Genomic DNA, 72,089 nt, shown 5'->3' with positions numbered 1-72,089 from the left:
GGCATTCGTATGCTGCCAGAACGTTGGGAAAAGATTATAGAAAACGATGGAGAATATATCATTGATTGAATAAAGATTTTTGTTTGCCTAATCACTGTGTGACTTTTACTCACAAACTCCGCACGAACTTTTGCACTCACCCAATACAATGTTTCTTGTGTAAAGACGCATCTTTATATACTTATATTGCTATTTTAATTTTCGAATTCTCTATGCTGGCAATCTACCGAGATTTGTTTATTTCGGGAATATGCAGTTTAAAAAAACTTTACATACAAAGAAATATAAGATTAAAATATAGATTAGGGATAAGTGATGGAAATATAGAAGTGCGTGGTATTTAAGTAGAAAGAGTATTTCATTTTTACTTCAAAGCTTGTGTATAAATATACGTATATAACAAAAGTTTCACAATCGCTTTAGCGAAAGGTACAAGCGTATATATGTTCGATAATATATTTACCATGTACAAAATCATGTATATATACCATATATAATATATAAATACGCGTACATTCACACACATACACACACACATGCACGCATGCATAGTATGAAGTTATTCTAATTAGTCCTTGTGTAATAATCATTAAATATGGATGAACGTGATTATTTGTAATGTGCAAGTGATATTTGGGAGAAGGTAGTGTGTACACATATGTTGTGTGTGTGTGTGTGTGTGTATGTGTGTGTGTGTGTGTGTGTGTGTGTACGTGTGTGTATATATATGTAGAAAAGGGGCAGAGAGGGAATGGAGTTGCAGTATCTCAGAATAGAAGCCGTAAACGAGGGAGGTCTGTAATGGTTGTCGTCGAAAGTGCGCGCGATATATGTCATATTTTGGCAAGATAGAGCTCGTGTTGGACGTTGATTATTTGCGATAAGTGTTATGTGGAGGTAAATATTGATTGTTGGCTCCGTCGCTTCCAACAAAGCCGCCTCCACCAAAACTGCCTCCGGGCCCACCGTAACCTCCTCTAGCTGTTAACAAGATATAAAAAAAAAATAATGAGAAGAATCTTAGATGTATGATGTATGATATGAAAGTTGTCTGGTACTTAAAAAAGCAATGTGCAGGTAGAAGATTGATTAAACAAGGAAATCCTCTATTATTTTGCAAATTTCGTAATAGTTGTTTAGGAATTAATTAAACAATATTAGGAAATGAGTGCAAAGGAAGGGACGAGGTCTAGGACGAGATGTATAGATAAAATTTCACCCAAGATGGCTCGAATCTGTTGATGGTGAAATCACAGTGGTAGCAGCTTCGGGTGATAAGATGTGATACGGGATTTAAAGAACTCTAAACAATGTTCAAATGACTAAATTTTATGGAAGTTTTTACAACTTCTCTCCTAGACACGTGTGTGTTTTACGCTAAAAGTAAAATGGATGTTGCACTGACCTCCTTGATAGCCGCCACCGAAACCACCTCCTTGATATCCTCCCGGGCCGCCTCCGCGGGGGAACTGAGCTTGTCCCTCGTATTGAACGTCTGCGTTGTATCCGTTTACATCATCAGCCATGTAGCGGACGATTTGCGTCCTCGAGTCCGGTAACAGGACTCTATATTCACCTTGAACAACATTGCCGTCGCTGCTTTCTCGTTGAGCGTAATCGTTACCACTCGGCGGATCGACGACTTCGTATTGGAAACTGTACGGCTGCGGCTGCGAAATCAATCGAGAGAATCGCCGTTGATAACTTAACATTTTCTCGTTGCTCTATTTCATTACAATTTGTGTTTCAAAGTTGCTTTTATGTTTATAAGGAAGAAACACGAGAGGAAACTCTATACTATGCGATACACCCGCTTCGATATTTTTACCCTGCCAGAGTCACGCCCGCCATATCCGAATCCTCCTTGATATCCTCCAGCGCCGCTGTCCTGGTAACTACCGCTACCACCGTCACCGAATTGAGGATATCTGTAGGACGATGATGGTCCTCCAAACACGCCCCCAGCACCTGGCCTGCCAAAAGCGTCGCTGCCTCCGCCGCCCGGTGGACCATAAACCTGGGTGGGTCTTCCAGTTCTGTAGCTGCCGATGCCGAAGTCACTGCCGCCGCGGCCACCTCCGAAGCCGGCATCACCACTCACGAATCCTCCACCGCTGCCGCCGCTGACGAATCCGCCGCCTCCAGGTCGGTTATACTGGTACCCTCCGACACCGCCGCCTGGCAAGAGACCAGCGAGGACATCGCTGCCGAGGCACGACAGCACCAGGACCAACTTGGCTAACTACAATCGGGTTGATTCGGCGAAAGGTTACGATGAGACTGATCAGTAGCGAATTAATGGTATCCTTATTTATATATTATCCGATTTTGTTTGACAGTACTAGATGATAATTTTTTATCAAATTGCTTTAATTTCTCGCGATGTACATATAAACAAGAGCATTACTAAGTTGGTACAATATGTACTAAGAAGACGCATCGTCAAAATAAAGGCAATTCAATAGAAAATGATTTATTGCTGCGTGTACCGAACGATCGTCGTAAACAAGATCAGTGAAGCACGATAAAATATGGTTGCATTGGGTCAACTTAAGATGAAAAATTGATGAAGTTTGTATGTGCATTTTTTTCTAACCACACGCGGTCGATTATTATATCGCTCTAATTGTGAAATACTGTCGTAAGTGATAACTACCTATTTGCCAAGTATTATGCAACGACTGGGAGACGCCACGCTTATAAAAATGTTATATTATCGGGAAATACTGAGGTCTCCGGTCATGATAGCGGGGTTTTTCGTCTCGAAGGAGATTATATACATCGCCTTGGATGGAAAGAGATGATTGACACGTTAAGAGACTCTGCGAAATGGCGAACATCGGTGTCCGCTGCGATCATGCGCTACTGAGGGAAAGTGGGGCACAATCCGACATCCCTTCGTTAAGTGCAGTTATATGTCCGACAACACACATCGAGGGCAGACCGACGTATGAATCTAGTTTCGATTACGTTATTATATATCTTCTAACGAAAAGGTCTGGAATTTCGTTATGTCATCGGCACTAACCTAAGAAATGGTCCCCTGGGTACACAGCGCGTACGTGTCTACTGCAGAGTTATGGAGGGACACGTAAAAGGCGTTCTGAGTTTCTAATAGACGTTGCCGTGTGTCTTTTGAAACTTCCTGCGTTGTGCGACTTGCGATTCGCGAAGTGGTGATCTTTCAGTCTGCGCGATAATCTATGCATCCGATTATGAGTGTCTTTTGAAAAGCGTCGGCTCAATGTAGTCCGCAGCCGCGTTGCGGACTACACACGACCGAGATAAGTTGCAACATTTGTCAGAAATGTCGCACCTTTCACGATTGCGACGCGTTTGTCACCAATTCAGCGGTCGTCGCCGGTACAATGAGAGTATAATTACGAATTCTCTCTGCCTGTGTTATCGTTCGAGACCGACGACTCGAGACCGGTGTGATCACCGTTGCGATTTATTTTCATCTCAATCGTCATCTCCCGCTGAAGCAAAATCAAAAGTCGTTCGCGTGCGGAATAAATTCTAATGGCTCGACTTTGTCAAGTACGCGGGAGACCGGATGATTTTCTCGACTGCAGATCACGAATATTGCGATACTCGAAATTGATACGAATTCGGTTAGTACGACACGCGTTTCGTCGGACGTGCGAACGGCTGAGAGGGTTAAAGCGTTCCGCGCCGTTCCACGTGCGTGCTAATCTCTGATGGCCTACCTGGTGGCAATTCATATTGTTGTAGGACCGAAGACGCGAGGCGAACTGAGAAGATGATCCACCGGAGAGTTTATATATCGCGCGGACCCTTTGTTACAGTTTATCCTTCGTGCCGCATATCCATGTATTAACCGGCGTATTAGAATGACCGGCCGTACCGTGGGAGGGTGTGGGAGGTGGAGAGGTGCGCATCTTCCCTTCACTCCGTGTGATGCATTATGGGAAGAGATAGCCCGCTGATGACTGAGGTGGCTTTAAAATTTTAATTGGAGCTACGCACGTGACTGCGACCTCTCGCGATCGGAGGGTATCCTCTCGGCGGAGCACTTACGTCTGGGTAACAAATCGCGAGTCACAATCGACTCCGAGGCGTGTGGCAAAAAAAGAAGAAGTTTCACCGACGAATTCCTTCTTCGCCAGGCCTAGTCCTCTTTATTTGACCTCTCGATCCTTCAAATCGAAGATTAATTCGGGGCCATGTGCGAAACACACTGAATTACATGCCAAATATATCACGATCGACTGGGACAGCGGTGGCTGGGTGTGGAAAAAGTGACAGGACGGTGAAAGGTTCGACGCGTCTTAAATTTGCAATTATGATTACTCCGAGTGTTTTTATGTGTATATAAAGGATTTTGCACAGATACCCTTTTGTGTCGAGCGACATGGCGTAATATGAACTTTCATATCAGCGCGATTAATTACGAGTACGTGTACTTTCAGTCGAAATTTCAGATCTTCAGTCTTCTTCGCGCAAAATTGTACTGTTATAATCGCAACTACATTGAACATAACCTTTTTTTCGCGCGAAATATGACGAATACAAGTACTCAGTGAGAGAAAAGTTGTGATTCTCTTTTTATTGTGTCTTTTCCATGTTCGCAATGCATCCGTACCCAATCGAGAGATGGGTGGAGGGGGAATTTGTTTATTTTAGTAATTTTCTGTTTAGTCCCGTATCTGAATTGATTTAATAGCTCTATTGATCTCTATTTTATATGTCATTATCTAGTTTTAACACTGCAATATTTAGTCATTTATTTTGGAAAATTTCTGAAATTTCTAGTCCTATGTGTATGTTGTAAACAAGTGGATAGGGGGAACAGAAGACGGGAAATTCTTAATAAATTGAAGGATTTTTTTCACTTCTTTTACACTTATTTCTCTTTATTTATTTTGTTATTTTTTCTCCTTTCTACTTTTTTATTCTTTTTTCTTATTTTCTTACATTTTAATTTTTTCCTTTTCTCTTTCTTTTTCCTTCTTTGTTCTGCTTTCTGTATATATATCTTCTCTTGTTTCGTTCGATTATATTTAGTGTACTGTAGCAGAAGCATTACTTCTATAAACGAACAAACAAAGAAAGAAATAAATAGATAAATTTTTAAATGATAAATTTTCATGCGCTCCGCAATTTATTGTGATAAAAGCGTCGTGCTCGTTCTCTTGCTTGAAATAAAATCGAATTTATACGTAATCTGTATTGATCTGTCAGTGCGGCGGTATACGGTAGGAAAGATGATCAAATAATATCGGATTGTCGTCAGCCGAGGTAACAGGCCAAGGAGAGATTTTCGTGCCACGTGAGGCGCGAGCACGAGCTCCTCGAAACTATCGCAAATCATCGTCGGATTGAGCAATCAGCCTACACCGCGGACTTATTTTCGACATCGCGCGCCGCGTGATAAAAGAGAATCCCTGAGGCACGTGGCGGCGGCTAGCGCATTCGACGCGTTGCACGCGCGCGCATAAGAATGTGCGATTGCATATGCCATAGGCGCTCCGCTCGGGAAAATCTGCACCGGCACTTGGCGTATCTGTATGGTGATCATGTAACTTCACCTTACGAGCGGACAAGTTTCGCGTGAACAGTTTTACATGTCTGTACTTCGAAAAATATGTGATTTATTGAAAAATCATCGAATTCACCGATTTTCCATTTTTCATTGCCACTCCTAGGTACTGTAGTAGTAGTCACATAATAAGGTAATATAATAATATTATTAGTAGGTAATATAATAGTATTGTAATAGTTATACGGATACACGTCGCTGCCGCGCCGACGATGAGTCGATTCTCTTCGTTTTCCTTTGACAGTACATTGATTGCAAATTCAAAGAACACAAATGATCGATTTTCAAAGTTCAGCGTCATTTATAGACATAAAAGACATATCAATTGTGAGTAATTTTTACTAAGTGGCTGTACGCTTTTAATAATTTATTTATTTATCATGATCTAATGAGAGCGTTTGTTTTTGAAAAATTCCCAGAAATTTTCTCACTGAGCATCTGCTGTGTTCTGAGTAATATTCCAAGAAAGTGCACAAAATCTTTTGAAACTCAGCATACAACCGTGGCGTTTCCTGAATGCAGTAATTTTTTGTTCACAGGAGCTGATGTTCCACACGATCGTTTCGATTCTGATCAGTTTTGATCCCAATCCCGATTCTGGCCAAAGTTGACTATCGAGACGTCTTTTGTCGCACTTTCGAGCGGTCTAGTCAAGTAAAAAAAGAAGCCGCTTAGTGAGGAGCACATGCTGATCTCATCCGCGTGAGCCCGAAGTGTATCGAACCAATTACCGGTTTATACTTACAAATGAAAGGTGGATGTAGAAATACCCGGCCGCCGGCCGTAATCAGACGCGAGTGGTGGTGCAGAGAAAGATGCGACGCGGACCGAGTGGGATATAAATCCGATCCATCCATCCATCCATCCGGCGCGCTATCCTCGTGTCTTCCCGCGTAAGATCGCGAGAGCTGCTGTTCGATCCGCAGAAGAGATATCGAAACGGCGCGCGTATAAATCTTGCTAACGCGCAAACGTGCTCGCGACGACTTATATAATCGTTTAACAAATTTACGGATAATCCGACGTCACTCGACATGAACTCTGCCAGACATCTCAATAGGTGTTTTCGCGAATGATTTCGCGATATCGCGCGCGTAATTCTTCGAGCACTCGAAGATCTATACGATCTGTCCGAGCTTGGCATATTAGATTTTCTCTCTTCAGTGAGAATATCGGAGACTTCTGTGAATGTTTCGTAGCTCAAATACTTAGATACACGAAAAGAGATACGATTATGATGTACGATGTGTATTCGCATATTGTTACACATGCGTATGATTCTTTTCTTTCCTTTGTTAGTCTTAAACGAGCTGTCATAGTCAGCGTTATTTTATTGACAAGAAAATAATCACAAGAAAGCTTTCTCTAGTCTGTATATATTTCTAGAGTTATAAAATTGTAATAATTGTAAAAATTGTTATAATTTGTAATTTTGTAATTGTAGTTATTTACATAATTTATTTTATATTTTCCCTTATTTTTTTCTAATGGAATTCTCCCGTAAATAAATAAGTAAATAAATCAATAAATGATCGCAGATATGTTGAAAAAATTATGAATGGATATAAAACAAAATCAACTGAAATAACTCGAATTGAGTAGAATAAATTTAATTTCAGAATTGTATATAGCAAACTAACTATCTTAATCTTTTCAGCAAAATTTTCTTGTTTTTTTATTTCTTGTTGTGTGAAGCAAATTTGAAATTAACTCAATAAAACAATTATAAAGTTGACTCGATTGATTATTGATTATGTCACTCATCTAAATCTGAAATTAACTTTTTACTTAGGAAGAAGAATTACTCACATTACACAATTACATCAACTTCTTAAAGTTGAAAGAATATTCATGCTGTGAAAAAAATTATTGGTATTTGTATGTTTAATATTTGTATGTACTACAATTATATAATGAAATCATAATATCATAATATCATAATATCATAATAATAAAATAGTAGAAAAAACTATTTTTCGAGTAAGCGTAAAGTAATATATATAATGTTGATATATATAATAAATATTAGTATATATATATAATATATAATATAGAATAAATAATAAATATACTATTAGAGATAATAATTTTATATACAGGGTGAGGCAATAACTATTAGGACCTTAAATATCTTCGAATCTATAAGGCCCAGAGGAAGGTTTGTGTAACCAAAATTGCACGGTACGAAGGGGGCTATCATATAGCGATAATAATTTTTGTCCAGGTGGAGGCGCTTCGGAGATACCAGGATCAATTTGCGTTTTTCAAATAGGAACCCTAACTTTTTATTACACTGTCTTTTTCTACCAATTAATTTCAACAACTTTTGTCTAAAACATTTTTTTATTTGCCTAATATTTTTTGAGATATTTGAGGAAAACTTGATAACTTTTTTAATATTTAACTTACAATATCTCGCTAACTATTTGTCGGAAGAAAAAGTGGTACTAGACTTTCTTGCTTTATTTAGTCTCAAGAATATATTGTTACAATAGCGCCCTGACTTTTGTTATCTTGCTGATTTTTGGAAATTTTAAAATCATCAAAGTAACAAAAATCAAGACACTATTGTAACAATATATTCTCTAAATAAAGACTAAATGAAACAAGAAAGTCTAGTACCACTTTTTCTTCCGACAAATAGTTAGCGAGATATTGTAAGTTAAATATTAAAAAAAGTTATCAAGTTTTCCTCAAATATCTCAAAAAATATTAGGCAAATAAAAAAATGTTTTAGACAAAAGTTGTTGAAATTAATTGGTGGAAAAAGACAGTGTAATAAAAAATTAGGGTTCCCATTTGAAAAACGCAAATTGACCTTGGTATTTCCGAAGCGCCTCCACCTGAACAAAAATTATTATCGCTATATGATAGCTCCCTTCGTACCATGCAATTTTGGTTACACAAATCTTCCTCTGGGTCTTATAGATTCGAAGATATTTAAGGTCCTAATAGTTATTGCCCCACCCTGTATATATAAGAAAAGAATGGCAAAATATTCAACTGTAAGAATAAGAAGATTTCTAGAGGATGTTTTTACTTAATGAATTGTTCTTAACAATCTCAAATTTTTATATAGTTGAATGTTTAAATAAATGTTCAATGAATGTTTAAATGAGTGTTTAATTAAATGTTGAAATGAATATTTTTGTTCGCGGAGATACCATTTTTCGTCACCGAATTTTTGCCTCTGATCATAGTATTATTATTACTTTTTTCTTAAAATAACAAAAATATATAAATTTTAAAAACCAAAAACAACTATAATTTTAATGAGATTAACTATTTTTTTTCTTTCAATTACATATATTATTACATGTATGACATTGTTTCTATTTCTCACTGCTGACAACATTTTGCAGTCCGACTTTTTATATTAAGTTATTGATATCTCGTTCGATTTTTATTCAGTTTTACTGGATTGCAGTTTATGCAACAAAATTTGCGTAACTTTTAAACTCTGTTTCTTTTATCTAATTTTTCAATATAACTATCGAGTCATGTATAATTCTTTTATGGTGGCAATTACATTTGATCTCGATATTTTACTTTAATTCTCCACCTTCATCGCTAACCAGATCATTTTTCACCGAATCAATTTATCGATATTTCACAGATAAATGATTCTTCGATATTTATCACAGCAGGCGTAACGACATGGCCAATAAAATTCAACCATTGAGTTTATACGGCAGGTATCATTCATTATCGTGCCAACATTATACGTTGCATAATCTTTATATTCGGACAGCGGCTACCGGAAGCTGCAAGAAAGCGGTAGAAAGAAAAGGATATTCTCTGACAGAGGGTTACCATATCGACTAGTCAGTTTGTCGATCAATCACTTTTGCTACAGGCCTAGTTCAGACTATGTAATGACCTATCTGATCCTCAGCACTTCGTTCGTTAGATACGGTTGCTCCGCCGCTGTTACCAGCGAACAAAATGGTACAACTTTATCTCATCTGGGTCTACCTGCGAAATTAGCCACAACTCCATTACAAGGCTGAGTCCGCAATGTCAACATCAAGAGGAAGCAAAGTGTTCGAGCGAGTTATCTTTATAGATATAATCGCGAACTCTTGTACTTGGCTGCAAGATTTGTTTTCTTTCGGACGATATCAGTTATTACGCGGAAGAAAATTCTGACGAGAAATGAGGGGATATTAAATAATCACCTCGTTCGTTTGGAAGCTTGCTACATACGAGGAAGATGAATTCAATAAGCACGCTGTTCTACGCGCGTCCCGTGTACACAGTATGGAACCTAATGCAAGACGTTTAGCGAATATTATAATTATCATTATTACCATACCTGCAAAGATCATACGGTAAACACAATTTCTCGAACGTATACTCGCGCCTCTCTCGCGTAGTAGTTATTATGCACATCGCATGTTAACACCGGCGGAATTTTTTTTCACATATACGCGAGGAGGTTCTTCCGATTGGCCATCAAATCGAGTTATAAAGAAGAGAGAGAGAGAAAGAGAGAGAGAGAGAGAGAGAGAGAGAGAGAGAGAGAGAGAGAGAGAGAGAGAGAGAGAGAGAGAGAGAGAAAGAGAGAGAAGAAGATGGCGGCTTCGCGTTAGAAGAAAAGAAAAAAGCAAGAAGATTGTAGTAGAAAGGCAGGCGCATAATTAATTAACTGTAACAGTATTATTTAACAACACGTACATATAATATACGTATAATGTGTATTAATTTACTCTCCGTGGCGTGCGTGTGCACGAGTTAATTGGCCAACTATTGATCTCACTAACTGTGCACCGCGAACTTTAAGCATCTTTTTCGACGACTTCGTAATTACACAGTGGTGGTATCCGTATGGTAGGTTGTTTCGGAGTCGTATTTCCATAAAACAAATATGCACGTGGTCGGCCAGTAATTTCGTCGAAATTGCGAATTTCGCCGACGTGATAGCGGGTAACCGTCAAAAAGATACATGGCGACCTTTCACCGCGCGCCTCAACAATCCCGCGCTTTTTTACATTACGTAAACTACTTCGAGCGCCTTAAGAGATTGCGATCATATTGAGAAAGTATAGCCAAGGGTTGTATTCATGATCCGATCTTATATTTAAAACAGTCTTAAATCCATTTTATTCTAAGTTTCAAATATATAAATTGCAGGCAAGATCCTGACTTCTTCTCTGCGGAGTTGTGTGATTTTTTTTGCATAATCGATTTTTCAGGTTGTTATACATATAAAAATGTTGAAGTAAGATCAAGAAAAATTTACGAGAATCATTGAACACTTTATGAAATATTTCATATGTTGTACTAAAAAGTATTAGGATATTTATAAAATATTTTATACACAAAACGACCTGTAGGATTAAATTATATTACAAAAATCATACAATTCCATTAAAACAATAACGTTAACTTTTAAATTTCTATATTTTCTCCACTTATGAAAAAAAGTGCATATATTATGTAATCTTCTCCTCGACATAATATAATACATTTCATGTAATACATTTCATAAAAACTTTTTATAACGGTCCATTCCATCAGAGTGCTGAATCCATCAGAAAGCATCAAAAGCGCATTTCGAACAGAATAAGAATATCCGCAATGCTGCATTTACATTTACGTAAGATTTAAGTGAGGAAAATATGTATGTAAAATAAGACGAGAAAAGGATAGCTTGATCATAACAGAGCTTATTTAACATAATTTCCTGAGATTGCCTTACTTCTGAATGAATGAATGTTCATATACGTAATACTATGTATATATAAAACATGTACATAAATATATATACATAAAATAATGTCAGTAATAAATTACAATATTTTCGACATTTTTATTTTTATCTTAATGAGCATTTTTTTTACCGAAGCTCATTGTTTATTTTGGCATCCAAACAATCTCAAGTATAAATTTAAACTTTATAGCTTAGTTATTATAAATATTATATTATAAATACATGTTAGAACGATATTTATATATCGTTCTAACATGTATTTATAATTGTTTTTTGAAAATTTATCTGACGTGTGAAATATTCAGATTTGAATATAGATCTAGATTTGAGTTCTCTTAATAATTAAATCATATAATATATGCGACATTCTTGCTTATTCTTTTTCGCAAAATTAATATATACTTTTGGAACTTTAAAACATATATAAACAGATATATAGTTGAGACTTGATAAATAGTAGGAAAAGAAAAGAAAAGGGAAAAATTGCAAGGTAGCGTAAAGAATGTAATGAGAAAAAATAAACTAATTTTATATTTGTTATCGCAATTGAACTGAAAAACACGTATCGAACAATAAATTCAAATCCAAATATCTTACTTGAAATTTACTTCACATAATATACTTCACATATATTCAGATCTAAAATTAGATTTAAGTTTTTCAATTAAGCTGAGCGTGTGCGATTCTATTGAGAAACTCTAATCTAAACTCTAAGTTCAGATCTATCACTCAGGCAGAACAGAAAATCATGATGACATCAAAATGACATCAAAATGAGGAGAAAATGATCGAATCATGATGCAAAAATGAGTTTTTCTCATCATTTTGACGTCATTTTGATGTCATCATGATTTTCTGCTTTGCCTGGGCAGTATCTTTCGTCACGTGAATTTTAAATCACAATTATAATTACGATTACAATCGCGTAAAAAAGGTTATTTACTATTTTAGAGTTTCACAGTCTGTTTTGTCCATGGAATGGAAGAATTCTCCGATTACACGCGTGTACAAGCCTAAGAACCTTATAAATTACATTTCATTACTTGTCATTGGTCAAGTTTTTCAATGTACTACGAGACGGTAATTGTCTTTTTATCCTCTTTCTTTTTGTACAACCAGATAAAGATAACAGTGAAGTAAATTTGATTCAGCACGAGTTTCATGGTCAATCCAGGGACATCGATCATCGCATTAATCGGCTATTTCGCAAACACTGTCAGATTCCGGCATGTGCGTGGGCCATCTCTTCATTCATCACGATCTCCTGCTTCAGCCTACTCGTGCGAGTTGTTGCGTTAACAATCTCACGCACGAACGCCGAAATGAATTCTTCATTAAAGTCTCACACAGTCTTAAGCTTCGCTCACTCTCCGTGGGTGACAAGGGACACAATAAATGGGTCGCATTATCCACCGAGAATATACTACATTTGTCAGTTCTCAGCTTAGCGTTGAGTAAAACTTGAACCATTTGCGAAACGTTAAACTCCTCTCGCAATTCCGTTTTTTGCTCGATCGATATCGCGTGGCAGCATCGATTCGTCGATCGAAGACACTTAATTAATCCCAGTGAAATTATTACTAATTATGTTCGACGCCGAGCGCAATATCGATAGGTAAGATCGCATGCGCGCGCGCGGTGCAAATAAGTGACCGCGTAACTCATCCGAGTGAAGGCTCTACGATGCGCCGCGTTTGCTCTGTAATCGGGGATAAATGGCGTTACGTAATATTTCATGCGATGCGGAAGGCTCGTCGTGTGTTACACGTATACCTGCGCGTATTTGTATGCGCGAGAGTGCGCTCGCGCGCGCGCGACGTTATTTTTCGCCGGGCTTTCGACGGAGAGTCTTGATCCAGCTATGTCATCTCTCAAAAAGTGAGTTGCCACTTGTACAAAGTGAGTCAGGGTGAATTGCGCAGGACGGTATCCAAATATACTGCACTTCGTAATTCGACGCGTTCATTCTATCGAGTGCTCCAGCCTGAAATTCCGAAGGTGGATTTGCACAAGTGTGTATCCTTGTATACCGCATCTTGCGCGATTGAGAAAGTTACTATTTACAAGTATCTCTTCGTCGTTACTCATCTTGGAAAATAACTCGTCACCGCACATTGTCGTTATTGAAGAAGTAAGTTTCTAAATTTTTGCGAGGAAAATCTTATTTCGCGAGTAAGGATTCAGCCAAGTTATTCAAAGTCGAGCGACTTCTCACTTATACGGAGTAAATTCTCCCACTTTTAACCGTCCAGTGATGCGATTTGAAATGGAAATATGGACTTGATGCATGGCTCTTTGATTTCAACATTCTCATTCTTGTGTGATCGCGAATGGCATGTATCTCTGTCATTATCGTTTCAAAATAAATAAATTTTTATTTGTTTTCACTGAACGCTCATTTCGGGAAATTTAAAGAATGACAAGTTGCTACAATTTTCGTTACTTTTCCCATCAAATTCTGAACACTTTTTTTATGATTCACCATTGTTCATTCCATATACATACATAAAATACGAAAAATTATGATAAAGATAATAATTATATTTTTATTAGCGTTACCAAAAAATATAATTGCATTACTGTTATCGTTATCAACGGGATAAAATAATTCTATTACCACGTCGTTATCGGAGAAATGTAATTTCTCAGACAGCAGAAAGTTTTAAAAAATGTTTTAAAGATCTCCAGAAAGATATCTAAAAATATATAAGAAGTCTTTAAGATATTTTTTAAGGACTTTGTGTTGTTTGTTGTACATACGGAGATCATATTTTTTAGACAAAATAAAGGACGAAGTGGTCATTAAAAAATTAATAAATCTAAAAGACAGAGCAGCGAAGTAAAGAACTGTCCTCTTACATAAAGGACGTATAGTCACCGTAGTTATATATAACTACTACTTATATATAATTGCACTTATATATAATACTACTACTTATATATAACTAACGTCACTATATATTATATATATAATATATAGTGACGTCCCAATCAGCAGATAATATTGTTTTAATGTTTTTCAAATATTTATTTTACATTTCTTCTATTTGTTATATCAAAAATATTTATTTAACGTTCATTTAATATATATTTTATATTAATTTTTCATTTGAAATGATGTTTTAAAAAAATATTTATTTAACGTTTATATAACGTTTATTTAACGTTTATTTTACATTAATTCTTCATTTAAAATGATGATTAAGAAAAAATATTTATTTAACCTTTATTTAATGTTTACTTAATATTTATTTTATATTAATAAAACTCATTTAAAATTATTTTTAACGTTTAAAAAATGTTTTAAATGTTTTGTTAATATTTTTAAAAACATTTTTTTAATATTTCTTTCTGATTAGAGTATTATATTTTTCAACTTTGATGCGGATCTCGATCATGAATCGTCCGTTGGAAGACTGCGAGACAAAATCGCGAGATTTTGCGCTTTAAATTTTCGCTATAATTTGGGAGCATGCGCGCGTGCGAGTTTAATAAATCGTGTTCTTTGTTGCATACGATTTTCGACGTTGGCTTATGAGCCAATTAGATGCGGAAAAACCCCGCTGCGGAGGAATTATATTATTGTGGATATATTGAGGAGGAAATCCAATAGAGGAATCTCCTAACGAAGTGTTTCCTAATCGTCTCTAGAATTCGCGAATTGCTTATGCGAAAATACACACGGCTCGACTTTCTCCGACGAACCGATAAACACGTTCGGAATGCTCCCGTGCTCCTTTGTTCGGCTTGGACAACTTGTGCGAATCCCGGACATCTTTCATATACGCGAGATCGACAACAAACATTCCGATTCCATCCCATTCGTCTCGTGCTCGAATTCTTTTCGATGGTTCTGCTGGTCTCGCGGCAAGGACACCCGCGTCGCCGCTTTCACCTTCGCTTCTATTATTACACCTCAACCCCCGAGCTCGTGCGATAGCGAAATATCGAGTGTTATATTTAGCGATAACATCTGCTCTTCAACTCTTCAAGAATCCTTCTTTTTTCGAGATTCCTTGTAATCTCGAGTGCGGGCGAAATAAATTGCTTTCACGGCTTGTCTCGCATTCTCCCCATTAGCTGCTATTAACGTCGCTTTACGGTGATATATTCATAATAACAGGTACTTTTACATGGCAGCGATGTGTGTTTGCGATTTAATGAAATTCGCAGTGTGTAATCTAGATGTTACATACGCCGGAGAAAATTTATCTCCGCGGACGTGTACGTAAACTTCCTCATGACATAATGCAAAACATCTAACGGCGTTCTTACAGTCAACGTCATGTACGCCATACCATTCTTCAGGCCGGAGTTTACGATTCTCAGCCTTACATATATACGCATAAATATGATTAAAAATCACATGAGTCTCTCTCTGGTTATAACGGTGGAGTCATAATGGTTCTAGTTATGGCGCTTTTGACGTGTGCACATGGAAGGCTGGAAATCGCGAAACTCGATTTAAGGAATGGTACAGCATACATGGCGCTGACTGTACAGGTAATCTAAGCGCTGAACTTGACACAATAAGAGAAAAAACGTCAGCATTCTGCCTTACTTTCGCAAATGATTACTCGTTGCGCGTTAGAAAGCGTTCCCCTAATGTAGAAATGACAAACGGCAGCTTAATGAGCCGCGAGTCGAAGCTAATTAAATTGAGACACAGAGCCGAAATGCAAAATATATTTCGAATTTGACGACAGTGCGCGACTTTCTTGTTTAAATTGTAGACGAGACAGTTTCTCAGCGAGAGTGAAATAGTAAAGCTAACTGTAAAGGTTCCGAATGCATAATTGTTATATGCGCAAAGCGTAGACACAAGATGCATATTCGCAAGATCAATATGGTAGCGGTTCGATTTGTTTTCCGGGATTACATACGAGATGCAAAATAAGTGCAGGACGAATATGGTGCGCCACGGGGCTGAATAATCGTCGAGATTCCTCGCCGGTCATGTACATAATTATAACGGAAGCGTGATGCGTCATTAGTCGATGCTGCAATGTTCAGGGAACGTCACTGTGATTTTTCATTGCTCGAATGAACAACTCGCGATAGTCATCATGAGTAACAAAACGATAAGGCAGTTCTTCATCTTGAGCGCGTCAAGTATACCTGAAGCAAGATCGAGAAAGGACTGAGGCAATGCATGCAACACATTTTTATGAAAAGATATCTTTATTTGAAAAAAGGTAGCGGGTATTCTCGTGCAGAATCAGTAATCCTATGATACTATTCTACGTATTTTAATGGAAGGCGGGGCCGTATGTGGGTGATGGTGTTCCCGAATAAGTATTCCTTGCGCCGAAATTATTGTAAGTATCTATGGAGTTGGAGCCGAACTGGTAGTTGTAGTTGTTGCCGTTGTTGTATTGCCCACCGCTCGACTGATAGTTGTAGCCGCCTTGATTACCTGTCAAGATGCGAAATGTTGAAATGAATAGAAGGATAATGCTGTAAATATCCATAAATATATGACTGAATCGAAAGTTGTCGAAGGACTGATAAACGGAGACGCATGGCAGAATTTGCAGCCCTTAATAAGGAAGGGTTCAAAATGAAATGTTGAATTCAAAGTCAAGAAGTAACGAGTCACTTGGAACGCTTATCGTTCCTTTTTTTTCCAGTAATGATTTGGTGACATTGTTATTTCTGTTATTAGTAACGGTGACAGTAATGAAAATATATAATTGTTATTTTTTAGTTACTTTGTATAAACAGAATACATGTGTATATGATATGTGAGAGGTAAGTAGGATAGGGGTAAGAGAGAAATTGCGAAAGGAAGGTCTTTGAAACTTGCTGAAGAAAAGTAGCGGTCATTATAACGGTTATTGCGTCCTGATAACGATAACGAGTTTTGTTTTTCAAAATAAATAATAACAATGCGGTAATGATTTACCTTTTTGGTGAGTAACGTGCTACTTTTAATCCTTAAGCGGGGCCTACAATAGATATCGTAAAATCTTAAGTCGTAAGGTTGTAAGAAAACTGACCAATCGCAGTCGATTATTCTTCTTGCGCTCAAAGAATAGTCATTTGCGATTGATCAATTTTTTTTATAACCTTACGACTTAAGACTTTATGACTGTGTTGTAGATTCCGTTTTAGCCTGCGGGACTAATGCTTAACCCAAGCATTCTTTTACTTTTGTTGTAGCAGAAGTAAAGCCGGAGTTGGCAGTTTAAATCAGAGTGAGAAACTTGATTTGCCTTAATGTTTTCTCCTATTGACCCCTTTTTCCTATTGACTGTCAAACAATATGGCGCCTAATTGACATCGATGGTGCCATAACAACTTAATATTCTACTCTTTACACTCATAAATAGTTTTTGGCGAAAGGCACAGGATATAATCAAAGACGAGAAAAAAATTTTACTTGATATTGAAGTGGAGTGAAAAAAGTACTGGTGAGTAATAAAAATAAAAATGAGTTCCTGTTGCATTTGTGGCGTTGTGATTTGCATTTCATTCTTATATTGCACTTGACAGTCGCCATTTCCTTCCTATGCGATAGAGTGAGAAAGCATTAGAGCAAATCAACTTTCTCATTCTGATTTAAACCGTTAACTTCGGCTTCACTCTGCGGGAGGAACGCTTGGTCTAGATATATACGTCATTGTTCAGGACGCTTGGAAGTAAGACAGTTGCCGCTTCGTGGCGCAAAGCTAGTTGTCATGATGTCTTACTTCTACGCTTTAGTTATTAACAAATGAGGATATCTAAACACGCTATTCGCACACAATGAGTATCGACTTGTCAATATAAGAATACATGGATGGAGCATTTTACGAGGGGAAGGCTTAATTAGCGGTAAGGGAAGATTATGGTACTTCGAGCTCTTCCGCCATCATTTCTATGGGCACATTCATCTATATACGTCAGCTCGCGCTGAAATCACGCCAGCTGACGTTTGCAATCAACCGTAACATCCTTGAAAGGATTTCTTACGTTAAGTTATTGTAAGTTGTTGATGTGTTATAAGATATTCACTCAAACAAGGAAAATATATACGAATCGAATAGTGAATCGTTCGGAATGACCTAAAGTAATGTAACTTTCTCTTATTGCAAATTGCTACATCCATGCCATAAATGAACAATAAATTAACAGTATACACTTCAATCGAGGCTCCTGCGTATTCGCCGCGGTCATGTTGGATTGTGGCGTCAGAAGTAAGAAATGATACGCTGAAAATTCTCGCGTGCTATTCCCAAATAAAAATATTCATACGAAAGAAAATATTTCCCAGAACACTTCATATCATATTAGTAAAATGCTCCGAAAACTATTCTGTTCTCTTGAGTCAATCAATAACCATAAAATAGCTGTAATGTGAGGCTTTCAATCCTTGCATGATCAAAATTTCATATCATAGTCATTTTGCGGTTGTCACTTAAGACTGACTGTCAAAGGAGAAGTACAGTTATCGGTGCATTTTACAAATAGACTCCAGCCACTTGAAGTATCTTTCCTCGCAAATATATTTTTATTTAAAAATAGCACGCGCGAAGATCTTCTCGTTTCTGAGATGTCACAATTAAAATATACCTGCAGCTTTAGCAAAATACACTCTCCGTTCAACAGACATTCTTACGTCGACATGTTGAGCATCGGGTGCCTTTAGACCTTGTTTGCACACAGCGTGCTCAAAAAGTGACCTTTTCGACTCTAGATTAAATCCTATTTGCACCATGTACCTCCAGTGTAACCGCTGCCAATGTTATTCCCTGGGTAGCCGAAACCTTGGCCGGTGTTGTAGCCGCCGTTCTGCTGATTGTACTGGTCCGGATAGGCTGCGGTGCCCTCGTACCTGACGTCGGCGTGGAAACCGGTCCTCCAGTCCGCGGTATAAGTAACGATCTGCGTTCTACCGTCCGGCAGCTGCACCCTATATTCGCCGCGCACGGTTTCGCCGTCGCTTGTTTCTCGCCTGCCGAAGTCATTGCCAGTAGCCTGATCCTTGACGGAGTAGCCGAACTCGTAGGCCTTAGGCTGGAAGAGAAGCGAGGAGGAAGCGTGAAAAAATCGCTTTCTGCAAGTGGGACTAGACGAGTCTGCAAATCAGGTGGACAGGGAGCGTGCGCGTATATTCGCGACGATGGACGATATCTCGTGGGGAGACGACAGCTTTCCTCCTTCTTGCAGTCGGCTAAGTGGAACAAACGATGCTGGGAAGAAGCCGTCGTGATTAAATCTGGCTCTCATGCCACGCCATCACCGTCGTTATGGTTCACTACCATGAGCAACAGCAACAGCAACAGCATCAATGGCAGCAGCAACGTAGCTCTCTAGCTCGCTCGCTCGCTCTCTCGCTCGCTCATCGATGGGCATATCCGCGCGGGATGCGCGTCTCGTGAGCGTTCGCAGATCCCCGGGACGATTAGCTAACCGGCAATAACGATTTACCGTGAATTATGCCCGCGGTCGCGGTTCACCCTATTAATATTGTTACATCATTCGTAGCGCGTTTTCGCCACGCTCTCGCTCGCTACATCGTCGCTGCGTCGCGTCAATCGGCTCGAATTTGTAGCGACTACACGATGACGCGGTACTACGTTGACAAAATATGCAAACCTGATTTCAAGATTGATGTAATCGCTGAAAGATGCATATTACATTTAAGTAAACTTTACGTGTTTTAAGCATTTCATAAGTTTATATATCCGTAAATCTATCATAAGTTCATTATAAGTATCTCAAATTTGCTTAACCATATTTAACTTTATTTTCTTAAACATATTTTAAATCTCCCCTTTGTAAGTTTAAGGAAAAACATTAAATTAACTTTTTGCACTCGGAGCCATCTTACGCATTATCTACTAATAGCTCGGCGGCACCTTCGTAGGAAAATATACAAACAGGAATCGAGTCATATTAAATAATGTAGTTTTGAAACCAAGTAATTTGTTGTAATGATATTTGGTTTATATAAATCTTTAGATATTGAGGAACATATTTATGACAAAAAAATCAAAATTTTATATCTTATATTTTTCTAACATGTGGAAACGTTTGAAACAGTCATCGATATGCATTGCAGGTTCCTTGATATATGTTGTACGAAATGTTGTACTCACACACTTATCTTTCTTATACAAATGCTTTCTTTCTTTAGGAGTTGACATTAGAGAAGTGTTAATATCACTGTGAATGCATTTTACACGTTCTCTTTCTACATAACACCGCTGATATTTGTTTACATATATCTCAGTATATATAACGTATATTGATTTGATTTTTCATGACATTTGAGTGAAAACTTCAAGAAAACATGCTATTCTGACAAATTTGTGCTCACATAAGTTTATTATGTATTATATAATCACCAATAAAGTCTTTATGTCTCCTGAAAGGAGACATTCGAGTAATTTGTTAGACTTACGATGTCCCCTCAGAGGGGACATCCGAGTGCAAAGGGTTAAAATAAAAGAATATTATGTTAATATAAACATTCGGCTTGCTTCTTTTATAAAGTATAATTTTTATAATATTCTTGAAAGAAAATAAATTTTTTTTGAGTACACAATAATAAATTTTTATAAAGTTTGTGGTGAATATATCTTAAGGCTATTATTAAGAAAAAAATATTTTACTAAAGATAAAAGAAATAAACTGAACAATTATTCTCTTGAGCAATAAAAAGATATTTTTCTTTATATAAATGAAAAGAAATAAATAAACATTTTTACCTCTGCATAAAACGTATTTTGTCAAAAAGCTGCCATTTTGACCACTGGAAATTAGTTAATTGTTGGTAGTTTTAGTGTCAAAATTCATATCAGATGATAATATGTGGGAAATTGAAGATTGCGGATAAGGGATCAAAATTTGACGAGTCAATTTATTTTGATCTGATCTGGCTTTGTCTCAATTGGGTCAAGTCGCAAATTCTCAGTCCGTACTTCGCAATCTCTAATACGTAGTCTGATGTGGGCATAACTGAGGAGCGGTACATTCGAACGTCCTTTGGCGGTCGTGGGGTCTCGAATGAGTCCGATTGGGCTTATGCAAGGTGTGTTGAGAAAAGCGATGACTTGTCCACGCGGAAGAAAGAGAAAGAGAGAAAAGAAGTAGAGGGAAAGGAAAGGAATTATTAGGGTAATTTTTCTCTCTAATCACGACGCATGTGTGTAGGGAGCGAGTGAACTTGTATAGAGAGCTAATTATTCTGCGAGTTCCTCCCCCCTCCCTTCCTCCGCGCATTTCATTTGATTCGCCGCGAGCGCTTACCTCCGCGCGCGTGCGCGCGCACGACGCGAATTGAGTTACTTAACTTAATCGCATCGTGATTGTAAAAGGATACGAAATATCAACCGTGACACAACATCGGGAATACAGCGGCGATCTATATTGGGACCTATTCATTGCCAACAAAAAACCGTGAGATCATTCAGATGAAGCGGAGTCGGTTCAAGCTTGAAGCGTGCTTCTTCGGGCAAGGTTTACGCAAGCGAGTCGACCATTGCTTTATACCGAAAGTTCAATGTTACTTCCAGGACATGACTGGATCTAGATCTACAACTCTCAACTTTGACCTCGAGAATGTCTGGTTGCGTTTTTCGTAAGAGCCGGAATGATCGGCGTTACGAAGATACAAAGTAGAGGGATCTCGATTTATAGAAAGTAACATTGAACTCCCCGAACAAAGGAAGTCTATTCTGATGACATAATACTTCTTTTCCTGTCAATATACCTTGTACCGACGCGTGTTGGAATCGGCTACGAAATTTTGGGTGGATCGTGAGTCACCTGAAATTTTACGGAGTTACGAATACAAAAGTCACTTTTTGAAGACATTCGATCTTCCGACGAACGAAAGAATCTGCCTGTCGTGTTGGTCGTTTTATGGCTAATAGTTGTGCGAGCAATAGAACAGAAAAAAATAACACGCATCGTTTAATTGCGTAACAGATAACCGGCTTAATTACGCTCGTGCAATTTGAGGCCTCGTTGCGCAAAGTAAGCTGATCTCAGCTATTGAAACCTGTTTAACAATCGAATGCAAATAGATGAGCCGAGGCCCAATATCACGTTTTATCAGATAATATCGCGCGAATTTTCAAGTGGTCAAGTTTTTTAATGCAACACGTCACGTTTGAAAATCTGTAAAAAGCTTTAAAGAACAATGGGTAAAAAGTACCGATTTTGGTCTATCGTAAGGAACGAACAAAACACATCATTTCTATAGGATTTTGACCTGCTGAACATGATGCCGTCGTTAGTTTTCCTTTAAATTCCAGGGAACATGTTCCAATCCGAGGATTTATCATCCAATAATCAAATCGGCCGGGAAGCCTTTGTGTAAACTTTGAAGCTATTGCTAACTCGTGTATTAGCTAAATTAGCTGAAGACAGTTTAGATTTTCGAATATTTAGATTTAGGAATATTTTCGATCTAACAGTTGAAGGTATTCCCTTTTAATGCAAAATTTGCTAACAAATAATATACACGGTGTCACAGATCATTTGTATCACTCGATTTTTTCTAAACGCGACATTTGAGAAAAAATGTTTCAGACAAAAGTTATGTGGTCTCAAAGGAGATATATGACAACTATATCATTTTGTTTACAGATGCCGCCACTTTCGAGAAATTCACTAATCGTTACTTTTTTAAAATGGAAAACTCCAATTTTTTATTATATCATCTTTTTCTATCAATATTAATTTGAATAACTTTTGTCTGAAACATTTTTCCTTAAAACGTCGTGTTTACAAACAAATCGAGTGATACGGATGATTTGTGACACCGTGTATATTATTTGTTAGCAAATTTTGCATAAAAAGAGAACACCTTCAACTATTAAATCAAAAATATTTCTAAATCGAAAATCTAAACTGTTTTTAGCTAATTTAACTAATACACGAGTTTGCAATATCGTAGCTTCAAAGTTTATACAAAGGCTTCCCGGGCCATTCGATTATTGAATGATGAATCCTCGGATTTGAACATGTTCCCCGGAGTTTAGAGGAAAACTAACGATGGCATCGTGTTCAGTAGGTCAAAATCCTAAATGATGTGTTTTATTCGTTCCCCACAATGGGTCAAAATCGGTACTTTTTACCCATTGTTCTTTCCCGCTGCAACAGACAACTATCGCCACGGAAGAATCGGATTGAATTTCGCAAAATGAGTATTTTGCCACAGAGACGTAAGAGACGGTGAGGTTGTGATGGAAATTACAGCGTAACGGAGCAAGGGACCAACTGTACGTATTGTCCTCGATCATGCGTGCGACTTTGCCTCGAAGGTTGCTCAGTGTCTTCGAGTGTATGTATGTGTGTGTATGTACGACAAATACCTCATTATCTATGTAATCCTGACTATCGTGCCCATCATAATGGCCCCCGAATCCGTTCCCACCACCCTGCGCTCCGCCATGATGACTTCCACCTGCGAAATTGCCTGGTACTCCATACTGATTGCTGAGGGGTGGCTCGCAGTGTACAAGGCTGATGCTCGCTATTAGCGCTAACAGTACCTGCCGTAAGAATATTGATTATAAATTATCATTCAAAACTCGATATTATTTCTTAACACATTGACTGGCGCGTGTTGGTTTCTATTGATTAGTCAAAACTCGAAACAAATTAACTCTTTATAACTCAATTTTTTTTCGTAAGCATACAAAAAAATTATGTAACGTGCAACAGTTGGTTTATAATTTCCGAAGATTTTATTCTAAAAAGAATAGTTTCTAACTTTGGAGTTAAAATAGGGTGCAATATCTGTACATGCATATATAATTTAAGTTAAGAATATTGATATATCAGTATGACTTCAAAGTTAAGTAAATTAACTTTCTTAATTCTTTCAGCAAAATTTTAATGTTCTTTTAAGTTCTTGTTTGTACAAAACAAATTAAAATTTTGGTTGGACGGTCGTAAGGCTAATCCAACACATTATGTCGTGTGTCATCTGATGTAGTTAACCTTTTTTGATCAAAGGCAGGATTCTTCGTATTATATAGATCAACTTTTTAGTAATTAAGGCCATCTATATCATACATACGGCTGCATTTTAATTTTATTAATACTGATTGAATTTTGCTGTTTAAAGTTATACGTTAGATTACTGATGTAACTAGATCGTTATTCAATTTCACTCGTTCGCAGTTTGTGCAATAAAATTTGTGTAACTCTGAGACTTAGTTTTTCTTGCTCAAATTTTTTATGTATCTTTTGCTCCATTAATTAGATTTCCATTGGCTGTACGAATGATTTTTCTGATACAGTTAATTATACCGTGATACCGTTAATTATACCATATATATAAATTAATAAAATATAGTGCCGGTTATCGGCTTTCAGCTTGTCAACTTCTGCCGAACGAACAATGAAATATGGAAACATAAAAGATTTATCTTCACAGCGAATGGAACCCTAACAGAAGTATTTATTACTGACTGTAATAAATTGGCCAGTGATAATAAGTAATTTAATTACTTGTATGAGTAATACAATTACTTGTGAGAGTAATAAAATTACTCGTACGAGTAATAAAATTACTTATTATCGCTGGCCAATTTATTACAGCCAGTAATAAATTTCTGTAAGGGAGGCGCATAAGCAGTATTGATACTGCGCGTAGAATGTTTTCAGTATTAAATACACAGCGAGAACAACAAACCGGCGACGTCTTGAAGAAACGAGAGATGCACGTTCGGCGCGGGCTGGTAATTAGTCCTTAAAATATTTCCGATGGATTCCCAAGCGTGCTTTTCGCGCGTCAGATGAGAACGTCAGATGATCAACAACGCGCGCGCGTTGCGTAGGCGGGAAATTAGAGTCACGCGCCTCTATCTTTTCCTCTCGTTTCTGCTCGTATCGTGAGAAAGTGCACGATATTACATCACCGACACTTTAAAAACTGACGCAAGACTAAACATAACAGTAAAAGAATCGGAGAGCTCTTAAACACGTAACCCGTGACTTTTCCGCGGGAAAACAGCTCCTCGTACGCACGATTTTTTTTTAGACAATTAAATGGCCGCTTCGAGACTAATGCCTGGGTACATGAGTGCGGATTAAATCTTGCGAGGATACATAACGTTTTGCGCGATGTTACAACATTCGAACGTTGGGATTTACCGATTTTCACAAAAGAGTCGTAAGTTGCTCGATACGATGCATCCATTTTGCCTCTGTTTCATCTTTTATAAAATTTCAAATAAATTTAATAAATTATAAATTTCATAACCGCTGGCGATTATTTTCGTTGATATTTTAGAGTTCACTTTAGTGAGACTGAAATTACAATTCGACTGAATTATATATTTTGGCACTCTTCAAAGTCTGGATCTGAATATTCCTTACATTAAATTTTACTTTATATTAATCGTTTCCACGTACGTATGTGATCAATGTACCGTGAACGCGAGTCAGTCAAAATATTGCACAGTAATCCGATTCAATGGCAGGATCTCACGTAACGATTAATTAATTGGTCTTTCCTGCTCTGTTGAATGCACGAGTGTGATAATTGCTTACGTTAACATGTAATATAATGTAATCATAACATAGTATCATCATTCGAGTATGTAAATTAATTATTATCATAATAACAGTGATGTCAGTGAGCATTACAACTATTAACATTTGTTACATCGTATTGCATTTTAAAAACATAATGTTTCCCTTATTTTACGGTATTCTTATTACGGTTTCGTTGTTTTCCCATTTGCTGTTATTTACCCGGATTTTGGGCATTTTTCTACGTCATAAAGAGTTTAAACTCATAAATCTCAAAGCAACAATGTTTTTGCTGATACTTTTTTAAAATATACAACATTTAAAAGAAATTAACAGAAATCCAAAATTTAATCCAAGATTTAACAGAACATGAATGTAAGTGAGACATGAAGTTTTGACAAGTAATATGATTGAAAATTGCACGATATAATATATCATACGATTAATAATAATTAATATCATACAATACAACTAATAAGAATTAATACATGATCTAATACAAGATTAATAAAAAGTCGATGTAAATCAAAATTACTTGAAAATCTCATTGCTAATCACGTTTAGCTTCCACAATAATCCAAATGCTCGTGTAGTCTTAATCTTGCACACGAGAAAATGATCAAGAATACTTTTCTCACATTTCCAATTTGACAGCCGGCGTCACATTGAACGACCACAAACGCTGTTAGTCGGTGATTTACGGGAACATTACGATTTCGATCGTCGAAAGCACACTCCAGACGCCATGAAGAAAACCGCCCCGAAAGAAACACACCCGCAGTACGATCACACGGTAGGTCAAGAGAGCCTCTCAATGGAGGGAGAAAATATCGATACAACCGAGTGCAGAAATCGATCGATCTATCAGGTCGCGAGTAAGTACCGGCGATACTATCGCCTACGATATCACCCTTGTTGCTGCGCCAACAATCGTATTACCTGTCGCACTACCGAATCCATGGAATCTTAAGGGATGGTGATCTCGCGGGGGTGGATGGCGGTGGTGGTGCGAGACGACGCGTCGAACGGGCGCACTCGTGTCAAGAGGAAGCGGAGCACACCGGACTGAATGCTGAAATATGGTGACGTTTCGGTGAGCATACCGGTACTTATATAGAGAGCTCTCTCTATCTCTCCGCTTCCACAAGGAGAGGATCCGTTTCCTGCCGTCACCACCACCGTTGCCGTCGCCACCGCCGCCGGCGTCGAAGAGGAGGCAAAACGAGAGCGAAGGGAACACGGTGGAGAGTATTCGGGGGAATTCTTCACTCGGACAGCGTCAGCAAGTATAAGAGACCGCGGCCGAATGTACTCTAGTTCACATAGAGAGACCCCGCATGTGGAAAGATCGCGCTTTATTTCCCATTGTTCCCCGGCGCAGCAGTGTGCGCGATTTCGGGCTGAAGGAGAAGAGAGTACGTGCAGAAGGAGCGGAGGACGAGAGAAGACGAGCGTAGCGGAGCCGGAGGATTGGCGCGGTACGCGGCGCGTCTACGCCGCCGCGGAGAAAGCTGATTACTTCATCGCGTGGGACAGCCCGCACGGCGCGCCGCTGCTCGCCTTCTTCGAGCGGACTAATTAGGCAATTGAGACTTAATTAAGCCGCAGGACCTACGGCGGACGCCACATGAGTCCACGATCAGGTCCACGGGAACGAGTGCGATCGCTTGCTCGTTTCCGCAACCAGACGTGCAGGACCGCGTGAGAGGATGCTGTTGCGAATAGGGGTTATCGGCGGAAGAAGAGGATGAGAGAGAGAGAGAGAGAGAGAGAGAGAGAGAGAGGGAGAGAGGGAAGGATACGACATCTAAAAATATTTCATATATTTTTTCTATTATATATATACACGTATATATATAATAGAAAATATATACAGGTTCATTTGAAAACTTTCCAACTATTTCCAACTATTTATCTTGAAAACTATGAAAGATATTAAAAAAAGCTAAAACACGTTCCATGATTTTGAAGGGCAACGAGAATGGCATTATCAGTTTTTTATTTGGAGGGCGTTTTCTAGGTCATTCAAAGGTCAACTTTGTTTTTTTAAATGGAAACCTATATTTTTTATTACGGGATATTATTCTACGTAAAAAAACCAGCAACTTCTGTAGAAAACATTTGTCTGAGCACTAGTTGGAAGATACTTAAGAAAATAGTACATAAGGTATAGTTACTGCATCAAATTTGTCCTTTATTATAACAGATGTTCAAAATGTTCTCCGTTGTTTGCTAAACAATAATAAAGACGATTTTGAAATTCTGAACGAACACTTTGGAAGGTATCTGTTGGAATAGCTCTACATTGCTGTACAATTCTTTGACGCAAATCGTTGATATTTCTCGATTGTACTAACATGTACCTTTCGAAAACAAAGTTAACCTCTTTTGGCCATTTGTTTATGTTGTACTGAATTACTTCCTTTCTGTCTTTCACAGTGTATTATTCAGTCAAGTGTGAAATTTGTATCAGAGATTATCTAAAGGGATATCACATAATTAAACTTTATAAAATGATGTGCTCTTTAGAAGAACGAATTGAAATTATTTTTATTTATGCAGCAGAAGATCAGTGTGCTTGTAGAATAGCAGCTATATTACCTTCTAAAGTGTTCATTTGAACATTTTGAACATCTGTTATAATAAATGACAAATTTGATGTAGTAACTGTGCCTTACTATTTTCTTAAATATCTTCTAATACTAACATAGTGCTCAGACAAAAAAATATTTCTTACAGAAGTTGCTGGTTTTTTTACGTAGATTAATATCCCGTAATAAAAATATAGATTTCCATTTAAAAAAACAAGATTGATTTTCAAATGACCTAGAACACGCTCTAAATAAAAAATTGATGTTTTCGAGATAATTAGCTGGAAAGTTTTCAAATGAACACTTTGTATAGTATATAGTTATACAGATATATAAAAAATAGGGAAAGAATGAAAGATTTATATAGATATATAAATATATATAATACAATAAAAAAATATATATATTAGATTGGTGTAAAAATAATTCCGGTTTTTATCATTTTAAGTTTGACGCCGATTTTTCTAGTTACCGTTATTTTTTCCAGAATTTTATCTTATAGGAATAAACTTATCTTATCTTTTATCTTATAGGAATAAACAACTTGTCTCCCGTTGGAAGAAATGTATGCAGGTCAAGGTTTTTATTTCGATTAATAAATATAATTTTTAACCGATATATGCGTCTTTATACTCGATATAAGACGTTAAAATCATAATTATTTTCGTATATAACAAACCTAATATAATACATTTTATCTTTTATCACATTATATCCTACATGTGTTACATCTTTATAATGTTAATATATTAAAAAATACATATATGATATAATTATATATAAATACAAATAAATAAACGTATAATATATATATATATATTCATAAATTATGTATCATATATCATGTATAATATTCGTTAATAATTCTATATATATTTTCTATTTTTCAATATTTATTTTTTATTATATTTAAGCTTTTATGAGAGGTACTGAGAGCCAAAAGTGTTAAGTTTTTGCAAAAAGCTTATTAATAAAATATTGGATTACTAGAAACGTCTTTACATTAGTATTGTGACGAAAAAACATGTGTAGAACGAGTCAACGTCGTCCCTATTTTGAAAATTGACCAATTGTTCGTTGATTATTCAGCGAGATTCAACATGTCCAGTCGCTCCGTAAATCCTGCCTTTCGATTTCTTTTGTTGTGCTCACGACGTCGCCGTTGTCGTCATCGTTGTCGGTAGCGTCGCGTATGTGAGCAAGGGCCCACGTTCATCTGGAGCGTTACTAATAATATTCTCTCATCTTTCATTTTTTTCTTCCGATGAATACGCACGCCGATCCAGTGTCCTTGAAAGAACTCCTTGCTGTACGCAAGCACCGTCGTGTCATCATCCTCGTAATATATTAATATGCCTGCACTGACGTGCAATCGTCGTAACGATATGCTAATGCCGCAATGTAGCTCGTTACGTCAAGTAGTTAGGCCGTGCAAGGCCCAAACGCTACGCGTTAACCCTTTCGCTCGCAGCAGACCCAATTATGGACATGCCTCTTGTTCACTTGTACTATTGCAGAAATCTACATGTAAGAGGGAGAGAAAGTGAAAGAAAGAGAAAGAGGGTGAGAGGGAGGGAGGGAGTGAGAGAGAGAGAGAGAGAGAGAGAATTTTTTGATGATAAATGCAGTTATTGAGCATTGACGAGTCGGTTATGAGTTCGAATTATTGATTCGAACCAGATTTTTTTTCATGACATCTCGCTTCCAGGTATATTCATTGCTCGTTTTTGTTGTTATCAAGTTGCACCATTTTGAATCTTTTTCTTTTTTCGACTTACAACTATGTGCTCATTTTTTCATCGTAATGTTCGAATTGTATTATGCTGAATCGCACATAACTACCATTACGATTTAATAAAGAGTAACAAAAGTTAGCTTCGCAACAGGACCACCCAGTTGGATGGTTCGTTATTTCCTACATCGGCGCCATAAACTTTATTTGTTTTTAATGACACCGCATGTCGACGAAATTCACAACAATTCGGTTCGCATATTATCCTGCAATCTGTCAGTTGAGTTGACAGCATATCATGTGCAATTGCATTTAAGACACTGGCTGATTAATTGCCGTAAACACGTTCATATCATTAGTAAAAACGACATTGATTTTTCAGTGAGTAAAAATATCGAGCATACATAATTCGCGCCACTATTTACATAGTACTATTTTTTTTATGTGAAAATATCTTTTTTCTAACAAAAATATAAAAATTTCCAAGATACAATGGTCGTAAAAGCAAAATTTTTCGTGAAATAAGTTTCGAACATTCACATAGGTAACGAAATTATTTTCTTCGATTAATTTCAAATAAACTTTATTTCGGCAGAATTTTAATCTAAGACTTAATTGAGAAGTAATTAGAACCTCATTTAACATTTTCGTCAAAAGAAAATTTCTAAAAATTTTCATGAGGAATAATATCGTGTAAATAATGAACGCGTATTATAGGACATTGTGTATAGGTTATAAAATGTTTATTAAAGAATCATCATAACTACATCGCCGTAAAAATTTCATAAATGACTAATTTTTTAAAATGATAATTATATACAAATATTGGGTTAAAATGTTTAATAATCAGGATAAGTATTTCCAATTGTTTAGGGATTAGTTTATTTCCATATATTTAAAAATTTGTTTCACTTGTAGAATAATTTATAAAATTCTCAAATTTTTTTATATGGTAATAACGATTATGTGTTAATAGAAGAAAGATTTATTACCTTATTTACGACTCAATGCGAAGCTGATAAATTCAATATAAGTAACTTAATATGAATAAATAGATGCTACAAGTATATATTATGAATAATACATAAAAATTAGCTACGATATATTTCGAATACACTAAAGTTCTGAACGATGTATAAGCATTAGGGAACATGCTGCGGGCACAAGATAATATAAATGTGAATGAGAGAACTACAGAAGGGGAGACTATTTATTCTGTAGCATTGTCTACGTTCAGCAGAGAAAGCTGCTTTACAACTGCTGCAAAAATGTATGAACCTAATTTGTATATATTCTTACAAGAAAACAGAAGTAAGTATCCCTCTCCGATTTGGATGGGCTTGAAATATATTGTAACTCGGACCAAAATAAAGAATACATATTTTTTTATACGTACCCAATCGGACTCTTAGGGGATGAAACACCATTTTGAAAAAAAATCAGTATTTTTCTCTTGAAAAGTGTACCATCAAAAGTATAAGAGATAGAAAAAACTTTCTGAGTAAAAATGTAATAGTTTGAAGAATATTTTATATATAACGGCATTTTTATCTTTTTTAATGTTAGAATTTTAAACATACCTCTCCACAACTTACTAATTTTTTCTTTATAATTTAAAAATTTTGTTTCTATCAAATGAAAGGATATTTTAGGCTAAGTTTATCCATTATATTAATGCTATTTTCTGACATACGGTCTTTTCGAAAAATAGATAAAAACACCTCTGTATACCTGTAATGCTGAATATAGCCATCTATTCCATGCGATACATATACGCAACATAATCTTTTCGCAACATAATCTTTTCGAACTTCTTCATAGTAAGAGACGATTAGTACTGATATGCAGAATATATAATCATAGAACATTAAGATGTTTTTGTTGTTGTTGCATATTAAGATATGTAACAACAATAACAAAAATAATAATACTAATAATATATATATATATTATTTATATATATCTATATATATTAGGTAAATCGGAAAGTTCTGTTCGTTTAGCGACAAGTAGTTATAGCTAGAACTATCGTTAACCTGTAATGTCTAAACGAAGCTTAATAGTTTGTTTTGACATCTGTCAATAACATTCAGTACATAAAAGTATACGTTTGCACCAATAACATTGTTTTTCACTGCATCGAAAATGTCGAAATTTGAGCCAAATAAGCGTCATTTGCGCGAAGTGTTAACCTTTCTCTTCAATTGGAAGAAAACTGCAGCTGAAGCTTATCGAATGCTTGTAGAAGTTTATAGTGATAATGCTCCTCCCGATAAAACATGCAGAGAATGGTTTCGACGCTTTAAAATTGGTGATTTTTATATAGAGGACAAAGAGCGTTCTGGACGGCCAAGAGTATTCGAAGACGAAGAATTGCAGGCATTGGTGGACGAAGACCCATGTCAAACGCAAAAGCAACTTGCAGAAGCATTAAATTGTGCTCAATCTGTCATTTTCGATCGTTTGGAAGCCTTAGGAAAGATTTACAAGGAAAGAAAATGGGTCCCATATGAACTGAAGCCAAGAGACATTAAAAGGCGAAAAACCACCTGCGAAATTCCCTTATTTTGACAATCCCAAATGTCGAAAAATTATTTATGATCCCGGCTCAACATCGACGCCAAAGCGGAATATCCACGGAAAGAAGGCAATGCTCTGTATTTGGTGGGATCAGAAGGGTGTGCTGTACCATGAGCTGTTGAAAAGTGGTCAAACAGTCATAGAGGATCTCTACAGAGAACAAATGATCCGTTTGAGTCGAGCATTGCACGGAAAACGACGAGAATATGAAACGAGACAGCATAAAGTGATTTTGCTTCATAACAACGCTCGATCTCACGTCACAAAATCTGTCAAGGAAACGTTAAAAGCACTTCGCTGGGAAGTGTTACCCCATGCGGCTTATTCACTAGACAGTGCCCTTTCCGACTACCACTTGTTTCGGTCGATGGCACACATACACACTTGCTGACGAATGCTTCAATTCTTATGAAAACGTCGAAAAATGGATCTCTGACTGGATAGACTCCAAAGATGAATCATTCTTTCGCCGCGGAATTCGTTTGCTGACTGAAAGCTGAGAAAAAGTCATCGCTAACGATGGACAATACTTTGATTGATGTACTTTTTCATTTTGTTTCTTAAATAAAGCCATACATTTTGCAAGAAAACGGACTGGATTTTCCGATTGATGTAATAATGATTTATTTATGTATGGTTCATACATATTGCACATATGATGATTATAAAAGAAATGTTGAATACAAAATGATTTCTTATACCAAGTGCCAAGTAATAGCAATACTGTCGCAAATATGTCGCGTATTATTTTATTAAATTTTGGTTTAAACAGGTATGTGTGTGTGTGTCTATAAGTGTTTCTAATTTTTGTTCCTAATTTTAGTAGTTTTTCTTTTATCTTATATTTTAACCACTTTTGTACCATGCGCATTTGATTAAGTTTCTAAACTTTGGTGACGAAAACTCAACTTCTTAAACCATTAAATTTTTATTTGAAAAGTTTTTTTCTATCTCTTACATTTTTGATGGTACATATTCCGAAAGAAAAATACTGATTTTTTTTAAAGGGGTGTTTCGCCTTCTAAGAGTCCGATTGAGCACATACAAAAAATACCTTTAAAAATGTTCCTTATTTTGGTCTGGGTTACAATATATTTTAAGTTCATCCACCGGAGAAAAATACTTACCTCTGTTTCCTAATTCCTTGTTGGATTCAGCCAAGATTTAAAAGCATATACCAATTAGATTCACAAATTTTATAACAGTTGCAAAGCAAATTCGTTTGCTGTACGTAGTCATTGAAAATAAAACTTATAAAATTTACAATTCTGCAGTATTAATATTAAGTAATTACATTAAGTAATTGTTAATTAAAAGTTAGATACGTTAAATTATAAATAGCTGGTCTTTACGGGGTTAATTAGTCAGTTTTTTTTTATTTCGTGAATTAAGTCGGGACTTATTCTGTATATTTTACTATAAAATAATTTTCCCGTAATTTTTTATTTGATTGACTGATCTAGACAGTCAAATCTTGTAATTTTTAAATTGTACAAGTGAAGAACAATTCCGTTAATGTAGCTGAATTTTCTGTTAGGAGGAATAGAAATCAGATGGAAAACTCAGTTATGGGAATAAAAAGATTCTCGTAGAAGATACCGAGTCAGTCAATTGTTTTTAATTATCTTAATCGAGTTTTAACGCAGCTGAATATTTAAACGGTCATTTTTGTAGTTACATTTTTTCGGTTACGAATTTTGTGATTATGAAAGATCGTTGCTACTGTACATACATACGTGCTGATTTTGTTATAACATATTATTGCATAAACTGATGCAAATGATCGAATAAAAAAATTAACACTAATAATAGTAACATTTGACATTAATATAATGATAAATTTCTCAATATATAAGATCTCAGTTTCCGTATCTGTTTGGATATAAGGGATACGTCCGGCCATTGATACTTTTGCCTGACCTAATGCCTGACGAATTACTGTTTATCAAGAAATCGTTAGGTGCGATATAAGTTACGTTTCGCGAGCATATGCGATAGTCATCTCGTCAAGAACCGTTAAGGCTCATGCGGCGGTTACTGCGGCGGTACCGAAGTACAGCGCTCGGGTACTTAGCTCGGCTTTCCTAAGTGATGCGTTTCACGCTTGCTTTCTATACTCGCGGCCGCGAAGAACCGGCCTGGTCAGGAATGCCGCACGCGGTGATACAATCTGATTTAAATTTGACGCTATTTGCTCTTCTTACCTATGATTACCTAACGGCGGATAATTCGTTTCGCAACGCAGAGCCGACGGTCACGCAATCCTTCCCTCATCAGCGTTCACCACCGACCGAATCGCCGGGCCGCGCTCGCGAATCCATCTCTTTCTTTGAGCTTGTAACGACGATGTTCGAATAGAGATCGCCGCTTCGCTCGCGATTGCTGCGGGAAGAGCTATACAGCCGTCGTTAGACTATTAAGAAATAGAGAATGAAAGAGGGAGAGAGAGACAGAGAGCGGCGGCGATCGATTTTCATTTCCTTTAGCTGCGCTTTGATTATAATAAAATAATATCAAACATTTTTAGAGGATAGATCATTATAAGATACAAAAGGCTGATATGTGTGAATATAATCGTTTTGTTATAAAATATATAAAAATTTAATAAAGATGGTGAAACGAAAAATTTAGATTAAAATATATTAAAAAAAAGAAAAATATATATGGAAAATATATGGAAAAAAAGGAACACGATACATTTGGAAACAAAAATTTCTAGTAATAGACATATCTTAACTTCTTTATACAACAATATTATTTTCTTCGATTAGTCTTAAAATGCCAAAAACAAACTCAATCAATTATTAGATCCGTATAAATAAAATTTTCTAAAAAGCCTGATAAAAATGTAATCTTAATAAAATAAATATATGAAATAATAGACAATTATAATACAATAAGTTGCTGTGTTACAGTTTGTCTTATTGTAATTATCAGTTATAACATTACTTAATCGAGATTTATTAATCGAGATTTATTAATCTAGAGATACTGTCCATGTTGCGAAAACAACTATTGGAATTCAGGATCCAATCTTGATCTCTATTTAAGAATCAGGAAGGTGTGGAAGACCATATAAAAATAACAGAATGAGGATATCTTTTGATATACACTACCCATTATTACATGGATATAAACAAGGTGGAACGACAATTTCCATTTGGCATTTTGTTTTTGTAATATGAAGATGGAAATGTGCGTCATTATTTGCGATTTAAGGGAATATTTTTGTCTAAATATAAACACAATAACCACTAAAGAGGGCCAAATGTATGGCCAAGACATTTGTTATTTTATTATAATACAATGTTTACTAAATTTATATTTAGTTGTACAAAAAAATACACATTCACAACGTGTGTAAGTTCGAACAGCCATTATTGAATTTCTAGATTAATAAGATAAGTGAAGAATAATTCAATACTTAATAAAAATAAAATAATACAATGAGTTATTAGTTATTATTAACTTAATAACTTAGTAATAACTATTAATCATTTAATAATAAACTAATGTATTATAATTACATAGTTTTAATAGGTTAAGATCCTAATATAGATATATGATGGATCTAATTATTGCAATTTTATAAAAGTTTTCCTTATTCGATTCTTAACATACATGCTTTTATCGGTTATATTACGTCTTTAAAAAAAAATATTACCATACCTTTACTCAATTAAATCTTTGTACAATAAATGTATCTGAATTAAATTTATATTTGAAATTTAAAAGATAAATATTTTTGTACTTTCTTATATAAAAGCCGACAGATATTCAGCAAATAACTGGTGCGAATAAAGGTTTATATATCATTGTACTCGTATATATAAATATAATTATAAAAATACAGTTTGGCCTGACGAATATATTCAATATGTACATTCTATACATACACATTCAAAATAAAGATATTGTGGATCTAATTATTATAACTTTATAAAAGTCTTTTTTATTCAATTATCAACATACATTATTAAATATACCCACTCAGAACCATAACGTTGATTCGATGTTAATTTGACGTTGAAATGATCGGTAAAACGTTGAATCTACGTTAATTCAATCCTCATCAACGTCGAATCAACGTTGTCTAACTGGAATATCATATTCAAAATTGTGTTACATTTATTTTTACACATTAGATTACTTACATTAAATGTATATATATTAAATGAGTATACATTAAAGTAATGGGTGTACAAATTAGTTTGGTCCGTTTTCAAAAGTTATGAATGGTTCATAGTGACTGCCGATTTTGGCGGTTTCAGAAAGGTTAGACATCTGCCAATAATATTCAGTTTATATCGCTTTGAGTTTCATACAAAAACCTTGCTTTTTACAGTGTTGAAAATGTTGAATTTTGTGTTAATCAAGCAGCATTTGCGGGAGGTTTTAATTTTCTGCTTTAATTGAAAGAAAAGTGCAGCTGAACCCCATCGAATGCTTGTTGAAGTTTATAGTGACGTTGCTCCAACTGATAAATAATGTATACTCATTACTTTACATTAGATTCTTGTACAATATATAAGGCATATCCGATAAAATTTCCAGTCGAGATACTATGGCATTTTTTACTGATACTATTACCGATATAGCGATATAGGAAATGCGTTGAAGAAAAATACTTCGATATATAATATATTTTGAGGCGAATGTACGAAGTGTGAGACACTTTACACGGCTTATTGACGCACTGATTATTGAGTCGTTACGCTACTTAGAGGCTGTTTACCGCACTTTTTAACGAGTCAAACAGCGAGCACCGACTCATGAGCATTCGTATTACGGAAAACCGCGCTACAGTCTGCTAATTGATACGCAATGATACTCTTGGAGATATGAAGGTGTGTTACCAAATTCTTACTGTAAATAAAAGATGCACGGCTGGCTAGGGAGTACGAAATTCAATGAAAAATCGGGTGATGCGGGAAAAGAAAAATTTACCAAGTGATTCCCGCTGTAAGCGTTGCGCTCATACTTCTCATTTTAAATTGGAAAGCTAGGTACGTTGCAAATAATATATTAACAATTACGCATTATATTAATATATCGATAAAATATATCTGATCTAATTTTCATTTGTATATTGTTTTAATAAATATGTTTTAATAATATTGGTGATGCAATCGATTTACACATAAAATAATTCTTTTATACATTTCATACTGTCTAACAACTATGTCGATAACTCAGCTTCACATAATGCCGTTGTTCGCTTATATATCTACTGCGGGCATGATATCCGTTTATGATAACGCAAGATTATTATTTATATTATTATATTATTATTATTTATAAATTTATATATTTTATTATTATTTTTATTATTTATCATTTATTATATGCAAATGTACATTTTTATTATTTATTAATATTGTTGCTTTTGTTTTGCTTGTCTCATCTTTTTTATCTTGTATTTATTTAATAATCTTAACATCCCTGACATGAGACAAATTCCAAATAACTGGTAGAGGGCTGTAAATATAGACAAAAACTAATTACTCAAGTAAAGAACGACCCGAACAATAAATTTGTTGGTCAATAGTTGGCTGTTAAAGATATAACAATATTTTGTGCTACTTGGGGGGTACTGACTTCGGATTATTGTCCACGGGGAATAACGATTATCATCATGATGATAATGTTGGAAAGGATAAAGTAACTAAGTAAGCGCGCAGGAATGTATATGAAAATATAGAAAATATATTGTACAAAATTTATACATACGCTCTAATTAAAGAATTTGATCATTGTAATTATTTTATCGTGTGCATTCGTAAAGCAGAAATATCAGATTGTATTTATAATGTCTGTTAATAATACACATCTCATTAAAAACGTATATATTACAATACTTAAAACCTATTTCGGCTTTTTATATAACTATATTATTTATTTTCAATTGTACAATAACAAAATAATATCAGACTTACAGAGAATAATTCGTTATAAAATATCAAAGGCATACATATTGCATTTTGTTCAGACATGTAAAAAACGTAACGCTAATATGACCGCAGAATATATAAACCGCAGAATGATTTACAAAATTCCTTTCTAAACTAAATAAAATATAGCAACAATAGAGATGCGATTGGAAGCAAAAAAATTTCCAATATAATAGGTATATCTTAAATAATAAAATAACAAAAATATTTGATTCCTTATAAAATGTTTTACAATTTCATTTTACTATTTCTTAGTCAAAGTGCGTCTTCATGATGTATTTCCAAATGCTCTTGCATTATTTGCTACCATCATTTATTATTATTGTCATCATAAAGATCATTATCATAAGCTATAATCGTTGCGTTACTTCTCCACTTTACTGGCAGTCTTCTCATCGTATTGAACGGATGGCACCATGGGTGGTTTGAAGCCGTACTCCATCTTCGACTGCCTGAAACTATTAGGATACTGCGCCTCCGGTTGTCTAGTTCTCCTCGGACCACCGATAGTCGTCACCGGCGACTGCGTGACGCTCGTAGAGTACGAGGACGGTTTCACGGCGGGAGGAAGTTGTTTGGCTTGTGAGACGAATGCCTTGCGCGGCGGTAGCGGACCAATATACTCGTCCTTAACCGCCTTGTCCTTCTCCACCAGGTTATACACGATCTGCCGCCTAAAGCTCACTGATGGTATTGTATACGAGGACGCGGACGCGTGCGGTCGCAGCAGCACCGTGTGATGAGCACCGAATTTCTTTGGCACCATCATCAGCCGCACATTGCCGGACAGATGCGCCGCCGCGGGCACGTGATATTTGCCGTGGTCGAGCAGTCCGTGATCATACACGAGCGGGGACCTATCGTAGAGATTACCGTAGAGCTGCGTGGCATTTGATTGACCGGATTCAAACGCGACATTGCTATCGTATCCGGGATCAATGTTTTCGCCGCCAAAAATCGGTCTCTGTTGGTATTTGTATTTTATCTCGATTGGATCGTCCCGATCGGCGTCTGTGGGATACGGTCGAGGAGGTCGCGACAACCCGGCCAGCGATTTCTCCGCGACCTGCTCGATCGACGTCGACGTCACTTGCGTCGGTTGTTCGATCGGCGACCCCACCTGCGCCGGGTAAGTTACGGGAGACTTCAAGTGCAGCGGATACGGCGCTGGAGGCTGCAGAAGCAGCCGTTGCACCGTGTACGGTATTCTCTTCTCGAGCGTACGCTCAATGTGGATCGGGTAGAGTTGTGGCACACGGACCTGCTTCTCTACCAGTCGGTTGACCGGTATGTGCACGGGATACGGCTGTGGCACCGGCACCGGCACCGGTATCTGCACCTTCTTTTCGATCACCTTCTCTATCTCGACCGGGTGCGGCACGTGGACCGTCTTCTCAACGATCTTCTCGATCGGATAAGGTCGTGGAATCGGCACTAAGAATCCTGCATTTACCGGCGAACCGTTGGGGATAATTTTGAGGAGAAGTTGCGTAGGCTGCTCTTGAGGTCTACTCGTTTGCGTCTGTAAGTGGAACAAGTGCTGCTGATTGATCGATTGGTCCGCCGATGGTAGCTGCTGTTCCCGATATGATGCAGCTGTTGTTACGTATGGTCTCACGAACTCGCCCGTTGTTTCGTGTCTTGTGGGACTCTCGTGGAGTCTGGTGTGCAGAGCAGGGTCGTTGTCGTTACTGTTGATGGTATGATGTGCGTTGGATTGTTCATACAACGCGTCGTTGAATTGATTCGCGATCAACAGCACAGGTCTCGCTTCGTTATACTGTAGCGGCTGCGACTCGAGGCTGTCGACGGGTACTCGTTCGTGAGTACTTGAGGTGTATTTCGTGACCAAGGCTGAGGCCGTCGGTTTGCCAACGTCGTTCTCGAGAATATTGTACTCTTGGCGATGGAACTTCTGCGGGAGCGCGGAAGCTGCTTGCCCCTTAATGACGGACTTCTCGATGGCGGCGTCGTTTCCTGAAAACGGAAGCCGGCGTCAATATATTATCTGCCGCATTCCTCCGCACGCGGGTGAAAACCGGCAATTTGTGGTGGCGCCGATGCGTGCCGCGATTATGAGGCGCCGCGTTATTACTCGTATGCGGTGAGCATTAGGCCGACAATGCCGACTGTTAATTTAAATTTGCGTCACGCTGCTCATCAGTTGTTCTCGTAATTTGGCGAAAGTTAGCATTAAATACTCGAAACGCATTTTCAATAAGTAATCTCTTAACAATCGGTCTGACAGATCGGCAACAAATTTGATTAGGAGCTGTCGACAGATTCATCGATATTTATGCTCGCATTCATATTCTATCGACAGAATCTGCTGAAAGAATCTGCTGCCAGCAGATTGGCGGCAGAAAGTGAACAGGATTTGCAGTATATTTCATTTAATTGGGACGACAGATTCTGTTTAGTCTCTGTCGTCAGTCTGTCATCATACTTTGCTATCAGATCCTGTTGCATTACTGCTCTTTAGCAAGACTTTTGATAAAATCTACAGCAGATACTGTGCAAAATTTATTTTTGCAGGTTTTGCCATCTGAGTTAAAGTTAAGGTGTTAAATCAGGAATTGAGAAAATGAATAAAGAGCAGTTTCTACCGATTAACGAAAATTTCGTAAGTAGTTACAATACTAAAAAAAATAATCCAATAAAAATAATTAAATTTCAGGGTGACTTTTACTGAAGGACGACGATTTATAATCTCTAGTTGGTCGATAATCTAATCGATGATTTATTATCGCTATTTGTCTTGTGTTATATTTGCCCTGTCTTATGCAAAAATAGATCAAAATTATTCTTCTGGCTATTGTTGTATAGGTTATATAATTATATATATAATTGACGATTGATGTTAGAAAGTTCGCTTTCTATTCATCGATTATTTTAAGCGAAATTTGGCGAAAGTCACCATTGGAGTTACGCAAATTTTGTTACACAAGAAATAATTTCAAATTAAATTAAATGAAAATCGAATATGATTAACAATCTAATGTAAGGAGATTTGAATTCTAAAATTTAATTAACGGGAAAAGTTAACGAAATTGAAACGTAATTGTGTACTTGCTTTTTTAACCATGAAGTAGCTGACTATATAATGTAAGTAATCTATCTCTGGTTAGGAGATTAAATATTATAAATCAGACGAGCACAATCAATAATAATATTGAATAAACTTCATGGATCACTTTCTGAAATTAAATTTTGAGAGCTTGTTTTAAAAACAAAATATTAAAAAAGCAAAATTTTACTGAAAGAATCAGGGCAGTTAGTTTGTCATATACAGTCCTGAAATTGAATTTGTTTAATTCAATCACTGTTCATACTAGCTAGATTGCTGACTTTCCTTTAACATGTCCCAAGTGGAGGAAATATAAAACATTATATTATTTTGAGTTTACTCATATATTAGGTACAAATGAATAATCCAATTTTTTCAGCTACATTCAAGGTTTATTTTAAAAGAAAGTAAATTAAATTGTTCAATCAAAGTATTCGCCGTTGTTTTCTATAACTTTAAGCCATCTTTCAGGCAGCTGATGAATTCCATCTCGGAAAAATGTTACGTCTTTGGACACGATAAAGTCGTCAAGCCATTTTCGGATCTCATCCACTGATTGGAAGTGCGTATCGGACAAGGCGTGTGCATCGACCGGAACAAGTGATAATCGGATGGAGCAATGTCTGGTGAATACACCAGGTGCTGTAAGACGTCCCAGCCAAGACTCATTATGGTGTCTTTTGTATTGGAAGCAATGTGTGGCCTGGCGTTGTCATGCAACAATTTCACTGGACGTTCTCCTTTGCCAGTATACGGGCGTTTTTGTTCCAATTCTTGACTCAAGCAGATTAACTGACGTTGGTAGCAGTCCGCAGTAACTGTTTCACCCGGTTCCAACAACTCATAATAAAGCACGCCCTTAATATCCCACTAAATGCAGAGAAGAACCTTCTTTCCGAAGCGATTGGGTTTTGCGACCGATTTTGATGATCCGCCGGGATTTACCCATGACTTTCTGCATTTCGGATTGTCATAGAGTATCCATTTCTCATCGCCCGTAACGATTTTCCACAAGAAAGACTTTCGACGCTGCTTATTGAGAAGAGAAAGACACGCTGTCACTCGTTGATTTTTGTTGATTTCAGTGAGTTCATGCGGAACCCATTTTCCTTCTTTCTGGATCTTTCCCATCTTATTTGGAAATCGTTTGCTGCGTTACTCCCAACTGTTCTGCAAGCTCTTTTTGTGTTTGTGCCGAATTCTCAGCGAGCAGTTGTTCCAAATCATCATTGTCGCACTTCGGAGGGCCTCCAGGGCGTTGTTTGTCGATTAGACTGAAATTACCGCTTTTAAACCGCTTAAGCCAAAATGCGCACACATCGTACGATACAACACCTTCGCCGAGAAAAGAACAAATCGATTCGCACGCTCTTGCAGCATTTTTTCCTTGTTGGAATTCGTAAAGAATGCAATGTCGGATATGCACCTTATCTGTTGTCATTTTTGACTGTACTGAACTGAATTTTGAAGGTTATGTTGGGCCTTTCGCCAAACTATATGTTCTTTTCAACAGCTATATGTCAACATTGCATAATCACAAAAGAGCGGGAAAATCTATTCAATTTAAAATTGATTTCATAACTGCTTAAAATAATTTGGATTATTCATTTGTACACCTAATATATAAAATACATCGATAGTTATTACTAAAATTATACATACACATACAATATAGAATATATAATAATATAAGTTTAATATTATTAAACATTTGATAATATCAAACAAATAGTACACATGTTGTTACACAATAAACATCCAAGATAGAAGAAAAAATAAAAAAAGTGTAAAAGACCGGAGTATTTATAGTTTTAAAGCTTATGTTCCTATACCGCGGAATTTTTCGTTCCTTTCTCATTTACCTTTTCTCAAAATTTTGTCACCTTGATTTTTCGTTTAGTTATTGATTGCCTCAACAAAACGGAAGCATTTTAGAAATATATTCGATCAATATTATTTTATAGGTATATTTTTTATTTCTAGATCTAATCCGTAGGAATTTTTAACCCGAGTTCTGATGTCAGTATTCAAAATGGCTACGAAGAAGAAACAATAGCTTTAATGAAATGAAATATATGACGTACTATTTTTCTAATTAAAATTGATATGAACACACACATACAGATAATATATATATGAACACTCAGAATGATATGATACAACCCTTGCTATCATCCCATTGTTTAAAGTCAGCAGATTGGCTAGTATGCAGGATTCAACTGTGTGAACTTAACTCTAGTTGCTTTAACGAAATCTGTTTTCTTATACTATACCTCGATAAGTATCATAATTCAATTGTGATTCCGAGTGTTCGTCCTGCTCGTATGGTTGTCTCGATCTCGGTGCATTTCCAATGCTGTTCGTCTCAATGACTCCGAGATGTGTGGTCTGCTGAATGTACTCTACAGGATAATGAATCTCGTGCACCGGTGCGGTGTGATACAACTCCACGGACTTTTGAATCTCGACGGAATTATCCGGTGCCCTCTGCGTGACGGCCTCGATCGTTCTTTTCCCTTCTGCGTATTGAACATTCTCGTCTTTATACTTGATGTCCGAGTGGTTTCCTTTGTTCTCGGCGAACCCTTCACTCGATGGACGCTGCTGCAGATCGTCCCGGAAATAGTCTTTCGTTTCTGTCGCGGCCGAAAGCTCGCTGTCATCCACTAAATCGGTTTTGACGTCATTCACTAGGGTGATACCGACCTGTAGAGGATTCAGCATAAGTGAAGAGGTCATTATACTGTTGGAAGTCGTTACCTTCGAACTCCTAACATTGGTTTCCGAGACTGAGGCGATATCTTCCAGCGGTCTCAACGATTCTGAAGAGCTGTCCTCGTCCATGTAATCAATAATCGCGTCTTGCTCTTCTGGCATGGGTAAGTCAGGTACCACGATGGGGCCCGAGAACTTAGTTAGCTGTATTGAGGGCCTGATTTCTACGGACGTTGTCGTTGAGACGCTCTCTGGCTCTTCAGTAGGTACCACAGCTTTCTTCAGGGTATCCTCAGTTGCATTGTGCGTTCGAGACGATCGTCCTTGCGGTTTGGGAAGATGCTCGGGTATGACGTCATTCTCGAAGACTGGACCGTTCATCGCGCTGGACGAACTCTCTGTCGAGCTTCTGAAGCGAGAATTTTCATCGAGACTCTTTATGGATAAGTCGAATCCAATTGTTTTCTCAGATTCATCAGATGGCGAAGTGTCAAACAACTCGTTTTCCTGCTTCGAAGTGAGTACCGATGGTTTCCGGGTCGTCGATGTATAGATCTTCCTTTGATTATCCTCTTGATTGAAGGGTGGCACGCCTCTTGATTGAAGGGTGCTGCTGATTGACTTCCGGAAACTCACGTATTCGTCATTTTGTTGGCCGTCGTTGATCTTCACAAGGACGCGCCCGGTTGTCTGTTCACCCGCCGGGCCTTGACGAACTCTCTGTCCGAAAGCGCCTGCGCTTTCTACGAGGAGCACATCCTCGGGTATCGCATATCCGGACTCGCCTCCGGGACTCTCTCGAAACGGGTATCTGTCGGCCGTCTCGGTGAGCGGCGTCGAGTAAGCCGATTCTGCCAACGAGGCAGAATCGATCGTGGAAACGCTATTCGATCTGCTCGCGCTCTCCGCGCGAGTCACTGGTCTACTTAATCCAGCGGCATCATTAGAATGGTCCTCGGTGCCGATCTGCCTAGAACCTCGCTCCTCTGGACTGAGCGTCACGTAAGGTTGTACTATCTGCTTTACTGGCGAATCACGGAACTCCGTGTAACCAATAGCCTGGAAAATTCATACGATGTATCACCGTACAGAAAAAATTCGCTTATCCAACAATTTGTGAGACATTTGCTAGACAAAATTGAATGTTTGAACTTAACAGATTTGCTCGTGCGGCAAAAAAATTAAGTATGAAAGCGATTGCCAATCTATTCATGAAATAAATCCATTTTTGCAGATATCATCTTATTTATTGCAGCAAATCATTTGGTATTTTTAATTAATTTAAGCTTACAAAACATTTATCAATTTTATCAAGTGAAAAAGAAAAAATATGTTGTATTTGTTCAATAAAGAATTACTTTTGTGCGTTTTATAAAAAAGTGATTTAATTTTGTTGCAGTTACATTAGTATGTATACTTTTCCCATATTTTTATTCCGACATTTATATAATATTGTGAAACGTATTATACAATATTGATACATGAGACAATTTACAATTGTTATTTATTATCTATCAATGTCCGGATGTCCTTTCGTACAAGGTGTATAAAAAGTACCGGGACGGCGAAATATCTCGAAAACTAAGCATTTCAGAAAAAAATGTTTCGGACAAAAATTGTATGGTTTTAAAGGGGACATAAAACAACTATATCGTTTTTTTTTCAAATGGCGCTATTTTCGAGATATTCACTGATCATTATTTTTCTTAAATGGAAACCTCAATATTTTATTATATCATCTTTTTCTACCAATTAATTTTAATAATTTTTATCTAAAACATTTTTTTATTTGCCTAATATTTTTTAGATATTTAAGAAAAACTTGATAATATTTTTAATATTCAACTTACGATATTTCGCTAATTATTTGTCGGAAGAAAAAGTGGACTTTTTTACTCTATTTAGTCTCAAGAATATAGTGTTACAAAAGCGCCTTGATTTTTCTTGATTTAATAGTTTTGACATTTTCAGAAGTCGATAAGTTATTTCCAAGATATTTCGCCGTCCTGATACTTTTTATATATCCTGTATAGTAGAAATCTTTTCGTTTGTTTAGAAGAGGCATAGGATGAACTTAACGATGTTATGGGATCGTATTCAATTTATATGAGACATAGGAATAGCCATTATAGCGAAATTGCAGTTTTAATTAACTTCTATTGATAGAATAACTAATTATTATCTACAATTTTAATTAATAATTTTTTGTATGTGTACATTTTTTATATTTTTCTTATATACAACTTAAACATTTTTTTTATATACAAACTTATCTTCTGGTATCAGGATATGTTACAATACAGCATGATTATATTTTGATTATCACAGAAAATGTACAGATATAGAAACACAGAGAAAGGTTATCTCTGTTATCTTTATTCTTATTAGAGATAGAATTTATATGATATATTCGAAAAAATTTGAAGTTGAAGTTTGAAGCTTGAAATAATTTTAACTTCGAAAATTTGAGTCTTTGAATTTTATTCAAAAATTCGAAATGTCGAATTTCTGAAAAGAACTAATTTTCAGAAGTGCAACAAGATGCTGTGCAATTTTTATTGTTCGAATTTTTGAATGTTGGAATATTCACACATTTTAAATTTTATTATTTGAATATAATATTTTGAAGTTTCAGAAATTTTAGTTTCAGAGGTTTTGAAGCTTCGGTGTGTATCAGAGCTTTAAATATGACTTATAGTTTTAATTGTAACAACAAAATTCTGAAAAGTGTACCGACATCTGCGCCCGGTTTTTGCCTGTTTATTACACTAAGGTTCATTGGTGATCCTAACAGTGATATTGAAAAGTCAGATGGTAATTACCGATAACTCCCATAGTACAAATAACGTAAATCAGTCATGAGAGAATTATATTTTATCGTCCACGACGCGCTCCGCATCCGTGCTAAAATGCACTTCCTTTTGTTTCTTTTTGCGCTTCTAATTATCGCGCTTGACGTCGCTCTTGGAAAAGGATGTTTTAAACACTCGTTGAACAAGCGTTCTTTCTTTTTCCGTCCCGCCTAACTTACTTACTCAATTTCTTTCAGCTCTTCCTGCGATATCTTCGCGTTTATATCCACCGACTTGACAAGAAAACGAAACACTTGATCGCTTCCGAGCGTTACGGATTTCCAAACGGAGCAAATCGTGGTGACCCAGAAGATTTTGCAGAGGAAGAAGAGCGCCGACAGATGGACAAACGCGTCGTTCTGATTACTCCGAGATAACAGTATCGTCATATTTCTGCGAGTGAAAAGTCAGCTAGCGAAATCTGCCGGCGCGTTCTACTTTGTAAACAAATTCGCTCCACCATGAGTTTCGTCCAAGATGATCGTCTCGAGAGATTCAAAAAGTTCAGTTATGTGTCGTCGCTTCCCGATGGAAAGTTTAATAAATTTGCTGAACAAGCATGTACCTTTACTAGGAGGGATTTTTTGCAAAGTTCTCGCGGGAGATCAGTCCTCGAAGTTCTCCAAGAGAAGTGCTCGCTACATGAAACTCGCGCAGACACACCCATTAAAAAGAATTCGTGACATTCCATCGCTTCCCTTCGCAATCTCGAACGGCGTCGGTGGCGGCCTTTTCTGCTTCTCCGCGGGAAGATCGGCACAGCGGCAGCAGCGGAAGGCTCAAAATAACGCATCTGGCCGATCTGACTGTACTCGAGATGAGAGAAAGGTGCAGTTACGGTACCGACGCCGATCTCCCTTTCTCCCGTGCTGTCTGAGCAGGAGAAGAAAGGAGAAACGGGAAAGATGCGCCGCATTCTTGCACCGCATTCACGCAAAAGAAAAACTAGTGAGAGTCGCGTAAATCCCGACGGTCCAGCGAGAACGAAGAGGACCGTCCGAAGAGACGCATGGGCTACGTCCTCGAGACTCACTGATCAATCCTTTACTTTCTTTTCGTGTCTTTGACTTCTTGCTCTTCTTATTCTTCTTCTCTTTCTCAACGGAACTAGACCGCGTTCCCGAGCTTATCTATTAAATGTAGAGTGAAATTGAATAAGAGATAAAATTTCGCCATATTCTTTCGGTTTGAAAAATCTCATCAGCGAAATCCTTTAACTTCTTCAGGTACACTGACACGTATGTTTATATGTGCATTTATACATGTCCATTTTTTATTTAAATATTGTTGATCAAAATATAACAAAATATAACAAAACATTATTGTAAATTAATATTCATCTCACAATATTCTTCGATGAAGAGAAAGGAAAAAAGAAGTCTCGTCACATGTAATCGACAGATTTATGTCGCTGAAAAATTAGATCATTTCCTGACGACTTTAATAAATTCCTGCTTGAAACGGTTGAACTTCTTCGAATAAATAATTTCTCACGAATAACCTCATTAGGTTTTTACTTTCGGTTATGGAGAATAATATTATCATTTCTTTTTCGCTATTTATCCAAATATTTGAATTTCTTTCACGTATTTACCGATGTGGACGATATTTCTTATATCACAAAAAGCGAGACGTGTCCGCGCGCGTCTCAGACCTTTGTCACGGTGGATGGACGTGTAAATATTACGAGTAAATCAAGACGTAACCGCGACCACCGTGTGGAAAAACTTATACAACGCGTGTAAGAGGAAAACGGTACATCAGAAGCAATCACGACGGAACAGCGTTAACTCGCGCCGAATCCTGCGTTCGATTACACACTTCGCCGCTTAATCAATTCGTTTCTCGCAAATTCGCGTGACGTTGTGTAATATATGTGTGTGCGTGCGTGTGTGTTTGTTTGTTTGTCGCGCGTGTTCATGTGCGGCAGTGCCTTCCATCGGAACATTCTCGCCGGAGGAACGAATTTATGTCCGTGTGTGGCCACTTTCACTGGCGAGTTTCCTTTTAACGCCAAGAAGAAAACACACGCCCGTCGGCGCTCTGCCGCTCTGTCGTCGCGTTTTACCTTGTCCGTGGCAACGAACGCCCCTTGGTATTCAGTCTCGGTATCTGTATAATAGTTCGGCGTCCAATTTCACTCGAGTTCGCTCGAACTAATGCACGCGAATTAACCCGCCCGCTCACGTAACTTGCGTTTATATGCACGGAATCGCGCATTTTCACCGTTTAATCCGTAAATGACACTGAACGTCGTTATTTCGCGTGAGAAGATAAGCGAAATTGAACAACTTCCATGTTTCCGCGAGAGATCAATCGTTAGCTGGCCAAAGACCACTTCCAGTGAAATCTGCCAACATAATGCTTCTCCATTCTGCTATATTGATTCTTCGGTGAGCGTTTATGGCTGACTTTACTTTAAAAGAAACAAAAGGAGAAAACCACAGCAATTTTATAATGAGCGAAGCGCGTGCAAAAGATTTCAGATGAGTTATTTGACCCGGTGCCGATGCATTTCTGGTAGTAAAAGTAAATGAAAGTTCAACGTGAGAACGTGCGAAAATGTCCAGTGTATGCAAATGAAAGCGCACGGGGAGATATTCCTGATTGTCTTGATTACCAATTTCCTATCGAAGTAAATCTTAAAAGAACGACGAAAATTTAACGCAAGAACGCGTAAGAAAGTTCGACGCGTACGAAAGAGTGCGCACGAGGATAATTTTACATTTCTCGACTATGTTGATTCTTCAATTTCCGGAATTAAATTCCAAAGTTGCGATATCGGTCTGAATTATCGCCAACGTGCGATTCGTGAGTGAAATAACATGAATGACACAAATCATCCGCGTGTCTCCTCACGAAGAGACGACACATTGTAATGCCTCGGGGAAGACATTCCTGAAATACGACGGGAATCGCGACCGACGATGCTTCGTGCTCTACGATACAGATTTTACGATCGCGAACTGCTCGTGAGTGAAAATGTTCTCTTTCTCTTTCTGTTTTACGGGACTATACGACATTCACCCGGTCTACACCAGCTCCCAGCTGTAATTCATCTCGAGCCTGTCGCGCCTATACGTAAAGTAGCACTTGAATGACGTGCCGCAAGTAGATCGAGGTTAAAGATTTCTATGCCCCAAGGTTAAGGATGTTTGCCGATTCGTCTAAGTTCTAGGGCCTTTTAGTAATCACATGTCAGAGCGAAGGAAGAAAAAAAGAGAAAGAAACTTTTGGACCGTGCGTTCAAATCATCTGCGAAGTTACTTTCTCCACTCTACATCAGCGAGCGAAGCTTCCGCTCGTAAAAATTTGCCGCTGATGACCTGTATGCATATATTTGCGTATAATTGTCGTATAATTAATATTCGTCTAACTAAATTTCCGCACGAGGCAACGCAAAATAATATTTCTCGAGTTTACCTTCTTGTCGCTGAAATCTGCGATGCTGGATTCCAAGGACGCTGTTACGATTATCGTCCACGTAACAAGAGCAACCTGTAAAGCAGAAGAACGATATATCTCGCAGTCAAAATAATAATAACAATAATTGTATAATAATGTACAAATGCATAATAATGTATATGAATATGATGATAATGATAACACAAAAGTTATAAAGCAAAATCTTGCCGGGTAATATAAAGATAATATATCCGTTACCTATATATATTTGAATAATAATAAAAAATATAAAAAAATATGAAACTACCTGTGTCATACATGAAAATATCTCTACTGAAAAATTTTGCTTTCATTGTTGAATTTATTTATACATGATGACCTAAAAAGCATTTGTTATTTTTCTTGTAGATATAATATATCTCAAAAAGTTTTTTTTGCAGATTTTGTATTATTTCCTCGGAAATTTAAAATAGTAATTGTCTTTTGAGCCTTCTGCGTTTCAGAAAGCTGCGTGAATCAATGTGTGATTGATTAATATGATAAACGAAAAAACGGAAGGAAACATGAAAAGTCAAACATCACTCACAGCGTAAAGTCGCATATCTTCTGCCGTTAACGCATTAATAAGCAAGAGCGTTGTGAGAACGCCAGGAATCCTCTTCCGTGTTATTCGGTCGACGGATTTTTGCTCTTCTTGATTCACTGGGATCTATGTCCTCGATGACCGGCGTGCTTCTAGACCTGCGATGCGCCCACTTCGCAGCGAAACAGTGTACTACTTTGTGCCGGCGCGATACACTTGACTTAAGCCAAAGCTCCAGTTATCCCCACACCGGTAGTACGAGAAGCCGGCTGCTATAGCAGCCATCTACAAAATCCCGTCAGCATCCACGATATATACCTGAACGTGCGCCTTGCGTTGCTTACTCGACGACGGTCAGAGGCAACGAGAGAGGGACCAGGAAACCAGGAGGAGAGGACGAGAGAGGAAGCGGCGAAAACAGCCGTGGAGGGTGAATAACTTGGAGTGGGAGACAATCAATGGTACTCTTGCGATATCAGTACTGATGGCTGTACGATGCAGTGCGTTTCGCCGTAGTGCAAAGCGTAGAAGCATCGATGGTTGAGGTATTTTATATAGCTGCGAACGAAGAGGAGAAAATTGTAAAAATAGGAAGAACCGATCTAGGGAAAAAGTAATGTCGAAGCGCCATTTTTATTCCTGCATTAATCATGATGAACACTTCGTTTGCACGAATTCCTATTGTCTTACGGTCATCAGTAGTGCACGAGGCCGTGAAAGTGACATTGGCCGCTTGAAGAAGGGGTTTTAATGACTCTTCGATTTTCCTCTCTTTCATTCTCGAACGTTATGCGCGCCGTTATACTTACGGCGTTCGATTTCACTGAATTAAATTGATCTTTCAATAGGTCCGGTAAAAAAATGAAAGATCGGCCGACACGTTACTTGTGTCGGAAAAGATTTATGAAGAGGAAACTTACGCGAGGATTGTCTTGTTATGGAGAATCGTACATATACGTATCTTTCGGATATTCTTGAAGTTTCCTTGGGATCAACAACGCTCAGTATGCAACTTTAGGAATTTACGAGGGTAGGGTGAAAAATTTCTGGTTTGAATAGAATGATATAATTTTTTTAATTGATTTTCATTTATTTTTTAACATAATCGCCATTTAGCTCGATACACTTTTTTGCAACGATGCTCTAAAGTTATTCCAAACTGATAGGCCGATTTGTCAAAATTCTCAAAATAGTCATTTACAACGTCGTTGACTTCATTGTCGTTCGCAAATCATTTTCCACCGAGCTATTTTTTGAGGTTAGGAAAGAGATAGAATTCACTTGAGGTTAAATATGGCAAATATGGTAGGTGGGCAAACAATTTGAACTTTAATTCATTGATTTTAGCCATCGTAACAACTGATGGGCTTGGTGCATTGTTATGATGAAACAGCACTTTCTTTTTCGCCAAATGGCTTTTTCTTGATCTTCATTGTTCAAATGTTGCAACAAGTTCGCATAATACTCGCCATTAATTGTTTTTCCCTTTTAAAGATAGTCAATGAAGAATATTCTACGCGCATTCTAAAAAAACAGTTGCCATAATCTTACCAGTCGATGAAATTTTCTTTGCCTTCTTTGAAATTGGTTCGCCTTTCGTGGTCCATTGTTTTGCCTGTTGTTTGGTCTCAGGAGTATGATGGTGAACCCAAGTCTTATCAACGGTTATGAATCGACGTAAAAATTCAGTTAGATTGCGCTTATAGAGTCAAACAATCGTTTGAAACACCTTTTCCATATTGTTTTTGCTCAGGTGTGAGCAAACGCGGCACTCGTTTAGCGCATAGCTTTGTCATATTCAGATGTTAATGTAAAATATTGCGCACACGTTCCGTTGATATGCCAAAAATCTCCGCTATGTTACTCATTTTCATCCTACGGTCTGCCAAACTGTATCGAGCGGTTTGTGTCCTCCTCTTGGCAATAATTGTAAGCATTTTTACCAATATAAATTCTCATCTATTATGCGTAAATATGCATCGGCTCCATTATTAAAGGTACTTGCAACCACATAAGTAGCAATTTCTACGATTCGCAGGCTGCCAAAGGTTTTGGCAATTCTTTTTCGAAGCAAGTTTGTTAAAATTGGCACATCGATTCAAAGTCATTCTGCTTTATAATGTCAGATCGTACATTGTTATTGCGAAACATTGTTCGATTTAAATTGAGAAACTATCTAAATTATAATATTCTCAAAATATCGCTTCATCTATTCGAAATAAATCGAAATAAATATTTATATTAACTAAATATATGTATATATTAGGTGTACAACTTTGCTTCCGCCATTTTTTTCCGAAATTCGAGGCTTTATTGTAAAAAACTGGTTATACATTTATGATTCAAAGTATTGTCCATCGCTGGCCACTACTTTCTCCCATCTTTCGAGCAGCGTACAAATCCCGCGTTGAAAAAACTGGTCATCTTTTGAAGTGATCCACGAATCGATCCAATTTCTTACTTCTTCATAAGACGGGAAGTGCTGGTCAACCAGGCCGTGTGCCATTGATCGAAACAAGTGATAGTCAGAGGGAGCAATGTCTGGAGAATACGGCGGGTGGGATAAGACTTCCCATTTCAACGTTTCCAAGTATATCTTGACCACTTTCGTAACATGGGGTTGAGCATTGTCATGTTGCAAAATCGTTTTATCGTGTCTCTCGTTGTATTGCGGCCGTTTGTCTTTCAATGCTCGGCTCAAACGCATTAATTGCGTTCGATAACGATCGCTTGTGATTGTTTCAGTCGGTTTTAACAGCTCATAATACACTACGCCGAGCTGGTCCCACCAAATACAGAGCATGACTTTGGAGCCGTGAATATTCGGTTTGGCCGTCGACGTGGAAGCATGGCCGAGATATGCTCATGATTTTCTGCGCTTGGGGTTATCGTAATGAACCCATTTTTCGTCCCTAGTCACAATGCGATGCAGAAATCCCTTCCGTCGTTGCCTTTCAAGCAACTGTTCACAAGCAAACAAACTCCGTTCAACATCTCTCGGTTTCAACTCGTACCCCAATTTCTCGGCACCCAATTTCCTTGCTTCTGAATCATTCCCATGTCTTTGAGGCGTTTTGAAATTGCTTGTTAAGTCACTCTCAATGATCGTGCCAATTCTTCTTGACTTTGACACGAGTCTTCATTAAATAATGCCTCCAATTCTGCATCTTCGAAAACCTTCTCTCTTCATCGCTATGCCGGTCTTCGACGTGAAAATCACCGTTCTTGAAGCGTTGAAACCACTCACGACACGTTCTTTCACTAATAGCGGCCTCATCATAAGTATTTGAGAGCATTCGAGCCTCAGCCGCAGATTTCTTCATATTGAAGCAGAAAATTAAAACCTCCCGCAAATGACAAGAATTTGGCTCGTAAATTGACAATCGAGTTTCAATCGAGAATAACTTTATGATGCAGACACAAATCGACTAATGTTTCTATGGGGTTATGTTGACAGATGCCCAAGTTTATTGCATGACGTCTATGATCTATTTATTTCGACCACTACTTACCGCTAAAGCCATCTATAGGAAAACGGTGGAAGCAAAGTTGTACACCTAATATACAGGGTTTGTCAAAAACGTTTGTAGAAACCCTTAAATAATTTTTGTAAAAATGAAATTATCGAAAAACGGTAAAACACGTATTTTGATTTTTCAAAAAAGCTACCCTATGACATGGATACCGATTATTCCCTGGTACGCGGGGGTTAAAGGGGGGTTGAAAATTTTAAATTGGACTAAGGGTCGAGTGGAGGCTCATTTGAAAGGTCTTTTCATAACAAACACACCCTTAAAATTTTAAGTCGCTACGACCCCCCTTTAAAAAGGGCGGCCGTTCAAATTTCGAAATTTCATGCACTTACAAGGGAACGGTCGGGGGCATCCCTCACCGATTCGAATGGACATTGGATATGTTGTAGAGGATAAAAATATTAGACACGTATTTTTTTATATGTGCTTATCTCGAGGTTTAGAGGTTGAAATCACCCCTTGAAAAGAACGGATTTTTTCGTTTTTATCAAATATCTTCTAAAATATGAGAGATATGAAAACATAGTAAATGTAAGAGTTTTACAGTATTTGATACTATTTGCACCCGTCAATTCAAATTTTTCAAAATATCAAATTTACTCTCCCCGCTCTCCCCTCCACTCATTATTTTCGCAAATTTCAAAAATTTTGTAAGAACAAAAATTAAAGAGCATTGAATTCCGAATCCATCCATATATAATAATAGTATGATTCCTCGATTCAATTTCTAGAAAAACAGTACAATGACATCATGGTAGGCACTGCACTGTGCGAGTAGGTAGGTACTGTTACATGGCGTTCTTTCTTTTCAGTTGCGCTATGCTTAATAACTATCTGTGCATAATTTATCCTACTGCAAGATGAAAATGAATTAATTGTAATATGCCATGTATTATACAAAAAAAGAACAGTGAGTACAGATAAATGTATATATGTGGCAACACTACAACAGTAGTAAATGCGTCGCTATTTGTACAGAAATTTCCAATGTATATTTGTATATTTCTTGAAATAAGTATGTTTATTGTAATGGCAAGTCGACACACGATCCAGACGAACTAAAATAAAGTTGTAATGCCTGAAATAAGGAAACACAGATTCTATTACCTCTGCAAGAAAGAGCAAACGTGCGATATGAAAATATAACACAGCATTAACAATTGCTAAACAATATATAACAAAGAGTTTAATACTAATTAATAATAATGTAGAAGAACAGGATAGAGAGGAATAATATAATAAATTGTGGAAGAATAATACTGGCAATAATATATATTTAACAATATATGTGATAAAGAAACAGTACACAATTTGCATATGAACACGTGTGCAAATAATGAATTTGTATTATTTTTATGGTACATATTCGTTGCAAAGATGATGATTATGGAAAAAATGTGTCATACACAATGATTTTTTACATCAAGAATAAGTAATTATAACAGTTTGGCCACAAATATCGCATTTTATGTTTAAATCACTTTGGAAGCGTTAATAAATATGATTGATTTTGCAATTCATGTATCACTTCCGTTGTATTGTACTTACGTCAACCACCACAAAAATAGACACACAAACTTATCGTACATAAAATCTAACTTTCATAGAACGTATACGTATATCTTTTTATAAAGACAAAGCATAGAAATATTGTGTATAAATCTATGATTGTTATTAATAACGTTATTATATATTGAAATGTTTTATGATTACATATTCTCCGTATCGGTATTAATCGCCTATTATTCGAAAGAAATTCGAAGAGGATGTATTGCGTATATTATCGAGTGAGGTAGGCGCTGTGCATAGCATGTTACGGGTATACGGGTCACGGACATTTCCATCTATCTTTCGAAAAGTCCGTATCTCGGAAAGCACCATTATTATATATGGTTGGATTCGAAATTCAATGCTCTTTAATTTTTGTTCTTACAAAATTTTTGAAATTTGCGAAAATAATGAGTGGAGGGAGGAGCGGGGAGGATAAATTTGATATTTTGAAAAGTTTGAATTGACAGGTGCAAAGAGCATCAAATACTGTAAAACTCTTACATTTATTATATTTTCATGTCTCTCATATTTTAGAAGATATTTGATAAAAACGAAAAAATCCGTTTTTTTTCAAGGGGTGATTTCAACCCCTAAACCTCGAGATAAGCACATATAAAAAAATACGTGTCTAATATTTTTTTATCCTCTACAACATATCCAATGCCCATTCAAGTCGGTGAGGGACGCCCCCGACCGTTCCCTTGTTAGACACCATATTCTGTTCGCAATTCAATTGAATAAAAATACCGTCAAAGCCGCGAATATAATTTTTTCAGATTTGAAAGAAGATGTTAAGAAGATGCAAATCTTGTAAAAAGTATTAAGGATTTCGGAGTGATGACAATATATGACAACGCTACATGTTTCAAAAAGAAAGTTATTAGTTAATCTTTAGTTGAGAAGTGTTTACTTATGCAGCGTACTCACCAGATTTAGTTCCGTCAGATTATTTCGCTTATTTCGATCACTCTAACATCACTTGACTGATATATGCTTTAAACCAATAAAAGAGGTTCGCAAAAACATTAATGAATTTATCGATTCAAAATCGTCATCTTTTTTTCCGAGATGGAACTGATCAGTTGTCTGAAAGATGAAGAAAATGAGACGAATTTGTCGTGTCAGCTGTTTCAAAGTGCACTCTTTTTCCTCGAAGCTTGTGCTTGAGATATGCCTCACAATACGGCTCACAAAAAAACTAGGACGATATTTGAAGCCAATGCCATTTATGCCATACACACTCTTACTTTACAGACTGTATATATAAAATATAATCTATCTTCATTTCTTGGTCAGTATACGCACGCGTGAATATGTGTTACAAACAAATCTAGGTATGAACGTGTAAGAAAGGTGAAATGAAGGTATCTGTAGCACCGCTTATTAGATAAGGCACAATAATGTTTGTTTTTAGATAACGTTAAAAAAATGTATAAACCAGAGAGAATATTTTAATTTTTCGGAATGTTTTGACAATAACAATATTAACGAATGCTTTATTTCAAATTGAAGAAGTATAGTTCAAACGTAAGATAATATGAGTATACGTAAGACAAATATAAGATGTATATACAATGTTATATGTTCAAATATATACACGATATGTATCTTTTCAAGGGTATCAGTTCATACTATTATTAACCGAAATATCGGAATATTATTAGTATAGTTATGTATCTGAGAGGAGTCAGTCGCTTTGTGTACGGATAGAACCTAATCATAGTTATATTTCGAGAATTTTCTTCTGCCATTATTCATAACATATACATCGAAATGTAAATATATTATTTTATTACGAAATGTATTAATCGAATGCGAGAAAAACAGTTATGTAACATTATTTACTTTGTTTAAGAAAAAAAAACTCTTTCTTGAAAAAGTCATGGAAAATATTACGAAATTTAAAATCAATTCAAGATAATCTAAAAAATAGATTTCAAATAAGTCCCTTTTACATATTGTCGCAATATATACATATATATATATATAATTTATGTACATATTAATTTTTATTAATTAATTAATAACATTAGTGTTTCAAGATATGGCGTCGACGAGAGTATTAGGTCTCATTCTCCAGAAAAGTCATTTGATCGCGCGAAATGTATCATTTCGCCGTAATATTCCTCACAATTTCAAATATAATGCTTGTTTTCACATATGGGCACCCAAGAATATGAATATAAAAGAGAATGAGAAAATGACAAATCATAAAACTAAGGGAACTGAAGAAACTAAGAAAGATAAGGGAATAAAGATAAATAATCTACGTAAGTTTTGTTGCCTTTGTTATGTTTTCGTTATATCCTATTATTATTCTATATTGATATTTCGTTTTTCTCTTCTTAGGTAATCAGAGAAAAAGATTAGTCGATGCTATAAGTATAACACTGATAATCAGCAGTATAACATTTTCAATTGTAAAATTAATGAAAGCAATCAAATCTGAAGATAAGATTCGCCCATTTTACTTGAGAACTCTGATACATTGCAGGAAGAATCCCACAATCGTAGATATCCTCGGAGAACCTATCAATATAGTTAAGCAGAAAAATCGTGTTGAACACTAGTAAGTAATTTTCTTCTCTTTGTTCGTGCAGCCAAACTTCATTCATTTTTACCAGGGTTTGTAAGTAACTCGTTACTTGTAGCGAAGTTACAGTTACAATTACTTTTTTTTAGTAACTATAACTTAACTTCGTTCCATTTTTTCATTTGTAATTGCAACTTAACTTAGTTACATATATTTGGTAACTATGTATAGTAACTCGTAGTAACTAATTTAATAGTTACTTTAATAGTTACTTTATATATTTCAAACCTAAGTTTCTGGTAGTAGATATTTATAATATAGACATCTGTGGGTAGCATGATAATGTTACGTGCGATGCTCGATATCTAATAAGCATTAGTTATTCTAGCTGCGTTCGGAAAGTGTGCTATTGCGCATCTTTATCATTCATTAGATGTAAAACAAGGGTAAAACGACGCAATAGCGCTGATAGTCTCCTCTTCGAACGCAATTTGTATTGCTTTTAAAAAATTAAATTCCTATTAAATGTTTCCGTTGCGCGTCGCCAGTCCTTAGTCGTTAACATAACCTGCATTTAGCTTGAAGTACACTGCGTGGTTCCAGTTATTTAAAAATCGAAGCAATGGATAAGACATCGCAATCATTAGAAAAAGATTTTAAAATGCCATGACTAGAATATGTAGAAGTATTATTCATTATTCAATATATTTATAATAAAGTAACATTGTAATATATAACATTTTATATTCATAATAAAGTATAATTAACTAAGGTATAATTTAAATTAATTTGAAATTTGCACAATTATGAAATTTAAAATAATAGCACATTTATTATAGAAAAGTAACTGAAAAGTAACGACTCATTACTTTTTAAGTAACTGTAACTGTAACATGTTACTTTTAAAAGTCAGTAACTTGTAATTGTAACTAGTTACTTTTTCAGTAAAGAAAACTACAACTGTAACTAGTTACTTTTACGAAGTAACTTTCCCAACCCTGATTTTTACAACATGCGAGTTCCGTGACATAAGTAGTGACATAAAGAGCGGCTAATATGCATGTAACGACATACAGGGTGCACGATTTATCTGAAGACATTGAAATATCTCGAGAACTATGCATTGGATAAAAAAAAGTGGTTAATGAAAGTTGTTAGTCTCGAAGGGGGACATCCAATGATATCAAACTCGACCTCCCACCCCACCCCCTGGGGGTGGAGGTTGGGGGCAACTTTGAAATCTTAAATGGGAACCCCCATTTTTTATTGCAGATACGGATTCTACGCCACAAAATACGTAAATTTTATCCGAAACTTTTTTTTTGATTCGTGATAGATGGCGCTGTAATTGCAAAGAATTATATTTTCCGCAATTCTCCAGAAATGATCATTGGATTGAGAAATAAAAAATACTTGTTCAATATTTTTAAAGAACATAATAAAAGTTATTCCCCCCCATCCTCTCGGGGTAGAGTGGGTGATAACGTTCAAATTTCAAATGGGGACCCACATATGCTTCTATCCTGTATACAGTCATTTGAAAAAAGGATCAATAAGTGTATTGAAGTTGAAGGTAAAAATTTCGAACACTTACTCTAATTAATTGAACAGTGAGAGGCAAGGGGACTCACATTAAAAAAGCACCCCGATCTGTGAGAGGCAAGGGGACTCACATTAAAAAAGCATCCGAAGCGAACATAAAACTACTACGTCCTCGTCGTTGTTTCTGTGTAACGCTAAAAGTAGTTTCTCGGAAAAATTCAACGCTATCTATCACGAATGAAAAAAATTGTTTCAATAAAAATTTCACGTACAATCTAATTCTGCAATGAAAAATGTGGGTCCCCATTTGAGATTTGAACGTTATCCCCACCTTACCCCGAGAGGATGGGGGGGGAATAACTTTTATTATGTTCTTTAAAAATATTGAACAGGTATTTTTTATTTCTCAATCCAATGATCATTTCTGGAGAATTGCGGAAAATATAATTTTTTGCGATTACAGCGCCATCTATCACGAATAAAAAAAAAAGTTTCGGACAAAATTTACGTATTTTGTGGCGTAGAATCCGCATCTGCAATAAAAAATGGGGGTTTCCATTTAAGATTTCAAAGTTGCCCCCAACCTCCACCCCCAGGGGGTGGGGTGGGAGGTCGAGTTTGGTATCATTGGATGTCCCCCTTCGAGACTAACAACTTTCATTAACCACTTTTTTTATCCAATGCATAGTTCTCGAGATATTTCAATGTCTTCAGATAAATCGTGCACCCTGTATATAATTTTTAACATAATATTATTTGACTGCTTTCGAATGGAATGAATGAAAGTAAATTTTGTATTGCGTTTCAGTCATAGCTTTTACAGATTAGGAGATGAAACTTTGGAAAAATTTGCTTTTGACATAGTAGGACCAAAAGGAAAAGGACTGGTAGAAGCAGAAATAAAGAAAGTAGGTTAATCGATTTTGACAGATGCAGTCACGAAAACAATATATATTTATGCACTTATATTTTTGATTTTTATTCGCAGTTTGGTCAAGGCAAATATGAGTATCAAACATTGTCTGTTATGATAGATACTTTAGGAACATTTAAAATCGAGCCCAAACCCGAAGATTTAGAAAGCTTGGAAATCTCACAATTTAATTCTTATTTCTCCAATATGTGTTTCCTTAATTAGTAATTATAAGATATCATTATTGTATATTATTACTTATCGTTATATGTACTTTTTATTTATATATTTATACCATGCTTTGTATTATACAAACCATACTGTACTTTCTAAATTTCTTAAATTGAAATTTAACTGAAAATTAACTCAAACTGTTGGTGGCAATATTCTTGCGCTTGAAATGAAGTAACATTTGACTTTTTCATGAAAGTGAAATGAAAGTTCAATTCCAACCGTGAGGTATATACATATGAGTAAGTATTTCAGTTAGTGAAATCAAATTCGCTATTTAATTTGAAATAGTAATATTTATTCAGAAGATTTTCCATTACGGAGTGGGGAAAATTATAGTCAATATTATAAAACGTCATTTGATTTTGTATAATCTGTTGCCCGCTCTCCGTTGAGAGTGGAATTTCACTTGAAGTAATTTGAAGAGTACAATGACATCTTGTTTCTAAATTGTTTTCTTCTTAGTCATTTCAAAATGTTCTGTTTACAATCTAGATCTCTTATTATTGTGACGAACGTAACCGAAAATTGTAAAGTATAATTATTGTTTTCTAAGTGAATTATAAAAATTGATCAAATTTTAATAAAAATATAATTACATATCCTAAGTTACATGTTTGCTTTTTTCATTCTTTCACATATAATCATATTTACCTATTTAAGAAAATTCATGTTGTTTTAGATTTATATCACGTATAATCTAATTTTATCGAAAGACAATGAAATGAAATCCGAATATTGCGTGAATACTCCTCGCCCCTACTATGCTAACGCAACTGGATTATGAAATTCGAAAAATGAATTCTTTTGTGGCGTTATAAGAACGCTAAAAATATACATTAGTCTTATTATAATTTACGCGCGCGTCAAACTTTTATCCTTTATCGAACACTTTATCAAACCCTAACAATTCCTAGTCGTAATTGTTATTAATTTTCCTATAATTTTTGTCGCGTCACGACAAAGATGATATAATAAATAATACAACAAATTATACTGTCCGTAACAAATTATACTATCTTTATTGCACTAATTGCATCATATACATATATGTGCAAGTACATACGAGGGCGGTCCGATAAGTACTTAGCCTCACCGCCCGATGGCGCCACTATCGCAAGAGAAATTTACTATCGTGTAGTACATTCTCGTAGACGGCTACTGTCGAAATTTCAGCCGAATCGGACTCGTAGTTTTGTTTTGACCGCGTGTGGAAGCGGGCGTGTCCGCGGATTTTAGAAAAATGGAAAAAGAGCAATATCGGTCGGTGATTCGATTCTTGTTTTTGGAAGGGAAATCGCGCAGCGAAATCAAAGAGCGCTTGGATGCTGTGTACGGTGACTCTTCTCCTTCGATGGCGACCGTCAAAAATTGGTTTAACGAGTTTCAACGTGGTCGCACGTCGGTTTTTGATGAGCCACGCCCAGGTGCCCCGAAAACGGCTACCACGGAGGATAACATGACAAAAATCCACGATCTCGTATTGGCAGACCGCCGATTGAAGGTGCGCGAGATAGCTGAGACAGTAGGCATCTCAAAAGACCGCGTGGGTCATATCCTGCATGAAATTTTGGGCATGAGAAAGCTGTCGGCGCGATGGGTGCCGCGTTTGCTCACTCCGGACAACAAGCGCAACCGTGAGACCACTTCAGAGCAGTGTTTGACGCTGTTTAAGCGCAATCCGAAGGAGTTTCTGCGTCGTTTCGTGACCGTCGACGAAACATGGATCCACTGGTACACACCAGAGACCAAGGAACAGTCGAAACAGTGGACTTCACCCGGCGAACGTGCTCCGAAGAAGGCGAAGACTGTCCTATCGGCCGGAAAGGTGATGGCCACCGTTTTCTGGGATTCACAAGGTGTGATCTACATCGACTACCTGGAGAAGGGCAAATCGGTCACAGGGCTGTACTATGCCGAATTATTGGGCCGATTCGACGTCGAATTGCAGAAAAAACGGCCCCATTTGGCGAAGAAAAAAGTGCTCTTCCACCATGACAACGCACCGGCTCACACCTCCGCCCTCGCCACGGTCAAATTGGTCGAATTGGGCTACGAACTGCTGCCCCATCCACCGTATTCTCCAGATTTGGCCCCGTGCGACTTCTTTTTGTTTCCAAACTTGAAAAAGTCACTCGCCGGACAGAAATTTGAGTCGAATGAGGAGGTCATCGCCGTCACGGAGGCCTACTTTGCAGACCTCGAGAAAACGTATTTTTCAGACGGGTTAAAGAAGTTGGAGCATCGCTGGGTCAAGTGTATCGAGCTAAAAGGAGACTATGTTGAGAAATAAATCGCCACTTTTCCAAAATTTTCGTTTTTCTTTTGTAGGCTAAGTACTTATCGGACCACCCTCGTATATATAGACAAGGTGTCCCAAAAGTAACGGACCACCCTAATAACTCTTCAGTAATGAAGTTTCAAGGAAAATGATCTCAACAAAAGTTGTAGGGATTTGAGTGAGCTACCTTATGATGACCTTGACTATGACCTTGACCTCTATTTTCAAGGTTATTTGAAGATCAACATACGTTTTTTAAATGGTAATCCTTATCTTTTATTACACTGTTTTTTTCTACTAGTTAATTTGAACAACTTTTATCTAAAACATTTTTTAATTTGCCTAATATTTCTTGAGATATTTGAGGAAAACTTGATAACTTTTTCAATATTTAATTTACGATATCTCGCTAACTATTTGTCGGAAGAAAAAGTGGTACTAGACTTTCTTCCTTTATTTAGTCTCAAGAATATATTGTTACAATAGCGCCCTGACTTTTGTTAACTTGCTGATTTTTGGAAATTTTAAAATCATCAAATTAACAAAAATCAAGGCACTATTGTAACAATATATTCTCGAGGCTAAATAAAGCAAGAAAGTCTAATACCACTTTTTCTTCCGACAAATAGTTAGCGAGATATCGTAAGTTAAATATTAAAATATCAAGTTATCAAGTTTTTCTCAAATATCTCATAAATATTAGGCAAATAAAAAAATGTTTTAGACAAAAGTTGTTCAAATTAATTAGTAGAAAAAAACAGTGTAATAAAAAATAAGGGTTTCCATTTAAAAAACGCAAGTTGATCTTCAAATAACTTTGAAAATAGAGGTCAAGATCATAGTCAAGGTCATCATAAGGTAGCTTACTTAAATCCCTACAACTTTTATTCAGATCATTTTCCTTGAAACTTTAATACTGAAGAGTTATTAGGGTGGTCCATTACTTTTAGGACACCTTGTATACTTATGTATACTTATGTGTAGACAGAGCTCATACAAATGAAACAATAAATTTGGTATCATTTTATAAACAACCACAATAATTATTCTGATATTAATTATAAACAATTGTTGAAAAAATGTGTGCAATGTAATGGAACAAGCTTTGTGGATAAGTTTGAAAAGACATCTGTTGAGGAAAGAACATCCAAAAATACTGAGTATTTTTACTCAATTTTGTTCGAATTTATTTTCAAATGTGATTATATAACTAAAATTTGAGTGTATATACCGACATTTAAAAGTAAATTCAAACAACTGAAACTATAAATACTCAATATTTGAGTGCTTTTTCCGTTAGAAATGTCTTAGGCTTGTTAACTGTTTTCTACCAATAGTGGAAATTATGGATGATAACGAAGGGCGAAGTAACATTAACCTCGTTCAACAGAAAAGCAATTTACTAAACGCTTAATTGATTATTATTTATTATTAAAATATTCTTTTAAATTTTTGACCAATCCAGGAGAACAAACCAATTAGGAACAATAATCACTAAGCGTTTGCTTTTCCTGCTGAATGCGACCATCAGAAATGACGAACATGTCAGTCATATGCTGCCACGTGATTTTTTCCAAATACTTATAAAGCATTTGAATATATACTATATACAGTGTGGCTATAAACTTTCCGGACATAATTTAACAAAAATGATTGGAAAATTTTAAATATTTGATTTTCAATATATATTCTATGCAGCAGTTTGTATGATTCTCCAGCCTTACGTTCTGCTCACGGTCTTTCGTGTTTCGCCTGATCAATATGCCAAGTTTTCCAAAAATAACGGACCTCTCCCTATCTCAGAATCTATACATTATAGGCAAAAATGACCTGAACAAAAGTTTTAGAATTCATAAAGTTCTGTTTCTTGTGACCTCAAATTTGACCTTGACCTCGACCTTACAAGTCATTTGAAGGTCAACTTGCGTTTTTTAATTAGGAACCCCTATTTTCTATCACACTATTTTTTTTTACCAATTCATTTGAACAACTTTTGTCAAAAACATTTTTTTGTTTGCCTAATAAGCCTACTTTGCCTTTTTAATATACTTGAAGAAAACTAGATAACTTTTTCAATATTTAATTTACGATATCTCGCTAACTATTTGTCGGAAGAAAAAGTAATACTAGATTTTTCTGCTTTATTTAATCTCAAGAATATATTGTTAGAATAGCGCTCTGACTTTTATTAACTTTTTCTTCCGACAAATAGCGAAATATCGTAAGTTAAATATTGAAAAAGTTATCGAGTTTTCCTTAAATATCTAAAAAAATATTAGTCAAATAAAAAAATGTTTTAAACAAAAGTTGTTCAAATTAACTGGTAGAAAAAAACAGTGCAATAGAAAATAAATTATATATCGGGTGTTTCAGACCACTCGGGTCACTTGATTTTTTCATTAACATGACATTTTAGAGAAAAATATTTCAGACAAAAGTTGTAGGGCTTCAAAGGATCTATTTAATGACGCTATGAATTTGACCTTGGGATAACCTTGAAAAGTCTAGTCAAGATCAACATAAAAATCTTAAGTGGATATCCCAATTTTTTATTACATCATCTTTTCCTAGCAATTAATTTGAACAACTTTTGTCTGAAGTATTTTTTGGTAAAAATGCCGAATAGGGGACCCCGCTCCTATGATCTTGACCTTGACATATGTTGTCAAGGACACCTTCCTGAGTAACGTGCAAAAAGTCGCTCGTTATTTGTCAAAAAATTATTAGCAAAACAGTTTGGTTTATACGTAAGTAACAAGTGCGTTTAGCACGGCGCGCTACGCGCCTCCTGCCCCATCCCTGCCCCTCCCCAACCCCCTCCTCTCCGTGCTAAACGCACGTGCAACTTACTACTTTATCTTTATGAGAAAAAGTTGGAAATGGAAGTAAGGTTAGATCAGATTATGTTATATTGTTATAGTTCGACCTGTTCTTGTTCGTGTTGTGAACGAATTCGTAAACATTTGTTTTGAAACCGTATTAATACATTTTTTATATTATGAGCATTTTTATATTATTTTTATATATATTCATTAGATACATTAAATATTTGAATAAAATTATTTAATTCTACTAAAAAATTCGTGTACAATGTAACGTAACCTAATCTAACCATACTTTCATTTCCGACTTTTTCCCATAGAGATAAGGTAATAAGATACAAATGCGTTTAGTACGGGAGGAATTCTAGGCGGCCACCCTCGTGGCCATCTGGCACCTTGATATGCCAGGTGCGTGAGACCCTGACCCCCAGGAGGGGGCTAGGGAACTGGTACGCATGGTGGTGTCAATATGTAACGCTGTCATGCTCCGGTCCCACCTCCGCCAGCGCCGGGTTGCATACTGGTGGACGGCGGAACTCTTTGATCTCAGGGAGGCTGCCATCCAGGCTAGAAGGGACTATGTTCGGGCCCGGCGACGAGGCGGGGAAGCCGCGAGGGAAAAAGAGGGCTACCTCGAATCGAGGAGAGCCCTCAAGGTCGCCATAGCTGAGACGAAAAAGGGAGTCTGGGAGAAGATGGTGAACTCCCTGGATAAGGATCCGTGGGGGTGTAGGATCGCTCCTACAAACGGGCGATCGGAAAGATCCGTTCATGGGCGCCCCTGCAAACGGAGACCTTGGACCCCCAGGCCCTCGAGGAGTCCTGGACACCCTCTTCCCGAGGGTGGAAGGAGGCCTCCCAGATCTCAGCTCCCGAACAGCAGGAGGGGGACTGGGACGAGGGTCTGGAGGTCTCTCCGGAGGAGTCGCCATGGTCAGGAAGAGACTCGGGGCCAAAGGCAAAGTGCCAAGCCCCGATGGCGTTCCTGGGCTCTCGCCCTCGGCGAAAGGAACCTATCCATAGCTATGCGGGACACCATGAATAGGTGCCTCAGGGAGGGGGTCTTCTCCCCAGAGTGGAGGAGGGCTAGATTGGTCCTCCTCCCCAAGGATAGTAAGGTCGCGCGTCGACCTTCAGGCCGATATGCCTGCTGGACGAGGCAGGCAAAATGCTCGAACGCATAATTACCGACCGTCTCGTTCAGCATCTGTCCCTGAAGGGGCCGAACCTCCACGACCATCAGTACGGGTTCAGGCCCGGAAGGTCTACGCTTGATGCGATCCAGCGACTCCGGGACCTGATCCAGGTGGTCGTGGAGAGCGAGGGCGGGGTGTTGTTGGCGGTATCATTGGACATCAATAATGCCTTCAACACCCTGCCCTGGCCGGAGATCGGGCGGGCCCTCGAATATCACGGGATGCCCACCTATCTCCGACGCATCCTGCCGGTTATTTCGGGGACAGGGATCTCGCCTACTCGGGGAGAGGCGGGGTCCAAGGTCGGAGCGCCATGGACACGTGGTGTTCCGCAGGGGTCGGTCCTCGACTATGCTATGGGACATCACGTTTGACCGGGTACTGCGCACTCCTCTTCCCCCAGGCTACCACGTCATCTGCTATGTGGACGACACATTAGTGGCAGCCGCGGGAGGGAACTGGGGGGAGGCCTGTCTCCGAGCGGAGGCGGCACTTAATTCCGTAGTGGGCACAATCGCTGACCTGGAAGTCAAGGTGGCGCCCCAGAAAACGGAGGCTGTTTACTTTCATGGCGGCCGCCGTGGGACGCCACCGGAGACCCGGGTCACGGTGGATGGAGTCTGTTTCCGCATCGGGCTCACGATCAAGTATCTGGGTCTGACGTTGGACGGCCGATGGAACTTCAGGGCCCACTTTAAGGTCTTGGCCCCCCGGGTCAGGAAGGCTGGTCTAGCGTTAGCCAGTCTTATGAAGACCCATGGGAGCCCTGGATGGCACACTCGCCGCCTATACGTCGATGTGGTGCTCTCGATTGCCCTCTACGGGGCGCCCATATAGGTGCCCCGGTTGATGGCCTCCGGCCGCTGCAAGGCGCTGCTGCGCCAGGCAATGCGGTCGGTGGTTGTGAGGGCGGTTCGGGGGTACCGCACCATCGCGTATAGAGCGGTGACGGCCCTGACCGGCTCCCCCCCTCCCATGGAGTTCATTGCCGATCAAAGGCATGTCCTTTATTGAAGGACAAAGGAGCTTCGCGAGGCGGAGGAAGGATTATCGGCCAGGGATTTGGCCGAGGCCGTTCGAAGCCCGAAGGCCGAGGCCCGAAGGCTGAAGCCCGAGGCCGTCCGCCCCTGCCTGCCAGAAATGGTGGGCAGGAGGGGACGCGGGCTCACCTTCCACATGGTGCAGGTGCTGACCGGGCACGGGTGCTTTGGCCGGTACCTGCACCAAACTGGAAGGGAGTCCACTATGGGATGCCACCACTGTCCAACGCTTGAGGACACGGTACAGCACACCCTAGCGGAATGCCAGGCGTGAGCTGACCAGCGCCGTGTCCTTGCCCGGGCAGTGGGGTGCCGGGAAAAAGAAGGGGAAACCCTCTCGCTCCCGCGCTTGCTCAAAGCGATGTGCGGGAGCGAGGAGGCATGGGGAGCGGCAGCCTCCTTTTGTCGGGATGTAATGTCCCGCAAGGAGGCCGCCGAGTGGGAGCGTTGTCCACCCCGTCGCAATACGGGACGGAAAAGGCGACGTTTCCCAGGGGGGGAAAGCGGGCCCGAGGTGGCGCCAGCCGAGGAGGAAAAGCGCACCGGCTCGCCGGAGGCCGCTTCCTCGGTCATCTCGGGCCCGACTTCGACGCAGCGATGAGGGTTATCTAGGGAGAGGAGAATGTCGTGAGCGTCAGGTAGCTCAGTGGTCTAGAGCAGTCGTCCGGCAAGCGAAAGACCCGGATTCGATTCCCGGTCTAGCGACTACCGCGCTCTCGATATTTTTCTCTCTTCGGAACGAAAATAATATGCAGGTCCCGAACGCACGGCGTCCCGTCGCTACCTAATACGCCCTCCTTCTTTCATGGTCCCGTCGCCACCTAGTACGCCCTCCTTCTTTCATGGTACACTGTGCTATCGGGACCTGCATCCAAACCGCGCCCATGACTCCCAACGGGAAGGGCGCGGTATTTGGGTGTGGGGCTCCATGAGAGCCCTGGAGTCAAGGTGTCGGGGAGGGAATAGGCGTAGTTCCCCTGACTCCCCTCACCACGGTACGAACGGTAGGCACCCCGCAGGGGTTTTAGCCGATAAGAATCCGGCATAACCCCCCCCAAGGGGTCGGGGGTATCCATGAGGATTTCCCCTGCGTTACCAAAAAAAAACAAGCATGGGCGAAGGATAGGGGAGGGACGGGGTGGGGCAGGAAGGGGGCGGGAGGGGGGCGCGTGGCGCGCCGTGCAAAACGCACTTCCAACTTGCGTGTTTATGATAATTTTTAACAATAACTTTTTAACGAACAGCGAGCGACGGCTAAAACTTTTTGCACGTATCTCAGGAAGATGTCTTTGACAACTCAAGATTGTAAAGATAGTAATCATGTATCCATATTTAATAAAAGAAAAAAATCTTTATAAATTAGATTTTAGATCTAATGCATTTGACAACAAATGTCAAGGTCAAGGTCATAGGAGCGGGGTCCCCTATTCGGCATTTTTACCCATTTTTTATTTACCTAATATTTTTTGAGATATTTAAGGAAAACTTGATAACTTTTTTAATATTTAACTCACGATATCTCGCTAACTATTTCTAAGAAAAAAGTGGTACTAGACTTTTTTGTTCTATTTAGTCTCATATATTATTCCAATAGCGCCCTAAATTTGGTTAATTTGATGATTTTGAAATTTCCAAAAATCAGCAAGTTAACAAAAGTCAGGGCGCTATTGTAAAAATATATTCTTGAAACTAAATAGAGCAAAAAGTCTAGTACCACTTTTTCTTCTGATATAGTTAGCGAGATATCGTGAGTTAAATGTTAAAAACTTATCAAGTTTTCCTTAAATATCTCAAATTTTCCTTAAATATCTCCTTAAATATCTCAAAAAATGTTAGGCAAATAAAAAAATGTTTCAGACAAAAGTTGTTTAATTTAATTGCTGGAAAAAGATGATGTAATAAAAAATTAGGGTATCCATTTAAGATTTTTATGTTGATCTTGACTGGACTTTTCAAAGTTATCCCAAAGTCAAATTCATAGCGTTAGTAAATAGATCTTTTGGAGCCCTACAATAAGGTCCAATTTGTAAAAAATAATTTGTTCAAAAAAATTAGTTTTATAAACCTTATATTTGTTCAAATTGAATGGGACGATTTTAGAATGATATTAACAATACAATTTTTTAATAAAAATTATTAAAGTTGTTTATAGGAGAAGAACGAATAATATACGTTGTGATTGGCTGAGACTACGTGTGACGTCATTAATCAGTAATTTCAAATTTTAGTAGTTGTTGATACGGCACTTTATATATTTATCTGTTGTGTGTTGCAATGTGGCAAATAAATAACACTATATTTGTTAAAGCAGAATCAGATAACTCATCCAAAGTAACGGTATTAATGGTTTCTGATTTTTTTGCTGAAAATGAAGTATTTAATATTGCAGAAACTCGTGGTATAAAAACAAAGAGGTAAGTCTATTTTTAAAAACTTATTAGGAGTACAAATAAGTTTCCGCCGTTTGACAAAAGATGGCCCCACCAAAAGGTTATGTTGAAATTATCAGATGTAAAACGTAATATCGTAAGTTTGGACATCTGGTAACAACATAACCTTGAAGTATTGGTGACTCCGTATCAGCATCACATCATTTTTTTCGTGCGAAAATGTCAAGTTTTATGCCGAATAAGCGTCATTTGCGGGAACTTTTGATTTACTTCTTTAATTTGAAGAAATCTGCACCTGAGGCGCATCGATTGCTTGTAGAAGCATATGGTGAGACTGCTTTAAGTGAGAGAAGTTGTCGTGAATGGTTTCAAAAGTTTAAAAACGGTGAGTTTGACGTGAAGACAAAGAACATAGTGGAAGGCCGAAAGTGTATGAAGACACGGAATTGGAAGCATTATTGGAGGAAGATTCGTGCCAAATGCAAGAAGAACTTGCACTTACATTAGAAGTGACTCAACAAGCAATTTCACATCGTTTAAAATCATTGGGAATGATTCAAAAACAAGGAAATTGGTTTCCATATGAACTGAAGCCGAGAGACGTTGAACGCCGATTTTGCACGTGTGAAATGCTGCTTGCCAGGCATAAAAGAAAGGGTTTTTTGCATCGTATAGTCACTGGTGATGAAAAATGGATCCACTACGATAACCCAAAGAAGAGAAAATCATGGGGACCACCTGGCCATGCTTCAACATCGAAAAAACTCATGCTGTGTATTTGGTGGGATCAGCTTGGTGTCGTGTATTATGAGTTGCGAACCGAGCGA

General features: G+C 37.4%; 4 protein-coding genes across 5 annotated transcripts; 1 reads left to right on the top strand and 3 right to left on the bottom strand.

The window, feature by feature from the left end:
- Positions 1–721: 721 nt before the first annotated feature.
- On the bottom strand, positions 722–3,930 carry LOC105184781 (pro-resilin). Its single transcript, XM_011143801.3, has 4 exons — positions 3,711–3,930; positions 1,829–2,242; positions 1,406–1,670; positions 722–981 (listed from the first exon to the last, which is right to left on the bottom strand). Exons 1-4 carry the CDS (start codon positions 3,723–3,725, stop codon positions 872–874), a joined length of 804 nt encoding a protein of 267 aa, XP_011142103.1. The 5' UTR covers positions 3,726–3,930; the 3' UTR covers positions 722–871.
- Positions 3,931–16,461: 12,531 nt separating this feature from the next.
- Positions 16,462–26,867, bottom strand: LOC105184780 (pro-resilin). The gene is made up of 4 exons (XM_011143800.3): positions 26,694–26,867; positions 23,585–23,764; positions 18,980–19,274; positions 16,462–16,692 (listed from the first exon to the last, which is right to left on the bottom strand). The coding sequence occupies exons 1-4, from the start codon at positions 26,712–26,714 to the stop codon at positions 16,526–16,528; spliced, it is 663 nt and encodes a 220-aa protein (XP_011142102.1). The 5' UTR covers positions 26,715–26,867; the 3' UTR covers positions 16,462–16,525.
- An 11,940-nt stretch (positions 26,868–38,807) lies between these two features.
- On the bottom strand, positions 38,808–51,493 carry LOC105184779 (uncharacterized). Of its 2 annotated transcripts, XM_025306683.1 has the most exons (5): positions 51,234–51,493; positions 50,666–50,740; positions 44,436–45,449; positions 43,949–44,381; positions 38,809–40,585 (listed from the first exon to the last, which is right to left on the bottom strand). In XM_025306683.1, the coding sequence occupies exons 1-5, from the start codon at positions 51,246–51,248 to the stop codon at positions 38,973–38,975; spliced, it is 3,150 nt and encodes a 1,049-aa protein (XP_025162468.1). In that variant the 5' UTR covers positions 51,249–51,493; the 3' UTR covers positions 38,809–38,972. The 2 variants fall into 2 exon arrangements, with proteins under 2 accessions (XP_025162469.1, XP_025162468.1); XM_025306684.1 differs by having other exon boundaries at positions 38,808–40,585; positions 43,949–45,449; positions 51,234–51,340.
- Positions 51,494–57,995: 6,502 nt separating this feature from the next.
- Positions 57,996–61,583, top strand: LOC105184778 (uncharacterized). Its single transcript, XM_011143797.1, has 5 exons — positions 57,996–58,089; positions 58,348–58,584; positions 58,664–58,883; positions 61,198–61,297; positions 61,378–61,583. Exons 2-5 carry the CDS (start codon positions 58,359–58,361, stop codon positions 61,525–61,527), a joined length of 696 nt encoding a protein of 231 aa, XP_011142099.1. The 5' UTR covers positions 57,996–58,089; positions 58,348–58,358; the 3' UTR covers positions 61,528–61,583.
- Positions 61,584–72,089: the final 10,506 nt, after the last annotated feature.

The sequence above is a fragment of the Harpegnathos saltator genome, unplaced genomic scaffold, assembly GCF_003227715.2.
Source record: "Harpegnathos saltator strain DR-91 unplaced genomic scaffold, Hsal_v8.6 scaffold796, whole genome shotgun sequence".
Classification (NCBI taxonomy): domain Eukaryota; kingdom Metazoa; phylum Arthropoda; class Insecta; order Hymenoptera; family Formicidae; genus Harpegnathos; species Harpegnathos saltator.
The sequence above is the reverse complement of the archived record's forward strand: the minus strand, read 5'-3'. Positions and strand labels throughout refer to the sequence as shown.

Excerpts from the sequence above, each read along its gene's own strand:
- LOC105184781 (XM_011143801.3), bottom strand. Across the intron at positions 1,671-1,828 it reads GCGGGCGTGACTCTGGCAGG|CCGCAGCCGTACAGTTTCCA; the intron begins GTAAAAATATCG and ends TTGATTTCGCAG. Across the intron at positions 982-1,405 it reads CGGTGGCGGCTATCAAGGAG|CTAGAGGAGGTTACGGTGGG; the intron begins GTCAGTGCAACA and ends TCTTGTTAACAG.
- LOC105184780 (XM_011143800.3), bottom strand. The coding sequence starts at position 26,714 with ATGGATTCGGTAGTGCGACAG. Across the intron at positions 23,765-26,693 it reads TGGATTCGGTAGTGCGACAG|GTACTGTTAGCGCTAATAGC; the intron begins GTAATACGATTG and ends TTCTTACGGCAG. Across the intron at positions 19,275-23,584 it reads AGGATTACATAGATAATGAG|CCTAAGGCCTACGAGTTCGG; the intron begins GTATTTGTCGTA and ends CTTCTCTTCCAG.
- LOC105184779 (XM_025306684.1), bottom strand. Across the intron at positions 45,450-50,665 it reads CAGATTTCAGCGACAAGAAG|GCTATTGGTTACACGGAGTT; the intron begins GTAAACTCGAGA and ends TGAATTTTCCAG. Across the intron at positions 40,586-43,948 it reads GAATTATGATACTTATCGAG|GAAACGACGCCGCCATCGAG; the intron begins GTATAGTATAAG and ends TTCCGTTTTCAG.
- LOC105184778 (XM_011143797.1), top strand. The coding sequence starts at position 58,359 with ATGGCGTCGACGAGAGTATTAGGTCTCATTCTCCAGAAAAGTCATTTG. Across the intron at positions 58,585-58,663 it reads AATAAAGATAAATAATCTAC|GTAATCAGAGAAAAAGATTA; the intron begins GTAAGTTTTGTT and ends TTCTCTTCTTAG. Across the intron at positions 61,298-61,377 it reads TAGAAGCAGAAATAAAGAAA|TTTGGTCAAGGCAAATATGA; the intron begins GTAGGTTAATCG and ends TTTTATTCGCAG.